This window comes from Leptidea sinapis, chromosome 10 (genome assembly GCF_905404315.1).
Source record: "Leptidea sinapis chromosome 10, ilLepSina1.1, whole genome shotgun sequence".
Taxonomy (NCBI): Eukaryota; Metazoa; Arthropoda; class Insecta; order Lepidoptera; family Pieridae; genus Leptidea; species Leptidea sinapis.
The window spans coordinates 12,487,672-12,538,402 of NC_066274.1; the positions used below are offsets into that span (position 1 = coordinate 12,487,672).

A 50,731-nucleotide genomic window follows, 5' to 3' on the forward strand; every position below is an offset into this window, starting at 1 on the left:
TTGACACCCGACTAAAGAGAGAAGTGTGCCTTGCACACTTTTTCCGTTCCAGACTGCGAATGATATGTCCATATATATATAGAACGTCATTGCTTGTTACCTTTATATATAGGGCAAGTTTGTAGAGGCAAGGAGAATTATCTGTATAAATGAGAAAGTGTTGGTCAAAATGCAATTATAGTTACACAATTTTATTAAAAAAATCTTTTTGTCTCTTGAAAATAAAACAAAAGTAGCTTTCTAAGCAACATTTACTTCTTGCTCGGCTTTGACAACTTTTTGCTTTGTAGTTATGTGCAATATTGCTCGAGTGTCCGGGTATAGTTCATATTTTATACGAAGTATTCCTCTGCTCACACGTTTTTTAACAGATTCCTGACTTAACGCCAGTTCTACGGCTTTCTCTTCAGTTAAGTTAGGTAGATCTGTTGCAACTACTTTAAGATCACACCTGTCTACTCCATCAACCTGTACACAAATAAAATGCATTATTTATCTATATTCATCTTATAAAGTTAACATTTCGAAGGCTTGCCTAAAGTTAAAGGGCGCATGCTCATAAAGACAAGGTTAACACACAAGTGTTATGTAATTTTTAATTCTTTCAAAAGTATGAACTAAAGATTACTTTACAACACCAATTTATTATTTTTAAATTATACTTAATTAAAAACTATCAGTCGCTAATCTTATTTTAGAAAATGATGAGGGTATTAGAGGTGCGTTGCCTAGCACACGAATTAATATCAAACTGTGAAATGCGGCGGCCATTTTGCGAATTTGGATGATTCTGCAAGATGCTAATCACACACGGCTAGGTAGGCATAGTAAATATTATATAATAATAAAGTTTTGTATGGGATCTGGATATAAAACTTATTAACGGGAATCGTTATGAAAAATAAATAAAAAATTAATTTGTTCAGTTTATAACCGACTTCAAAAAGGAGGAGGTTTTCAATTCGATCGGTATTTTTTTTATGTATGTACACCGAATACTCTGAGATTTAAGATCCGATTTAAGTAACTCTTCTTTTGTTCGATGCAGAATAGATACCATTTGGTCCCATAAAAACTTTACATAAGTAATTTGGCCCAGTAGTTTTCATTTTATGAAAATTTTTGTCACCTGGATGATATAATTGCTTTTTAGTAGTTATTAACTGACACTAAAAAGTTTAAAAAAAAACTACGTTTATAAAACCGACTTCAAAAAAAGAAAAGTATCCAATAACAAAAAAATTATTTAATACAACTCTTATGCAAAACTATACCTTTAATATTAATAAAATACTATTATTTATATATGCTACATAGTGATAGCTTTGAAGTCGGTGCCAAGCCAAATGTAATAGTAGGGCAGGCTTCGTCTAGAACAAAACAACCCAAGCAGATAGACACGCATGGCCAGACCACCCAAATAATTACAGTAAGTAAGCTGTTTATAATATTAAGTTTTATTTCGTTTAGGGCTTGGCACCGACTGAAAACCTATCAATAGGTAGCAAATAAGTATATAAATTTCATTAATAATATTAAAGGTAAAGGTTTGCATAAGTGTATTAAATAAAATTTTTAGTTATTTGATACTTTTCAGTTTTTGAAGTCGGTTTTTTTAAAAGTAGTTTTTTATACTGTGTCATGTTTTATTATTTTGTAATTTGATATAAGGATCTTAGATAAATTGTACGTCTAGGTAGACTGTAGCCTCAATTTTCAGCAAACGCACGCACACTAAAACAAAGTGACTAACGTATCGCGAGTGTGAGACGTCCGCGTCGCTGTTAAGCACACTAATGTTATTAGCCTGGCCTGTTGTCTTGTGTAGCAAGAGGCTCTATCTAAACCTATAAATGGATGATCGAATTTAAAGTTTATTCTACAAAGGTAACAACAAAACAAATACTCGCTCGTTTCCCGCGCAAAAAAAAAGACGACTTTTGTAACTTCTAGCTACCGTCATATAAGTGTTTTATAGAATTGTAATGTGATTTTAATTCATCCTGGTTCATCAACTCACACTTTCGTGCAAGTTAGAGCGTTATATACAGATATAGTTTACGACATACCACGGTTAAAATAAGCAATGGATAAGACAGGCTCTTGGAGCGATTCATAGTTAAGCGGATTGTTATGCTAATATTAATATCTACTTATGTATGTTCAAAAATGTCTGCTGCATATCATATCAAAATATGCTTAATAAATCACCAGTGTGAATAAATTTCATTTTACTTACTTTACATTGAAATGATAATCCATAATCACGGTCAACTACAGGCCAATCTTGTTCTAAAACGTTATTATGCCATAAAATTGTGTCTTTGGTTACTCTCTCCGGAGCAGAAACAAAACCTGCCCAGAGTTCTGAACAGAAATGTGGTGTAACTGGTGACAACATTATTATTAAATGTGCTAGTGCCAGTTCGTATTCTTTACTATTGGCTATTACTTCAGCTGGGACATTATTCTGTAAAAAAAAAGTTTTTTTCTTTGTGTTCAACATTTCCCTAATGATAATAAATGTAAATGCACATAGTTTTGTTCAAATTGTTGGGATTATAGCGGAGAAGTGAAGATTGTACACTATATAGGTCATCACTATAGGGATATAGTATAGTGTGAATTGATATTTATATTGACCTTATGTAGCAAGTTATATTAATAATACACAACAAAAACTATAATAATAATGACACCAGAGTTGAGAATAGGTACTAAAGAGTTTTCTATTCAAAAAAGTTTTAACTTCTTACACTGTGGTCACATTGTCGCGATAACAAAATCATCAGAACAAGTCTGATAATTTTGTCAAAATAAGAACATATAAAGCAGGCCTTTCTCACTCCCCGTGTAGGTATCGATATCGTAATTACGTGGGGCGACCTCTACAGAGCAAGCCAGTAGGGACTGACGAGCTAACAGTGACGATACGCGCAGAATATTGGATTGAATTGTGATATGCGATGAAAAGGGGATTCTTTACAATAACCGTAAGCGAAAAATGCAATGGCTGACCCCATGACGCGCCCCAACGCCGCACCAGTGTCCTACAGCAAAGCTTACCAAAAAAGAGAATGGTAACTGTTTGGTGGTCTCAGCATGGTGTTATCCACTATATCGTTCTCCGATCTGGTCAAGCAATAATGGCAGACGTCTACTGTACCGAAGTCCGAACAATGATAATAAAAGTAGCAGTGAAACAGCCCCGACTCATGAATCGATCTTCACCATTATTGCTCCATGATAACGCGAGACCCCATACAGCACGAGAAACCGTTCTAACTCTACAGGAACTGCAATTAGAAACCATTCGTCACCCTCCGTATTCGCCAGACCTTGCTGCAACGGACTACCAATTTTTGGGATTTGGACAATTTTCTACGATATAAAAAGTACGATATAAAAGTCGGGGACCCAGTACTCTGTGAACGGCTGGATCACTTGGCGTTGCGTAGAGACGTCGCTTCATTGTGTGTCTTCTACCGCATTTATCACGGGGAGTGTTCCGAAGAGCTGTTCAACCTGATTCCTGCCGCCGAATTTCACCTTCGCACGACACGCCACAAGTTACGATATCATCCCCACCATCTGGATGTGTGGCGGTCCTCTACAGTGCGGTTTTCAAGGAGCTTTCTTCCTCGTACCACGAAGCTGTGGAATGAGCTTCCTTGTGCGGTGTTTCCGGGACGATACGACATGGGTACCTTCAAGAAAAGCGCGTACACCTTCCTTAAAGGCCGGCAACGCTCTTGTGATTCCTCTGGTGTTGCAGGAGAGTGTGGGCGGCGGTGATCACTTAACACCAGGTGACCCATACGCTCGTTTGTCCTCCTATTCCATAAAAAAAAAAGTTTTCTTCTCAGGAGGAAGTACAAAATGCTTCCACACAGTTTGCCGAATCTAGATCACCACAGTTCTATCGCAAAGGCATAAATGACCTTCCTATTAGATGGCAGCAATGTGTAGATAATAATGGTACTTATTTTAATTCAATAACTATGTTAAAAATGAGGTATTTTAAATTTTCAGTACAAATCGGCAATTTCATACTTTAACTCTTAATATATTATTTGATATAAGTAATGAAACACATATAAAAGTTTTGTATTAATTTTTGTTTTGCTATGCCAAAAAAATATAACTTCTTGCATGCACACATCAGAATATTATTATAATATTGAATAAGAAAATACTCACCCTCAAATTATTTGTCAAACTTTGTAATTGAGATATTCCCACACTTAACTTTTGAGTGTATTTGAAATGATAAGTTGTGGTTGCTGTAAAAAAGTTTCTTGCATCTCTTAACAATCTCTCATATTCAATATATTTTTCACTTGGCGTTATATTTCTTTGTATTAGTTCCGATTTTCGCCTAAATGTTAAGAATTCTCTTATAGTTAACCAAAGTCGGTGTTGGAAGTTCAGAACTCCTGGTAATGCTAAAAGATGTACAAATTATATTAATTATAATATTGCTTTATATATATTTTCCCTTCTCATGTTATTATCAAAAAGTTCTTATATACACGAAATGATATAACCTACACACAGAGTAGCCGTAAACCCACCTCAAAGGCTGATAATACATATCTTGAACTAAACTAATTATTACGGATGTTCGTTGGCGGATGGTTACTACTTTTCACCAATAGACAAAAATTGGCTAAACTATTGACACACTTTTTACACAAATTATCTTGCCCCAAGTTAAGTATATATAGCCTGTGTTATGGGTTACAAGACAATGATATCTTTAATACAATATACTTACTTAAACATATATAAATTCATGTAAACATACATAAATACATTTAAACATCCATGACTCGGAAACAAACATCCATATTCATCATATAAATGCTTGCACCTATCGGGATTCGAACCCGGGACCTCTAGCTTAGTAGGCAGGATCGCTAACCACTCGGCTATACAGCTCGTCATACATACTATTACATACTCACATAAAAATATATTAAACATGGCCGACTTTTAACTCGGCAGGAGGCGCTTGGGTAAAATTTACCACATAGTTCTTAAATTCGTAAAAAGTTTTTTTCTGCCTAACTTTGTGCCGCGCCGCTTTAGGTACCTTACGAGGAACGTGCGATCGTCTGCCATTTTATTTTGAATAAGCGGCCGCCGGCCAGTCTGCGCGCGTCGCTTAGCCGCAACAGACGTATATGGTTTTTACCCGGGTATTTTTTTCCCAAAAAAGATGCCAAAGAATATGTTATGTTTGTTTGATATTGTTATCATTTTTTAAATATATTTAGAGTAAAATTTTTGTTTATATCTCTGTATTTTTTTAAGAAAATATGTTACATTAACATTTAAATAGTTTATTCATACATTGTTTTTGTGGAAAATATATTAAAGTATAATAATATAATAAAGTGCGCCTCCCGCCGACTTAACAAGCTATTAATATTTTATATAATTAAAAATATTTTACTTGTGTCTGACCAGCGTCTTGTTGTGGCTGGCGGAACATCTGCCAGTATTAAAAGCCTTGTTGTATCACAGCCATAAGATGTAAGCAATCTTTGAGGATTTTCACCATTGTATTTTGATTTACTCATTTTTTCCCATTGCACTACAACAGGTACATCTGAACCTTTTTCTTTGTAATTATTACCAACTTTTTCGACATTCTCCGGTGGTATGTATTTCCCCGATGATTTGATTTTGTATGATTGTCCCATAACCATACCTTGAACTAGTAGTCTTTTAAAAGGTTCTTTGTTTGGTGTCCATCCAAGAGAATGTAAAAAGTGACTCATAAATCTAGCATAGTATAAGTGAAGCACTGCATGTTCTTTGCCACCAATATAACAACTCACCGGTGTTGTGCCAATTAGTTTTGATTTTTCAAATGGCACTTCATTATTATGGGGATCCAAAAACCTGTAGTAGTACCAAGATGAATCAACGAATGTATCCATTGTATCTGTTTCTCTTGCAGCCTTACCTCCACACTGAGGACATTCACAATTTCTCCAGCTATCTAAATTAGACAGTGTTGGAATGTTGTGGTCATTAGAATTTTCAAGTGGTAATTCTATTGGAAGATCTTTGTAAGGTACAGGAACGGTACCACATTTCGAGCAATGAATAATTGGTATAGGAGTGCCCCAATATCTCTGACGTGATATTAACCAATCTTTTAGTTTTGAACTTACAAAGTAGCCCCCACAGTTTTTATTCACAGCAATTTTTACTGCCTTTTCATTTTCTTTGTCAAGTAACAAATTCTTTGTGCATTTGTTTGGGCAAATATTTAGATTTTCTATGATATATTTATCCTTTGGGTCTAACGAACAAACTAAATATGTATCTCTACCTTCCGGGTATACAATGTCATCAGTAGCATAAATATTGACTTCTAATCCAGTAATTGGATTTAAGCATTTAAGTGACTTTATTTCATGTTCAGATAAATCTTCAAATATTAAGTTATTTTTACTAATACACAAACATTCACCATGTATAAATTTATAAGGTTCTGCAGACCAAACATCAAACTTTTTTATTTTGTCACCTAGTGTAATATCAAATGTGACTATCACTCCATTACATTCACCAATCCAGTGTTTTTGTAAATTGATAATATCTCTCCAATTCTCTAAGTAATTGCTACTTAAGCCATCATACAAATCTTTGGCGAATTTGGTTGTTTTTATAAACCATTGGGTTAAAACTCTTTTTTCAACTTTAGCACCTGATCTCCAAGAGCATCCATTTTCATCTACTTGTTCATCGGCTAAGACTGTCTTGTCTATTGGATCCCAGTTTACATTTGCCTGTAAAAATAAAGCTATAATTTACATACAAATAAATAAAAAAACTAGAATAATTTTCTATTTGTTCATATAATCTTTATTTTACAACACAGCTTTTGCTATTGAAAAGGTCAGACAGTTGACTGATGTGCATACGGGTACCACGGTTTATGTAGTATATGTTGCGTACTTTCATTATGTCATACAGTTTGTTATTGTGGGGAAATGCTGCGGATGTTCAAATTCAAGAAGCAAGAAATAACTGTATGTGCCGCTTAAGAGGTTATCTAGAGTTAAGGGCTCTTTAATGGTATTCAATTCTACTATAAAATACCATACAGTATACTTACTAGAACTCATTGAGCACAAGTTTAAGTAATACTGTCCTGTACAAATTTAGAGGCTCACAAAAAATAAAGTTTAAAACAAAATATTATAGAAATTTGCGACAGAAGAAAATTAATGATCAATTAACAAAATCAACCAAAATAAGGAAAAATTTTATCTTTTCCTTCAATCAAATAACAGGAAATAAACGTTGTTATATGCAACATTTTACTGTGACCTATCATCAATTTATAGAACATTATATGTTCTATAAATTGATGAACGCTGGCTGCACGCACATTAAAGGTGTCACGTTCCGACTCAAGCTCCGGCTCCACCTCCGAGCGTGCAAGCGAGAGAACAAGCTATTGCTTGTTGCACGTTGTTGAGAGGCACAAACAGACTAAGCATTCAGCTTGTTCATATCTTGTTTTTTCATCATTACATAAAAAGCGTCAGCGAGTGCAATACTAATAGGCTATGTTAAATATTGCCTATAAATGATTATGATTAATATAAACGATCATTAACTATCGTTATCACAAAAAAAACTAATTTCAAAGAAAATTTTTGCAGTTCAGACAATGACGTTCTATACATATGGACATATCATTCGCAGTCTGATAGGGGAAGGGCAAAAGTGTGCTTAAAGATAAAGTAATAAACTTAAATAAAAAAGAAAGTAAAAATAAAAAAGGGCCCAAATAATACGTTGATGACGCAAAAAAAAGATTGTTTGACTTATCAAGGGTAAGTTTATTTTATTCGTATAAGATGGGTTGTCAAAAGGCTTAAACAATTCAGTAAAACCATTTTTTTCATTAAATATGGTACAATCATTGACAAGTATTCACATCCCTTTCACTCCCGCTTGTCAGAATGAGAAAGATGAAAGGACGCGACAAGCACACAGTCAGAAAAGAAAACTATAGAGTCGCTCTTTTTTTATAGGCCCAGTGAACAATGACTAGCAATATTGTATTTTGTGCACAGAAAGTCATTGCCAGTTACTAGAGTATGATAAAACTTTTATAACATTAAAAATATTGAAATCTCTTTCGAAATTTAATATATTTTGTCAATTGAGTCAAATCGAAGTTGAATTAGCCACATTTATAATTTGACAAAAGCTGTATGTCTGATATGTTGGTGTCCGTGTACACTACAAATGCCAAAAAATTACTCTGAAAAAAAAGGTCTATGTCTCAAAGACAAAATATAACAAATTAGATTTATTGTATTCACATATTTATATAACATTTTAATAACCACTTTCCTAAATGATTCCATAAAAATAAAAATATTATATTTGAGTGTTTGTCTCTCTCACTATAAGTTACCTTAACTTAATAAGTTAAGGTAACTAATAAGATCCACTTGCATTTAGAGTGTTAACCTTTCCATATATACACATAAAGCACACACAAGGAGTAACATATATACACACAAACTAATAAATAAACATACATACTTTGGCCTTTACAATACAAGTGTGATTTTTTATTAAAAACATAGAAAACCTCTGACTGAACAGATCTTCATCAGAAAATAGGGACAGACTGACAAACGTAAAACTTATAGCATCCAGCATTTTCGTCGGGGCTTATAGAAATACCTAAATGCTACTCCATTGATGACACTGTCCAAATGGGGTTCTAAATTCAAAATACACAGCTTAAACTGAAAAAGTGTTTACATTGCTGCCTATTGACCAATAATATTTTAAACAACTGGGGTAAATATAGAAATATATAGATATGGCAGTTGAAGCTTATTATGGAGTCATTTGCGGCATGTGCCATATTTCGGCTCTGGTTTTGTATGATGTGCATTGTGTATATTATGTATAGAATGTCACTGAGTGCAGAAAATCACTACATACAACATAAATTACAAATTAAACTCTGTGTTTTTGTATGCACAATAATTACGTCAAGATAAATCAAACCTTTATCTTGTGTTCCGCTAAATTTGTCCATGAGTGTATCTTAAAGCTTCTTTGACAAAGGCTTACTATAGTATAGCAGGTTATTTAGAAGATAATATTGTATAGCTCTTAACATTTTTTAATGCACAGGCCACCTAAAATTATACAGCAGTAGCCGATGCCACAAAACGTCATTAGAGACTCATGTGATATCATATAAAGAAAACCGCACTAATAATATTTGTGAAATATGCTGTGTATGTTTATGTTTCACAGCAGACAGAAATTGTTTTGAGGCCTTTCATGCATGAAATATTTATTGAAAATATATCTGTTTAATGATCTAGAGATGTTTTATTTACAATTTTATTACAATTATCTTAGATAAACCAATTATAAAATCTTTAGAAATAAGTATGGTCCATGACCGTTAGTGCATATTGGGACACATATGTCCCATTCACCCATGTACCATTAAAAACCACCAAAATAAACATATAAATCCATCCTTATGTTTAGAAAAACTTCCCGATTAAATTTAAACGTCAAAGGGTTAAAAGATGGCCTGAGAGTTTCTTATCAGTTTGTCTCCCTAATACAAAGCCCCATTACAATCTGATGTAGCTTCATGACATTTACCATATGTTTTTGCATATTATGGTGAATAAATATATTTCTATTCAATTATTTTAGAAAAGCACATCCCTTGCAGGTGTCAAACCCAGGGGTGGATGGATCTGAGAGCTTATTGGGCTGCTGCCTAGGGCTCTGTCGATATTAAAAGTTCCCATCTCTTACTGAAATTGGATGACCAAACAATAGAAACAAAAATTATAAAATTTTACTTAAGCTAGATAAAGTTTATCTAAAATTGTGATTGAGTGTAATAAAGTGGCAAGAAAAGTAAACAATACACTTGTTGTTTATTTTGAGATATATAGTCTGTTTTACGTTGGCTCAGAAAAAATTGATCTCTTAATGCTGCACTTACTGCATTGTATTTATGACCAAAGACAACTACATAAAACCTATTAATTTCTTTTGTAACTGTTGTTTGTGTGTCTTGTGAAATAAATCAAATATTTTATTATCTTCTCGGCTATACTATAACTCAGATAACATGTACTAGTATGTATTAGCCCAGTGCCCCACAAACTAAAAGTCCGCTGGTGAAACTGTAACTGTACTTTTTAACTAGTAATAAATATGAGTGTACATACCTTGCTTTGATAGGCTAAGCCATGTTCATGTAATTTTAAAAATATATATTGAGTCCATTTGTAATACTTTGGATCACTTGTGGATAATTCTCTGTGCCAATCAAAATTATATGATAGCTCGGTGAGCTGTTTTTTCATAGTACTTATATTAGATTCTGTCCATTTATGGGGCGGAATATTTCTTTCAATGGCAGCATTTTCAGCTGGCAAACCAAAAGCATCCCAACCAATGGGATGTATAACATTTTTTCCATTGAGTTTATAAAAACGAGCAAGTGTATCTGATATTGTGTACACCCTCACATGGCCCATATGCAAATTTCCTGAAGGGTAAGGAAACATTGGTAATATATAAACCTTTTCACCATTTTCATGATTATTTTCGAGGACTTCATCACACCAATGTTTCTCAACTTTTAATTTAATATCAGTAGAAATGTTTTGATCCTAAAATTACTCAGAAAGTTAATTAAGATATACAATAAGTTAAGACAATTAAGAAATATTGAATAAATTTATACATAAAAAAACAATCTTTCTTCATATGTAGAAAAACCTTGTGAAGTTGTTTAGTTTTATCCTGGAAATCCTGTACTTACCCATAATCCAAGACTACATTTATACCTAAATAAGAAATGCAATAATGTCGGTGCTCTGGATAACTTCGGAATTTTTATTAACATTGTTATTAATATTGGTTACATCTGGGACCTGGGTATACTATCACTCTTGAATTGTTGATATAATATAATTTCGTAACGAGTTTAATATTATTTATATTACTAATTCGTCTTCCCTAGTACATTTTGACACATAAATAAGATATATTTTATACAATATTAACTTCAACAATTATTTTATGATGATCAATAAAATATAGCTTAAAATATTATTTATTTTGAATTTGAAAATGGTTATGTCAAGTTTAATTTTTTTTTGGATTTTATGGCCTGGTAACGAGAATGTCAAGTTTAAGTCGTAGGCGAAAAAAGCGATTGTATGAAACGCAAACGTGCAGTCATTGATAGATTGACTGATGAAGGGTATAATCTTGTAAAAAACGGAGAGAGCCGAAACCCACTACGTTTAAAGCAACTGCTCGAATTCACACTTAGCCGGATTTCAAACTTGTCTAATCTCACTGCACCTTTCATACTAACTAAACTAAATTTCAATTTCTACTGAGGCAGTCCCGCCTAGTAGCCGTAGTATTTACATCCTCTTTGTTAACCTGGGTCAAGAAGACCATCAGCTAAAACGGTAGGCTGGCTTACCGTTTAAGCTGATGGCCCAACCAAAATACAATAAAAAAATCTGAATGTGTCATAAAATGGAGGTCAAGAGTTTCATTTGCCCATAAACCTAAGGGGGATTTTTCTTGTAATCGAGTATATTGAAAAATGATTTGGATATTCTTCTTTAATTATATTTTGGTTTGAACTGATAGTCTTGTTACCAATGCTCTAAATAAATAAAATTAACAAAATATAATCAAGAGGATTTAAGCACGACATTAGAGGATAATTAAAAAAGATATGACATAGCCACCATGTCACAAAATTAAAAAGAAACTTTGAATGTGTATTGTGAACGTGACGTGAAGTGGCTTAATTCTCTTTGGTCTATTTATTTACCAAAAAATATAATGTAACACAATGTACAAATAAAAATAATAACTATTTGTGTACTGTAGTAGAAATGTTTTGGTAAATTAAAATATTTTCTTTTCATAATAAACTGACCAATTTTACGAAAATGCCTACACAATATGATGAAGAGCGAACCTGGGAAGGCCAAAATCCAAGTCAATATGATGTGCGTGTCTCATTCTGTTGTGTACTTTTCACTCGGAAACAATTTCTAAAAAAATTATTATTGTGTTGCTTTTTAAAATAATTTACTCTTTATTTGCGTAGGATGATAATGCAGAAGATGTCATCGATAACCCTGAAGAAGTATTACAAGAATGTCTGGAGAAGTTTAAAACTCCAGATTATATTATGGAACCGGGCATATTTACTCAGTTAAAAAGGTATTTCCAAGCTGGTGGAAATCCAGAACAAGTAATTGAGCAGTTGTCAATAAACTACAGTGCTGTGGCACAAATGGCGAATTTGTTAGCTGAATGGCTTATACTTGCAGGTAAAAGATCAGAATGTCGGATATTAAAATGCTTGTATTCTTTATAAACACTTAATTTCTAACAGTGAGGATGCCAAGCAGTAACCCAGTCATGTCTTATTTTGCTCTCTATGCCTAGCCAAATTATTTAAAATCTTGTTAGCAGAACTTATGTTTGTTTGTTTTTCGTTTAGTAGGTTCCAAAGAGGTAAGTCTTTATACTCGATAAAACAAATCGTGACTACTTGGCCACTAGACAGCAACTATGGGGTGTGAGAAAGGGCCATCTCCCACTTGACCACACCATCTACGGGCATAACAATTTGTTCCATTGTAATTTTTGTACTTGTATTTAAGTGTGTCACATACACAAAACCAGTAATACACATTTCATTTTCTCATGCCACAAATACTCTTTGATTTTAATATGCTTAATTTATATGGGTAATCTTATACCAAATTTGTAACACCCCTTGTATATTTTTAGCATTGTTTCATTACATGGTACTGTGAGCTATTCAAGTATTATTCATCTTTATTCTATATAAAAAGGAGTATGGAAAGGAGCTTGGTCTGGATTATACCACCCACATTTTCTAGGATTTTATGTCAAATTAGGTTTAGCACCTACATTTAATAGAGATTGAATTCAGAACTACAGATGAGCTTTGGTTAATAAATTAATTTGTTGAATTTTATTAACTTTACCACATGTGTAACACACATACATAAAAGGGAATCACCAGATTGACTAGATATCAACATAAGATTGTTAAAACAATGCAATATTTCAGGTGTAAAGGTGACTGAGGTGCAGGCTATGGTTGAAAATCATTTAAAAGACATGATTATAAAGACTTTTGATCCAAAAAAGGCTGATACAATATTTACTGAAGAAGGTGAAGTAAGTAACTTGCTAATATACCTTTGTTATGGAAAAATAATCTGCTATGACTAAGAAGGTGAGGAAAGATAGATCAACTATTTTTTGATTAAGAAAAACATTCAAATGATTTGAGTTTTCTTTAGTGTTAATTCTGCCAATATTTGTCTTTAAACAATTCGACATGTGTTTCGCCTCTACACGAGGCATCCTCAGGATGTATTGTCCCGCCTAAATATGGCAAGAGACTGAATTAACACTAAAGAAAACTCAAATCATTTGTATAATTATGGATTTCCGCAAGTAATGCCTACTTCAATATTTTTTTTTGAAGTAAAACATTTAAAATTTATATTTTTATCTTTATACATACAAATTTCATGTCATACTGTTTGTGAATTGTGTGTGAAGAACCTGAACTAATTTTATCAAATTTTGCAGACTGTGTGCAGTTTGATCCAACTAGATAGATAGGATAGTTATTATTTTTATGTGTGACCTATAATATTTTTTAATATAAAATTTTATTTCTGTATTAATAATTTTATGAGATAATTGTTTTGACTAACAGTTTCACAGTTCTGCTGTTATATTATTTATGTTACAGGAACACGTAAAATCGAAATAATTATTGATATGCATTATACCTAGACTACAAATTTTGTAATTAACAAAAAATATTTTAAATTTTTTAATGTTTTGTATTATATACAAATTTGTTTAGGTGGTTTATTTTAATTTAATTCTAGATATAACCATATATTTCATAAAAGAATACCTGTGCTTAATGTTTAACATTTCAACTTGTTATTTACATCAATTTGGGAAAACATTGCTCGCCACATGGTACATAGTTATATCAATGATCAAATATTATAAAACTTTCTTTCAGACACCAGCATGGCTCACTGAAATGATTGAACATCCTACTTGGAGATCATTGATATATAGGCTTGCTGAGGATTACCCAGACTGCTTAATGTTAAATTTCACAATAAAGGTATGGCTACATGTTGGTTAAATCAAATGCTAAATAAATTTGAATGTTATTATGTTCACATTATATTGCAACACCTAAGAAAGAAATCACAGTAGCGTTGCCAGCCTTTAAGGAAGGTGTACCCCTTTTTTTTATGGAGTAGGAGGAGAAACAAGCGTATGAATCACCTGGTGTTAAGTGATCACCGCCACCCACATTCTCTTGCAACACCAGAGGTGTCACAAGAGTGTTGCCGGCCTTTAAGGACGGTGTACGCGCTTTTTTTACAGGTACCAATGTCATATCGTCCCGGAAACACCACACAAGGAAACTCATTCCACAGCTTTGTAGTACAAGGAAGAAAGCTCCTTGAAAATCGCACTGTGGAGTCCGCCACACATCCAAATGGTGGGGCTGATATCCTAACTTCCTTGGATATCCAAATTTGGGTCCCCGACAATTCGAGCTGCTCTGCGTTGCACGCGGTCAAATGGATCGATCTGATACTGGGGTGCGCCAGACCAGTGATGACAGCAATACTCCATGTGTAGCCGGACCTGCGCTTTGTAGAGCGCTAGAACGTGGGCCGGCTTGAAGTATTATCGTGCTCTATTAATGACCCCCAGCTTCTTCAAAACCAATTTGGCTTTGGCCTTCAGATGGCCACGGAATTGGCAATCGCTGGAGATCTCGAGACCCAGTATTCCGATACTAGGCGAGGCTTTAAGGGAAATGTTGTCGAAGAGCGTTGATACGGCAAATGGGATTTTTTTAGTAGTAAACGCGCAAACTTGAGTCTTCTGGGGGTTAAATTGGACAAGGTTCAATTTACCTCATTCCGCGACCTTCTCGATAGAAGACACAAGATTCTCCCGGCACTGGTCGACGATTTCCCGAGAGAGACCTGCGTGGCCCGTATATACAGCATCACTTTTTTTTTAAATAATTGAATTATACATGAAAGTCATGTTGATACCAGTTAGTTGATAAATGTTGACACAGACTATTTTTACCTTAGCTGATTTCAGATGCAGGCTTCCAGGGTGAAATTACTAGTATCTCTACAGCAGCACAACAGATAGAAGTGTTCTCAAGGGTTCTGAAATCCTCAATTGTTGGATTCTTGCAAAGCTCTGATGGCTGGCAATCCAGTGTAAATGAATGTGCGGTATGATATTATTTTTATACTACACATCAAAAAAGTCTAAGCAACATGTACTAATTTAAATTTTAGGATGGTTTTTCACATTATAACGTATTTTATTTTTAATCCTATGATGTAAAAATAACAGCTGTTGTCTTTATAAGTTCTTTAATAACAGAAATTAACAATATTAGCATATACTGCAGAAACTAAGGTACATAAGAAACTAAACATTTTTTTAACAAAATGAAATTTCTAAAGAAAATGAAATTATTGTGAAAGAATAGGATAATTTAATACAAACTATGGCCTCCTCTGCTATTCAGAACTTGTGGGCAACGATTATTCATTGAATTAATGAGACTGTTTATGTCATCTTGCGGTATTCGCTCCCAATGGAATTGTAGCAGGTCCTTCAGGTGTTGGGTTGTTGTTACTCCGTCCAAGACCTTCAAACGTCTCTGGAGCATGTCTTATGCATGCTCGATGTGGTTGAGGTCTGGCGATTGTGCAGGCCAGGGCAATACCCGGACGTTCGCCGAGCTGTAATGTAACGCGCATTGTAATGCATTAACGTAAAATCGAAGCCAAAGGTTCGTGCAAATGGATGAACAGCGTTCATTTCCATTTACAAAACCGAGCTCAGTTCGCCTGTTCTTCATAATACCCGCCCATACCATAACTGTTGAGCCGCTGTATGGATGAACTTCCTGAAGGCAGCCAAGCCTTACAGTATTTCCGGGCCAATGGTACACTCGCGCCCTTCTTGTATCAGGCCTAAATCCGAATTGCGACTCATCGGAAAACATAATTTTATCCCATTGTTCCTGGGTCCATGTTCTGCGTTCTCTACACCATTCATTTCGACGAGCGCGATTCCCGTGACGTATCGGTGGGCACCTAATTGGACGTGGAGCAGGCCGTACTCATGCAGTGGATTTCTCACAATTTGGGGACTTACATCAACACCACTTGAATTTTGTAGTCTCAAACTTATCTCTCGAGCGGTTAACATCGGCTGGCGTCTTGCAGTCAGTTGTATGTACCGGTCTTGCCGAGTGGTTCTACTCCTTTTACGGCCTAAATGCTGTTTAGCGGGTTCCCTTGTATTATTGTAGCGCTGCCAAAGACGACAAATAACACTTCTATGAATGCCAAAATGCCGAGATACCTGAAATTGTATACTTCCTGCTTGCAACATCCCTACAGCTCTGCGCATTTCATTTGCCGTCTAATGACGTCGCTCCATGACATAAAGAATATCTAACAATTCAATTTTGTCGCTAGCTTCAATGATATTAAAAAGTATAGATAGGTTACCTAGACAACATTCGGTGTTTCTAAATGATACACAAACGCACACACGAATAATTTAACATTGCAATAGCACACTACATTACGATTACACGTCAAAGAAGGATAGTAAATGCAATTATCGCAAGTGAAAAAGAGATAAGTCTAATTTGCTTCGTATTTGCATAGCAAAAACACAGAATCATTCACCAGATATAATTTTTTACCGTATACCGTGATTTATGCCCAAAATACGACTTCATGTAATAAAAGTTATAAAGTAGTAAAACTACATTTACATTAGGTAAATTAGGTGTTATTGATTTAAAAAAAATATATTGATTATAATATATAGCCATATTAATAATATAAATTATTTGTACATAAAATAATAAAAAACATACAGACATATCAAAACAAAACCGAAATGTATTACCAGTAAGGGTTCGGATTTTTACAATTTTACTAATGACGGCTCCCAAAAAGTTTTAAGTTTACAATTGTTATTTCGTGTATATTATATTATTTATGTATGTATTTTTGTTGAGGGTTTATTACAATAAGATAATGGGAGAAACAGAAAATGATCCATTGATTCTTCTGCAGTTAGCAAGGGATATACCGAAAGGGCAGTGTTACTGAAAAAACTTCTACACAAGCAGATAGCACTTACTGTCTACGTCCGCTACCTACCCTAAAACTTGTTTTTGTAGTTTGATAGTTCAGCTATACGCACTTGTTTATTAAAAAATATTAAATTTCGTATTTCATTCACTGCAACAACGCCTTTTTTACATCATTTCCTAAACTGTCCTAAAATATACTTACTAGCTCGATCATCCCGCAGCAGACAGGGTAGTTGCGGTATATTTGGAGTATTATCGTATCGTTCCAAATGTGTCGTTGTTGATTTTGCGAGTGGACCTCCTGGTACGTTACATACATTCCAAGATTAAGTACTAATAAGATATCAAATAGCCTGCTATTACTAATCTCATTCTATACCACCTTTATTATAAGACTTTGAAAGCACTTATTATAATCATCATAATATTATTTAAGAAAGACGCTCACTAACTAACAAGAAAACTCAAGTTCCTTAATCAAGTTGTTACGAACGCTATGTATTCTGCCTACGATTTCACTTCTGGTTGATTAATCTATGACACATACTATTTGTCCTTGTCGCGCTGCAGTTGACATCATATTCTCTATCTTGCTCGAACCACTACGTTAATAATTCGAGATTTATTTGTAAATGAGAAATAAAATCGTGATAAAATACAAATACGACGTTATTTATATAATTTCATATGGTATGAAATACCTTCACTCTTATATATCTTGCAAACATAGTTTTTACATTTTCTTAACACACAGGTTGGCATTTTAGATTATTATTGTCACGCCACGAAAACGTTCCGCTTAGCTCGCTGCTATTAGCCGACTAAACGAAATTACGACAATTGTCTGAATTTGTCTGCAATATTTTGCGTGCGCTAGTGCGATATCTACCTCTTTATTGTATATAATATCATTGGCTAACTTTATTTAAATGGTTGGTAAAATTATAAAATCAAGACTAAACGTAGCAATAAAAACGCATTTAAATTCAAACAAATTCCCTTTCATTTAATTTTATGAAAAAAACAAAACATAATCGATTTTTTTTTACAACCAGCCAGTATGTAATAACAAAAAACTTTACATACCTATGCACTTTGAGTGAATAAAGACTTACGGCCCTACAAATAAACTTGGTATAAAGTTATAACTAAGCATAAACAAAGAATATGCAAAGTGTTTACAATATCGTTGACAACAATGTCAATACAAAGATAATTATGAATTAACGCGCAGAGCCAATAAACCACGAAGAACAAGATAATTATGAAGTTTTCCGAATGACAAGCAGCCTTGCAAATAAACGCGGGAAACGTTATACGTCCGAATTAACCAATCGTAAGCAAAATGTCTAATTGTAAACATTTTTCATTTTCTTGGTTTATGATTAGTTATAATCTATAATTATGCCAATTTTATTTGTTAGGCCGTTAGAAATTATTCAATATAAATGGTAAATTTGTAATATTATGAATGTTGCTTAGACTTTTTTGATGTGTGTATATTATAAATGTTGTTGTTAACAGAGATACAATTTGTTTAGTTTTTCTTTCAGATATTGCTCTTGTACCATAAAAAATGATATTGGCATAAACATAATTTGCTTAATATTATGAGAAAGAGTACGTAAGTACTTATTACTTGATCTTGTTAGATTGTTTTTATGGAAGAGTAGTATACACGAGCGGAGGGGTCACTTCATGTTAAGTGATCATCTTGAAACCCCATAGGAATTACAGCTATGTTGCCAGCCTTTAAGAAAGTTGTACAGGCTTTTTTTCAAGGTACCCATGTCATATCGTCAAACAACTCTTCAGAACACTTTCTACACACAGTTTTTTGGGCCAGTAGTGCCCGGTAATGTTTCAGTTAGAAGGTTGTGACTTCATTTCTACTGCCAATGAAAATCATATCGTGATCTTGAACTAGAAGCTGTGCTGTGTGTGCTGTCGCACCAGAATAGCACCACCCCATCTCCTCCCGTTGGTGTTGTATGAGGCGACTAAGGGTTACATGGAACGATGGATGAGTATCATTCCTAGGACCATCAACATTTACTGCGATCGCCAACCCGCTTGCCAAGCGTGGCGATTATGGCAAAAACCCCTCAACATGACAACAGACAATATTGTCATCGAGTTCTTTGGTAGAGGCTTTTGCTCAGCAGTTGACGTCTTCCGGCTGAAATGATGAACTGGAAACATTGAGCAAAGAAGTTTATCCATTTTTTGATTGATGTATTATTACAGAAAGTGGTGATGGTATTGTTTTCAGAATATGGTATGCCATGGAGCACATACATACGTTTATAGCCAAGTTATTGTTTATATTTTATCACAAGAGCCACGCGGTGGTGCAATCATGAAAAGGCTGAGTCAAGAAATTACGAAATGTGCGAAACAGAGGTAAGATGCTAGAAAATATACATTTGGCTTCACTACTTTTAATAGCAATCAATATTTTCTTGGACAATTGTCATCTACATTTAGAACCTATCCATATTTATATAAATGTAAATTCCAAAAGTTTTTCTTTAGATTATGGGTCCGGCAACGGCGCCTTTTTCTTCCATGATGCAGCAATGTGTAAGCATTATTGTGTTTCGGTACGAAGGGCGCCGTAGCTACTGAGGAAAAATATGAGACTTTAACATCTTAATATGTCTCAAGGTGACGAGCGGCACTGCATTCTAATGGGCGGGGCGTATCAATAACCATCAGTTGAACATCCTGCTCGTCTCGTCCATTATTAACATAAAAAAATGTTATGCAATTTAAACTAAATTTGATTTGTATAGTTACGTAAATCATATTTCAGTGGTCATGACGTCACGCCCATCACATTAGCTCTGACGGCTGGCGAGGCTTGGCGCGGTGCACGGACCGCTCTGGCAGCCATGCTCTCCCGCGGCGCGTTGAACCCCGCCGACATATCAGTCCTCTTCCGAGCCTATACTCAACCCGAACCGCCGCCCGTTCATCTCTTAAGAATACCACAATTCTTGGGTATAGTACTACTTATTAGATTTTAGATATAATAAGCAGGCCTGTCTCAATCCCCGTGTAGGTATCAATATCGTAAGTACGCGCAGCGGCCACGATAGTGTAGCTATTCAGGTCTCACGAGCGGACAGTGACGCGAGATTTCTTCGTCACCAACTTCACCGGCCCGTACGATCTTTTAAAAATGGAGAAACATAAAAAAAGCAACGCATATGAAAGGTCATTGCGAACCAAAATTAATTTATTTAAGTCGCTGAAACAATCCAATTTAAAGAGATTATTATTGTAATGAAATTACCATTCATGATAGCTACCTATTTATTTCTTATACTAAGTAGGTTTGGGTATGTCATGGTCTTCCAACACATACATTACTATCTGCAACTAATGTAGGTTTGATAACGAAAGAATATTGATGTAAAAATTACGATTAATTAAGATGACCATATTATGACTAGGTAGGTACAGTTTAGATAAAGAAGAAAACCCTAATGTCGTTCGAAGAGGTAAGAGTCACACGATAGAAATGATAGTCTCTTGTGAAAAAAAAAAAAAAAAAAAAAAAAAAAAAAAGAGGCAACTACTAGGTGAATAAAAATGTAGGTTAATTACATTAGATTAATAACAACTTATTGTATGGCCGCAAGAAGTCCCTATTTGTTAAATTGATTTTGCGGAGTGAGACTTCTGTACTTGTAAAATTACATATTCTTTGCCAATAGGCTGTTAAGCTTAATATCCTTCATTTTATCTACTTAAACTAAAATAAAAGCTAAAATTTTGCCTGATTAAGATAAAATTCTTAACTTCTGTAGTTTTCTTTAAACTTAAAAAAATACTATATGACACCCACAGACTTCATGTTTCATCATCAGACAAATATCATTTATCACCTACAAGATAATTTCTTCCATATATTAAATTAATCTGTGTGCCCATGTCCTGTTTGTTTTCAGAACTGCTAGTAGACTCATTATTCAAGGCCGGAAGTAAAGTGAACCCTGAACACAAATCAAAATATATCTACCTTCTCGCTTATGCGGCGAGTGTCTGCGAGGGATTGACACCAGGCCGACCAGTCAAAGATGAATTAAAAGCAACACTGCAAGCAATAGAAAAGATACATACAGTTTGCAGTAGTTCGGCGAGCTCTAGTGAACTTATTGCTGAACTACCGGCATTATACCACTGCATCAGGTAATTTAATAAATTAATGATAATGCATTTCATGAACACCGTGAAGTTAGTCGATAAATTTCCATAGTATAGAGTGAAGTAAAAATCTAAACTCGGGATATTCTTTTAGTGACATTATAAATACTAATTTGGTGATCACTTAACACCAGATGACCCGTACACTCGTTTGTCCTCCTTTTTCCATTTAAAAAAAAGTGAGTCAAGATGTTTGAGTAGGTTCTACTGAGGTTTGGTTATTCAAAATAGTTTTAATTTTTTATGCTGCAGCCACATTGTCGCGATATATTAAATAAACAATTTGTCACATCTTAATTATTATGACCTACATGACCCAGTGCCTAACAACATCTTTTATTTATTTATTCATTTGGTATTGTTACAGCGAAACAGTTGAAAATTTACAATAGAACAAACTGATCCTGTGATGTGATATGTTTTTCAGATTCCCTGTTGTTGGAATGGGAGTGCTTGTATGGGTGGAGGGTGTGGTGACAGAGCCGTCATACTTCAAATTGTGCACAGAACATTGTCCAATCCACTTAGCGCTGTTGGATGAAGTGGCCTCGTGTCATCCATTACTTCACCATCGGCTGTTGACATTACTTGTCAAACTTTTTGAATCCAAACAGGAAGAGTTAGAAATATTAGTGCAGGTATTTTGTTCCGGTTTTCCGGATAAATATAGATTTCGTAGATAATTATAAAGCTTTGGATACCAATGTCATATTATAAGACAAATAAATTTTGTTTTATAGGTGATTACATTGCCTTGGATACCAGTCACATATTATTAGACAAATAAAATTCGATTTCGTAGATAATTATAAAGCTTTGGTTACCAGTTTCGTATTATAAGACAAAAATTTCGTTTTCGTAGTTTTAGATTCGGTGGAAAACATGTTGTTTGATAAATGGGTATTATTGTTCATGTCAAACTGAAAATGTTTTCAATACCTTGTTAATCCTATAGCTAGTTTTAGAATACATGTCTTACTGTTATTTTTAGCGATGTAGAATAAAAATAGAATTAATAAACTGAAATTTTATCTTGTAATATTTTAGCTTGAACTGAAAAAAATGCTTCTCGATCGAATGGTAAATCTACTCAGTCGTGGCTGTGTGGTTCCAGTTTTAATGTATATCAAGAATTGTTGGAAAAAGGATGATACTGATATCTCGCTCATAAGATATTTCATAACAGAGGTATAGTTTTATTTCCATTCATTAACATAACTCAATACAAGTGATAACACACTATATAGCTAATTAGCCAGTGGTTAAGTTAAGCCATTATGTGCGTGATATGTACCCTAATAAATTGCTTTTATTTAATTCAAATATTTGATGTAAGTTGATGTTCTAAGAGTATAAGAAAGAGATAGGATAGGGAGGTCACTAGCTACGGCGCCATTTTCGATTTAAAAGTTGTGCGGGTGTTAGTTAAACAATTAACAATAATTTTGAAAAAGGTGTGAATACTTTAAAATTAGAAGCAGTTTATTAGAATCGAACATATTAATTAAGTTTACCGCATCTCTTTCTACTTCGCAGAATTTGATCTTTTTCGAAATCAACAGGTTTGATTCCTGGCTAGGAATATTGATTTTTCAAAAAAACACCGACGCAGTTTTAATTTTTCTGAAAATCGGGCATGAGACTCCTTTGAGTACTTTTTCAGCTTCGTCATAGTTTCGAATTTGGTCATCTACGCCCACTTGAAAAATACACCCTGTATACATTTGTAACTAAGTACCTAATTGTATGCTTTAGCTGTAACATGCTTATGGCAGCCTTGAAAGTTATTTCGTTAATTGTTTATTAAAATTAAATGTTTTTAGGTTCTAGATGCAATAGCACCACCTTATACATCAGAGTTTGTAAAATTAGTTCTACCTTTAGTTGAAAATGAGGAAATCACAGGAACTATGAGAGCTGAAGGAGAAAATGATCCAGTTTCAGAATTTATAGGTAAAAATTAACTTTTTATCATGAAAGTAATAATAAGTATAATTTTAATATGTCTAAAATATTATTTATCTTTTTTTCAGTGCACTGCAAGGCGCATTACGTTGTTCCATAAGAATATAATAAAACAAGTAAATATTATAAGATTAATTAAATATTTTATTATACTGTTCAGACTTTCAATTGATTACCAACCCCTAGAAGATTTCCTTTCATAGTATCGCTTTACAGCTTGCTCAAACACCTCACCAACAGTTCTCTTTTTCCATATATCAATTTTAGGTTTTACTATTTTGATTTCTTCTTTTAATTTAGGTTTTGGACTCATCTGTTTTGTGTTTTCATTAGCTTCTTTAATAATTGAAGTTTTAAATTTATCATCTACTGTAGGTACAAGAGTTTCTTTAGGTGTTTCTGTATCTTCATCACTGGATTCATCAATAGAAAAGTCTGAATCAGCATCAATATTCTCTTCTTGTTTAGATTTTTTAGTTTTTTCATTTAATTGGTTTCTATTGACTTCATCATCTGAATCCTCAATTTCTCCATCTGACAGTTTCACATCATGAGAAGATTTTCTTTTTCTATAATTCCTCTTTTTAGATTGTGTAGAGTTTGCCAATTCTTCTGTACTAAGAGTCTTTTTAGAACTTTCTTGAACTGATTCCTCATCCTTAGCGGTTTCGTCAGTACCTAATTTCTGTTCAAATAGATGTCGATAAAACCCACCTAAAAAGCATACAAAAAGAGATAAATAGAATTGCTGTTGTGAAGAGTCGGCAGGACACTGATACAACCACAATAGAATACAATAAATCTTTAAATAACTTAACTGTTTAGTCAGAAAGTACATGAAAGTTAAAATATAATAAAGACTAAAACAACATAAAAAAAGAATAGTATAATAATAGAATTATCAATTTAAATCTAAATCTATCCACACTTAGGTAGTAAATTTTAATTAATAATAATATAAAATTACCTAAATCTTGTTGCTTAGTTACATCGCAAATGTTTTCTAGGTACTCTTCCCGTTTCTCATTTTCTTCCTGTTGCCTAAGTTCTTCTAATTTCTGTTTATATGCTGATGTGACAAATACCTCTTTATCAGCAAATTCATCTCCCTCCTTTTCTCTTTCCTTTTGTATCTGTACATAAATAAATGTACTTATCTCTCTCTTAACATAACCTTATTTATTCTTTTTATTAAGAGTTTTTATTCCTATCTATATACTAATAATAAATCTGTAGAGATCAAATTTCTGTACTTTTCTTTTACCCAAAAAATACAGATACAATACTCGCGTTAATATACTTTAAACATTTATTCGTATATTCATTATAATAAGTACTTTGTGAAACAATTTTTTTTTAAACATTAATAATATAATGTTCAGCAATGTGATTAAAAGAATATTAAGCTTTTACGAGTTTACGAGCTGTTTACGCTGTTTACGAGCGTACGGGTCACCTGATGTTAGTGTGATCAACGCCACCGACATTCTCCTGCAATACAAGCGGAATCACAAGACCGTTGCCGTCGTTTTAAAAAAGTGTACGCGCTTTTATTGAAGGTACCGATGTCATATCATCCTGGAAACACCGCACAAGGAAGCTTATTCAAAACCGCTGTGGAGGAACTCCACACATCTATATGGTGGGGATGATATCCTAATTTGTGTTTTGGCGTGTCGTGTCGTGCAAAGGTGGAATTTGGCGGCAGGAATCACGTCAAACAGCTCTTCGGAACATTCACCGTGATAAAGGCGCCCAGCTTCTTTGAAGCCAGTTTAGCTTCTGGAAATCGCTTGGGATTTCGAGACCGAGAATTCCAATACTAGGCGAGCCTTTAAGCGAAGTGTTGTCGAAGAGCGGTGATACGACAAATGGGAAATTATTAGTGGTAAACGCGCAAACTTGACCAGGGTATCATTTCTCATGTGCAGTGGTGGCAGCGACAGCTGGTCGAGGTTACCAAGAGCAGCTTTCAACAACACACAGAACATTCTTCTAGAGAGAAGAACATATGTTCTGGACATATCTTCGGAAACAAAAGGCGCTGTGAGAGCAGAGCGCCATTTGTTTCCGAAGCGGTAGTAGTACTAACTAGTAGTAACTAAAGGAATCAATTTTGAGAAAATAAATGCCTTTTTTTACGTGTTCAAGTCAGGTATCTAGAACGCTGCTCGCCGATTTTGCCGACGTGCTTCGATTTCGCATGGGCGATATGCCTCTTAAAAATCTATGTTATATTTCCTCTTTAGAACATTGCAGTTTAGATCCTTTGTGCCCAACACCGCAACACAGGTTCAATATGCCAGTTTTTTACAGTAAGATGCTACTAACCAACATCGGCCACTGCTATGGCACAAGTACTAGGATCATCTGAAGGGGAACAAATCTTGCTCCAAGGGTAGGATGCAAAAAAAGGAATGCATCCTATCCCAATCTGCTGACTTGTAGTGCCAAACGCGGCGAGTCGCTGGTGGTCTGCGAGGTGGACGTCAGATAGGAGCAAGACTCCTGACCAAGCAAAGGTAGAACATTCCAAGAGTGGTGTTGACAGAGACCTGGTAACTATTGGGATGAGTAGTCAGTAGAAGATCTATAAAGGATGGCATGTGGATATCCACATCTGGGAGCGGCTTTGGCGACTCAACAAATTGGGACAGACCATGCCAATGCAAAATTATGCACAGATAGCCTGTGGTGCGCGGCCCAAGCCGTTCAGCATATGCCTGTTGAAGTCACCCACTACTACAATTTCAATGAAGAGGGTAAAGAAAAACGTACAGTGAATGTAACAGGTCAGGGTACAAGTGTGCATGTTGCCTACAATGCAATATAATATATTATAACAGTACTAAAGATCTTCTCATTAAATGTTATTTTATTTTTAAAATATTGATTATATTAATTGTCAGTAACTTTGCAAGATGCATTATTTTTAATAATATTTCTTTAGAAATTTTAACTACCAAACTACAATAACTAAGATTAAAACAAACCTGTCTTTCAACTCTGCGCTCATTTTCTAATTTTCGTTTATTAGCAGTTTTTAGTAAATTCTCAATATATTTTGGCTTTTTTTCTTCTTTATTTCTTTTAACTTGTTGTTCTTTCTTTGTGGCCATAGAATCATATACTTCATCATATTGATAAACAGTTGGATCTTCAAGAATAGCTTTTTCTTGTGCCACTTTTGCCTAAAATAGTTTAATAAAATAAATATAGTTTTATTACATTACCAAAAAACAATTATTTATATACAGATCTCTCTCACTAACCTGCTTATAGCATTGTTTGCAAGCTGAATTTTTATTTAAAACAAGTAAGATTCTGTGGTTTTACTTCATATGCTGGGTCCGGAGTTGGCTAGGAGCCAATCGAATTCCTTGCAATCAGATATGTTTGAATTGTTAATAGCTAAAGCAACCAATTATTTGAATGATAACTACATTTTTAAAAGGTATGGTATATAATATACAGATCTCTCTCACAAACCTGCATGTAGCATTTTTTGCAAGCTGAGTTTGTATTTAACACAAAACAATCTTATTCCTAGCCATCAGATATGTTTGAAGTATTAAAAGCTTAAGCAATCCTAATGTATCATAAAATATAATGTTAAATGTATAGAAAAATTTACCTACTACCATCATATGAAGTTTTGCTCAATAATCATGCATAGGAATGTCTATATATGAAAGTGGTCAACATTTGGTAGATAACAAGCTAAATTACAGCAAGTAAACTTAAGAACCCAAATTTATGATTGATCATTTTAGTTTACCACAAAATGTAGGTGTTTATACAATTTGTTGTTACTATCTACAAACATACTCTGTAATTACTATACAGCAATACTACTCCGTTTTCAATATTCCACTGATTTAAGATTTAACAGTAGCAAGTTAGTGAGAGAGTACTATATACATTTAAAACTATTAGTAGGGGATTTCCTTCATTCTTCACTCTATTAATAGTAGAATTAAGTACATTGAGAAAATTAAAAAACATAATATGTCAAATAGAATTTGAGTAAATCATGAATTAAGTTCTAATTCTAACTAAACAATTTCTTAATTAGATTAGATCTATACCTAGATACCTTAAGATTTATCAAGTTGTTATTGTTTAATTAAAATTTTCTTACCTGTCTGTTTATATTATCACTTGGTCGCAATAACACTGGTTTTTTATTACGTTCTTCTTCAGAATCAGAATCATTGCCAAAAACATTGTGTGATGCTTTAAATGTTAAATTCACAGATTTCGATTTTTCTGGCAGTATTAATCCATACCTTGAAATGTACGATTGCGAAATTAAATTATTATTATTACAATTTGCTTTTTTTACAAATGATGCTAATATGTGTAATGAAAACGAGTATACATCAATGTACTTACTTTTTCTGATTCGACATTTTTATTTATTTATATAATATTAAGTATTAACTGATACAGTTTATTGTTTGTTTTTTATATGCCTTGATTCTCTATATAAGTAACAGATTATAGTAATAAATAATAGTTTAATAAGTACTTCGAATTTTCAGGACAATAATTCTGCACTCTGCAGAGTGCAGACTGCGGAGCTATTCCAGTTCCACAGTTCAATCAAAGAGAATTTAAACACTATGTTTATACTGCACTGTCAAAAATGTCAAATTTTCACATATCGGTATTCCATTGCAGACTTAGCGGTTGCCTTGCACTTGACTGTTTTAGTCATCTAAAGTCAGAAGCAAATTTAGAAACACATTAGACACTTCTGATCACTCCGTCCTAAATTTGGTTACTGAATCAGTTGCCACTTAAAGCGCGACAAATTTGGACGTGTCGTATAAGTACGAGGATGGCTCCAGTGTTGTCCAGACACCAACAAATTGGCCTTTGCCTAGCCCTGGCCGTTGGCTCAATTAAAATTGAAAAAAGCAAAGGAAGAACATAGGTGAAATAATATTTATTACTGCGCGGAAAGTTAGCAAACATGAATTTTTAGGGGTGTTTTAGAGAACCAGCAGAGTTTAGAAATGATTTACGAATGCATTCGTGATAGTTTGACATATTATTAAATCTTGTGACACCGTTTATTAAAAAGCAAGATACTATCAAGATACTATCCTATGAGACAGTACTAGTGCAAAAGAAAGATTGGTAACGCTAAGATTTATTGTAACTGCAAATTCACATTATTGCAAAACAAAACAAAACTAAGTACGTCCTGCACGCACGAAGACCCACTTGCGACTAAAATCAGTAGTAACAAAATGTGATTACAGGTGTAATAACGTGTAGGAAGGTTCCTATATGCGTTTCTAATTAGGCTTCTAAATGATTTAGTCTGTCAGAAACCACACTTGCTTCTGAATTTAGGATGCTGGCTTGCTGAATGCAATTATACTTTTCTAAATTCAGTAATGACTGAATTAAGACGAATAAATTCAGTCAAGTGTAATAAGCCTGTTAATATTCTAAGATGGCAGGCCTCTTGCAGTTATTTTGCAGAAACACTGCAATGCAGACGAAGCTAATAAATATTCCATAAAATTTCACTGCAACTGCAAGCTTACTGCAAAATAATCGTATTCTATAATACATTCACTGCTAACCTCAGAAAAGGAAATTATTGCAGTGCGGCATTTGATACGCGCTGCGTGTTTCCCACACGACTGCATACGATTTGGTTTATGTCTTGACGGTCATTCGGTCAACACACGTGACGCATAATTTTTGTGATCTATAATATTATAGAGGGTGCTCTTTGCGTGTTCATCTAGCATCAGAGGCGTTTATTTTCTATAATAATAAATTTTTTCTTTGTTTTTATTTTCGGTTTTAGGGCTTTAGGGGTTTACATTTTTTTTACTAAAATGTAAATATTGTAAAATAATTAAATGGTTTTTTGTTTCTTTTGTGTATCAATACATATACATTTACAATACATAAAATTATTAGTGTAGGTGTTTTTGGCGGAATTTTATAAACAAAAAATCCAATTACCTACTAAATTAGTTTAAATAATATAAATACCATAAGGTACCTATTTCAATAAAATGTTGACAATTGATAATAATTTTATTGCATGCAGGCGCCTTTCGGTATTCCTGCAAAAAATTATAGTTTTGCAAAAATATTCGTATCTCTTTGACGTTACCACTAAGGGGCCGATAGCCATAAGACGACAACAATCTATTGTTCTAAGAATGGGAACTGCGGTTACAGTGGTACACAGCCCTGAAGATGCAGCGAGCACTGGACGCGCTTCCCACCTGGCTGAAGTACTGGAGACTCAAGGTCAACGTGGCGAAGACTCAGGCGATTTCCATCCATTCATTTCCCGGTGTCACTCATGGGCGAGACCGTCGAATGGACCCCGAAGGCCAAATACCTCGGCGTGACCATCGACAGGACACTCTTGATGCGGCCCCATGTTAAGAACGTGGTCGCCCAAACGCGCGCCGCACGGAACGTTCTCCGCCCCATGCTGGCGTCCCACCTGCCTCTCCGTACGAAGTTGTGCGTATACAAGGCGTACGTTCGCACGCGACTCACCTACGCGGCCCCCGCCTGGTTTGCGCTGACAAGCGAGACGGGTCGCAAGTCGCTGCGAGCGCAGCAGTCGCTGACGCTCCGCACCATCTCCGGAGCACCACGCTTCGTACGGAATCAGGTTATCTCCAGAGACCTGCGCATGGAGAGCCTGGACGACTTCGTTCGTTGGCTGAGCACCTCTATGTTCGCGCGCGCCGATGGAGCTCTCTCCTAGGACACGACTGCTTCCTCGCCGCTGGCTGATGGGCGCTCACCGGTACACTACCGGTGGACCTTGCTGAGCGGCGGGCGCAAGCCAACCACGGACCTACCACCCTGCCGCAGTCCGCAGATCGCTCGCGATACCACGCGGGCTCTAACGCACTGCAGCAGGATACCACCGAAAATGACACCATGGACCAACCGGTCCCACCCAGAGCCCCGCCTGTGGTTTCAGGCAGCGTTATACCACTGAAAGGGGCCATCGCCCCGATCAGTTACCCTGAAGCCCGTGAGGGCCTACGCGGAAGACCCAGGTGTATCTAAATAGTAAATTAAAAGGCAGCACTGATTCGTAACATTCAAATATTATGTCTTCTTTTTGTTTATTGTAGTAAGTACTTTATATTGTAACATATCGTTGCGTTACTAATTTTATGTGTAAAAGTATAGCAACCTTGTTTGACATATTAATATGAAGTTTTTTTTAGATAAAGGTAAATTACTAGGCGTATGATAGCCTAAAATGAGCATTCCCCTTTATTAGTTAAAATATACTTATCGGGATATACTTATTCTATTCACTTTTGGACTCGCGGTACTCTTGAAGAAAAATGGACGAGGAATGAGTGAATCCAAGCGGAAGAGGAAGAAGAAAGGAATAATATATATATATATATATATAAATAAAAAAACATTAATTATTTTCTTTTCTTTATTTAAATTCAAGAATCTCATTAATTAATTTTTGTAGGTATTTATAATAAAACGAAATTTGTATGTATATAAATATGTGTGAATTCAATTTCATAGAACATCACATCATAATAGAATATAGGTCAAAAATCTCAAATTTTCATGTTACCTAAACTGCCAAATACCTCGTTGGGAAATTTGTGACATACTATATAACAACCTCACTATCCCAAACAACGCACTCTGCGTGTTAAAACGTACGAATGAGTTTTTTTTTAAACGCAACGATTGTGTAAACAACTCACCACAACGAAGGTCGATAAACCTTAGCTGTCGTGTTTCAGCACCTAACTAGAATATTTTGACTTTTGAACATTACAGTTCAGACAGCAGTTTTCCTGCAGTTATTTTGTCTGTAATTTGAGAAGTTTCAATTGAATCATATAAATGTTTGCCAAAAAATAATACACAAATTTTAATTATGTTACATATAATTAATTGGAATCACTTTTATAGATATGTAATAGTAAACAATGAAATATAAAACTAATATTAAATCTGAAATATTATCAAGAAATATTTTCACAACAAAATTTATCATAATGAAATTACCACATTGATTTTAATAGGAACGTATTCAGATTAGATATAGATGTTTTAATTTTAAATATATTAGAAACAAAGAAAGAAATATAAATATCCCATTTATACGTTAGTTGTTAATAAATCCTAGAGCAAGTAGATGGCGCTTATCGCCAAAATCTGTTTTAAAAAGAGATTTTAGATTCGCGAGTCTCTCATGCGAAACTACTTAAGATTTATTTTAAAATGTGCATTAATTTCTAAGTACAATTATAATAAGTGTTAAATAATCACATACCTATTGAAATTTTAGGATATTCAAAATATGTAGAGACCAAATCAAATCAAAATCACTTTTTGTGGGTCACGGAAATGACACATAACAATGCCAAAAAAATTGTTTTTCTTATTGAATCTACCGCTACTTTGTAAAGGGTTGAGCTCATGAGCAGAAGTAGCAAGAAACTCATTTCCACTCTTTTAAATCAATACTTACATTTTCATCGTTTTAATCATTTAAAATATATGCAAAAAGATGCAACAAACATACCTACTCAAACGTCACATAGTCTTATACGAGTAAGTCAAAAAGTGAATGTAAATTAATACAAAACAGAAGTTGTTGAGTACAGTAGTCGCATCATCCACACACACCGTAAATAAATAAGGGTATTTTGCGAGCATCTCCCACAAGTAACACCCGTTCACGAGCAAGATCCAGGGCCAGCCATCGCTTCCCTCGACCATTTATATAATATGACCAGGGGACGACACGTCCCATGTCGCCGCCACAAGTGACATTTAAGTGAGTGTGACGAAGCCTGTTACGAGAACTCAACCAAACAACAAAAAAAGTATCATAATCACTATAATTATTATGCAATACTATCTCTACTTACAATAAATAAATTTTGCTTAAATTTATATAATATTCGTCCTCCTTTTTCCATAAAAAAATATTAATTAATATCCTTTTTTAAGCATTTATGCATTGGTATAAGATTAATTTTGGTTATAATATGTTAACATTACTTGTAGCAGTTCTATTGCAGGATTTGTGCAAATGCAGTTCAGTAGCAGTGCAGTGAAGATTAGTTGAATACGTCATCTAGCCCTGCACGTCAACTGCACGATTTAAATGACAAGCGTAGCAGTGCAGTTTCAGTTATTTAACTAAATTGCTCTGCTGCCTTGTTGTTGTTGATGTGTGTTGTTGGGTGTACTAGACTAAAGATGAGAGCAATACTCCAGTGGCTGGACCTGCGCTTAGAGCGCTAGAATGTGGGCCGGCTTGATGTATTGCCGTACTCTATTATTGACCCCAGTTTATTCCAAGCCAAGATTGATTTTTCTTTGCCTTTTATATTATATTCAGAGCAGATATGACAAATATGGTTTTTTAGTGCTAACGCGCAAAATACAAACTACTGGGAGATAAATTGAACACGGTTAATTTAAACCATTCCGCGACCTCAGAGAGAGACCTGCATGTCCATTGTATACGGCATATATAGTTCTATAAGACTTTGGAGTGCAGGCAGGTAATAGCAATCTAGGTCTGTTGTTAGCCACATTCGAACTGTGTCCTCTTTTTTGGATTAAATGGACAACGGCTTGCTTCTATCTGTCCAGGAGAACGCCTAATGAATATGAGTGCCGGCATAAAAGCTTTAGCACGGGCATAAACTCAGAGCACACGTTCTGAGCACGATGGGAGAAATGCCGTTCAACCCGCGTGACTTATTTAGTTCCAAGGAATACAGAGCTCGTCGACCTCTTTTCTATCTGAACTAGCTATTGCAGCATGAGAGTCCTCCCAAAAGTCAAACACATGTTTATAAGATTCATTTCAGTATCCATGGTTGACTTTCCCATGGTAAAACCAATTTGCTTGAGATGTAGTAGATTATCGGCTATGAAAACTTGGTGTACCCAGTAAGGTGAGACAGTAGGACTTCATTTTAAGCCACCTGATCGGATGCAACTATATAAGGTGCAAATACGGCCTCACATGGAGTTCTCACCTCTCGGGAACTCCCCAGTACCAGATTTTTCCATTTGACCGCATACAACAAAGAGCGGCTCGAATCATCGACGATCAAGTCATCTCCGATTCTTCGGCGTTGCGTAGTGATGTGGATTCCCTATGCATCTTGTACTGCTAATAAAATGGGGAGTGCTTAGGGGATTTCTTCGAGTACATACCAGCAGCCAAATTCCACCACCGGACATTACACATCAAATGCCGAAATTCAACCACCTTCATGTTTACGTCTGGCATTCTACAGCCACTCATTTTCCGAAGAGTTCCTCTCAAGCAAGTCTCACACAGCCACTCTAAATTATCGGCTGCAGTTTTCAGGAACCGATACGACTCAGGGTCATTCAAGAATACAGCATATTCCATCCTAAAAGGAAACGCATCTTATGATCACTGGTTTTGCGGATGTCCATCAAGATGAGCAGACGAGTTGTATCAGAATAACATTTTACCTTTTACGTGGCCTTAAGTTCTAAAATCACAAAACCATTACGTGTGTTTAATAGTCGTTTTTTCTTTATAGTAGAATAGATTCCGTAGCGATAAAAGGCGTGTATATGTATAGGTATGTACTAATAACACCACAAAATGTAAGTGTAGTTAAGCATTGACTTAGCGATCTGACTATCTTTGTGAACTATTAATACGAAATATTATTGCAGTTAGAAAGCTTCTTAGCTCAGGATCGCGGTTGGAATGTACAAGCGGTATGATACAGCGGGGCTGTGCAATAGCGCAAGCACTACTAGTGTATATTTAGTTGTGGGACGAATAGCGCGGTAGCTAGTGAAATTACTGGGCAAATGAGATAGCGTCTTATAGGCGACGAGGGCAATTGAATGCCGCTCAGATTTTCGGTTTTTCAATAATGAAGTCAATAAACGTCTTGCTTAAATTACCACTCCTTTTCACAAAAAAATAGTAACACAAAGTTTAGCTGTGTAAGTGCCACTTTATTTACTTATTTCCATTTAATTGTGCGTAATAATTATATCGAATGATATCATGTGTTAATTATTATTTTCGTAAATTATTTTTGTGAACCTTCTGCTAAGAAAATTGAAAATTTTCAAGGAAGTTATTGGTTTTACCCGCAAAAATCGAATTCTCATCAGATCTCGACGTTCTCAGGCAAAGGAAGCTGCCCTGACTAGTCTCGCGAGGGTATCACTATGTCTGTGTGTGTGTTGTGTGTAAATATGTAAACCTCCAATAACTTTTGAACGGTTGGCTGATTTAGACTGTATGGTTCGCCACAACGCCCGTGAAATGATTAAATTTTATTTTCTTAAAACTGTATAGTGTCAAAGAGTGTCAAATAAAACACTGGTATAGCATTCACGAAAAGAAAAGTAGCTACCTACCGAGCGCATGTGTTTATGTAGTTAGTAGCAAGTAATCCTGCGAACTCTAATACACTTATAACCCAAATGTACCTGTGGATATGCGAAGCCCCGTTTCACGCGGGGCCTGTAACAATCGCTACTCTCTCTCTGTCTAGATTTAAATAAGTAAGTAGTCTACATGTATCATTACTTGTACTCGTAAAATCAGAAATTTGTGTAATATCCCTAGAGTATTATTGTTTTATTATTACATATAATATAAATATAATGCTCACATTTACCTCTACCATTAGTGATTAACAGCGTGTGTATCTATTTTCTGTATACTATACATTTTGTGTATTTTTTTAAATTACGTTTCTCGCATAGACACACTCACGTCCTTTTCCCATCGGGGTAGGCGAAACAAAACGCCACTTACCTCTAGCCTTACAAACCTCGCGCGCTTCATCTGTATTCATTACTATTTTTGTACTTGCGGGTTCTTCGGACCTTACCTTTTTAAAAACGTCCCCAATTTGATCAACGAATTTCCTACGAGGTCTTCCGTGACTGACTTGCCCACACACACTTGCCTTATATATTTGAGTCGTCATTTTTCTTCGCTCCACGCGTCGAAAACATTTCAGCATTTCTTTATCAATACTTTCAGGCCACAGCGCGCTCGTATTACGCATTCGGAATTATATCAATCAGAGAATATTTCACTCAGTCAAATTTTCATCCTTCTCAAATACCATCACTTTCGTCTTTCTTGCATCGACTTTCATATCCCTCAATTAATTTTTATTTTGTATTGAACATTCACTTTCATATTTCATACATTTCCTACACAAGTCTTTTTATACAATCTGGAGGCTCGGCAGTACCCCTGCTATGTCGAGCTAAAACAAGCGGCATGGCAGTACTTCTTTTCTCGAAGTAGTTCAGATCATTTTCGGTCCCATATAACTTCGTTGTGGATAAAACTAGAAGCCTCAATTTTCAGTAACCAAGCAGGCATTGCATAAACACATTTATTCAAATTATTAAATATTTTTAATATTAGTAATATGGTCACTGTAAGATGTTTCTAGGTCTGCCAATTACATAATAACTTAAGACATAAGGACCATTAAGTACGTGAGACTGAATAAATTGCCCGACTTGGTATTTTACCTGGATCTCACAACTTTTAAAGGTGTTGACAAGAACTGAGTTGCGAGACAAGTTTTTTTTACACGTTATGTTTTTGACGACATTTAACATTTTTATGTGATCTCCCTAACTTTTGGGGATTCTAATTACAAAATTATTTGTGCCAAAATATTTATTTTATGTTTTATTTTTTTTATACATCGGCCATGCAGGTCTATTTCGGGAAATCATTAGACAGAAAAGTGCTGGAATAATCATGTATGTATTGAGTGAAATGAACCTTCTTCAATATAACTTCCAGAAGATTCAAGTTTACGCGTTAACCACTAAATAAAAATATGTTTAAAAAACTCATTTGTTCTATCACTGCTAATTTTTACAACGTTGCCTACAGTTTGAATGCAGACCTCGCCGAAGAAATGAAATGAGTTGATGTAGAACTATGGGGTTCTCGTGACTCCGGGTCTGGTCGGTGAACGATACCCTAAGCGATGTGACGAAATAACATGTTAGTGGTATCAAGCTAAAATGATCATCCCATGTTGTTTGATAAAATATAAAAAAATAATGTTGTTTGCTAAAATATTGTTATACTCTTCAATTGTATTTTTCATCTTAGTAACATGATGGAGATAACACAGACCAGTCTTTTCCTTTTCTAAAGTTTTAATAACTGAATTGTTACCAATAATATTCCAAGTTAATTACCCTGAAATATACACTCGTTGTCGAATACACTATCATCTGTTATGTATAAATAAAAAAATAAAAATAGCCTTTCTTTCTTTCGAAGTCTATTTCCAATTACACTAGCTTATAAACAATATTAAACAATTAAAGTATTAAAAGATGTAACGTCGGTAGCTAGAGGTTCTAAATTCAACATAAACATTTATATGATATCTCTGACTTCGAAGTGCCTATTGGCGAAGACCTCCTCCAATTCTCTCTAGTACTTTCCGTCCATAGCAACCCTGGTCCAATATGAGCCCAATGTCTGAGATATTTCATCTTCCCATCTTTTTGGTGGCCGTCTTCTGAGCCGTTTGGCCGCACATTATGTACATGCGTTATGTCATACGTTATGTACTAACTTAAAATTTATCTTAATCAAATAAGAAACTGATTGTATGTGGAGATTATAACAATATTTATATAATATTAATGAAATAGTACTAATTATTAATTAATTTAATTCTTACGTCGGTCCTGCTTTCTAATGCAAAGTTTTTAGTGAGAGATTTATATAAAAACAGGCAAAACTTGTATGTATGCTCTTTAACGTAATAAAACAATAATGAGGAATCACAAAGCATGACTTATAAAATGTCCGGATTGTGAAGTTGCATCAAATTTGATACTTTCAGTAAAACTTCTGAAAAAGTAATGCTTAATCAATTCCGTCGTTAGGTATGCAATAATAATTTACTACAGTCCAAACAGTTTGAGTGACCTACTCGTAGATGCGTTCAACTTCCGATGCCGTTGTTGACTTGATATATATATTTATTTTTACTCGGAGGAGTTTCGTAATGCGATTGGCGTCTTTTGTGAATGATCCAAGGCTTTCGACTGTGTTAAAGACGAAACATTGGCCTTTAACATTTAAAGTATTAGAAATATAGCACTGGACATGATGATTCCCTATATAAGTTGTGAATTATATAAAGTAGATATGAATGGAAAGCAATCTTTATGTAGATATTTATTGTAAAAATGAGGGTTACACAGGGTTTAATCATAGGACCCTTTCTATTAATGATTTACCTTATACTGCTAAGGATCTATCTTATGTTCAAAAATCGTTGTTTAACAAAATTTGATGATGTGAATGTCTTACTATAGTTCTAGAGGTGTTTGAAGCTAATAACTAACTACTTAATGGTAAAAAGCGAAGTTCATTAAATTTCTTATGTTAGACACATGAAAAACAAAGTAAACATTATAAGAATTTAGATATACGTGATATCACTGTTTTTTTTTAATAAATAAAATAAACGTATGAAGCGACATATTAATGGGGCGCTCATATAGTTAACTTATCGAATAGTCTTAGTAGACTCTAAAAAAAGATTCGTTCCTTAACGGACATTAAAACTGTAAGACTTGCCTATTCTCACAGCATTGTATTATAATATGATATATATTTATGGGGTAGTTAATGTTCCTAAAGTCCTGATATGGAACCTATGTACTGCGGGCTTTATACAGGGGTTTTTTGAAAATTTGATGGCCAAGTCGGAACCTACGAGACTTAGAGGCAAGTCATTAAAGGATTCTTGCCCTCGATTTATAAGAAACCAGTAACTGCATATTTAGTTTTTTCAAATTTGTTAAGCTTTTGACTGAAATCAACCCGAATGATTTTTCAAAAAAAAATACATCCTGTATTATTGGACCAATGGACTCTGTTGCTGATAAGGATCAATCTTTGCGAAGATATGTATTACTAAAAATAAAAGAAAAAAAATAGAAAAAAAAATACTAATTGCTTTGCATATCTCACTTTTACCTAACTAATAAGTTGCTCAAAATAGTTTCCGTTGACTTCAATGCATAAGTTCGTCTCTCTAATGAACTCGCTGCATTTGATACAAGACAGGATTTAACGTCGATAGAATATCAAGAAAACAGTAAGATCTCTAAAAAAGGTTGAATAGGAGGTGAGTTTTCTTTCGTGTAAATATAAAAAAAAATCAAAATATATTTATTTTCTCTCACAATAAAAACTTACAATACACAGTTTATTAAAATCTATATTGATACATTGTTATAATTGTGAGAGACCGGCGCTTGAAATAGGTAAAAAATAATGAAACAGAAAAATTTGGTATTTCCTTTTTTAGTAATAAATATCTTTGCAAAGATTGATCCTTATCAGGAACAGCGTCCATTGGTCCAATAATACAGGGTGTAATTATTTTGAAAAATCATTCGGGTCAATTTCCGTCAATAGTTCAAGATATTTTAAAATACAAAATATGCAGTTACTGATCCTTATATAAACCGATAGCATGACTCCTTTCACGACTTTTCTCTAAGTCTCGTAGTTTCCGACTTGGCTATTACCGCCCTTCTAAAAAAAACACCTTTATAATATGGAACCAAAAGCAGTGGCGGATTTACCAGCAGGCTGAGTAGGCTGGAGCCTAGGGCAAATTTAATTCATAATTTTATTTTTGATTTAAAAATTGAATAAAATTATTATTATTTATTATACACACAAAAAATACGAATTTCGAAAATTTGAGAGAAATTAAAATATTTAATAAAAATCCAAATATAGTTCTATATACACTGCTAAATAATAAATATTTCAACATCTCTACATAAAACAATTGCGAAACGTTGCATTAATTATATATTAACAACGATCATGAGTTTTTAAAATAAAGGAAATAGCGATTCGATATTATAGTCGAAATTAAGTAATTTTTACATATTTTCTTTACTTATAACTGCTATATTTTTTTCTACGTGTACCTAATAATTATGAGATCTCCGTACACAATTGAATCTTGATAAGATATCGATGGTCTAATTATGATTGCTGCAGCAAGTTTGCAAATAATCAAATTCAATTTCAGAAAGTTATTTCTTTATGCGTAAAATACCGTCTAAAATTGACTAATAAATATACTTCTAACATAATTAAAAAATTACTGTTGCTAATCTTTACGAATCACTCGCATGCACTTTAAAACAAAGGCGATCGAGTTAAGCGTATCGAAAGAATATACAAGAGAGATGAAAAAAAGACAGCCAAAAAGAAAAAAAAATGATGAAACACCGGATGACGATATTGGGATAGCTGCGAGTGATTATTTCAGGGTTACCATGTTTCTCGCTGTCATAGATAGACTCATATCCGAGATAGAAAAAAGGCAAGAGGCTTATCACGGATTTTTTTTTCATTTCATACCAAAGTGAGTGAGTTATTAGTTCTGACGGAAAAAGTCACGTTTTTTTTTAGAAAAATGTATTCTTATGATTTAGATACAGACTTAGTTCAGGAATGCCTAGACTTTCAAAGCTACTTTTCGTCCGAAAGAATTTCAATAAAATCAATATCCGGATCATTAAAAAGTCTGTCTTCATTCCTGCGAGAACAGAATCTAGGAAACATTTATCCAAACTTTGATATAGTACTTCGTATGGCTCTTCGTACACCAGCGACAAATTGTTCAGGTGAAAGAAACTTCTCTTGCTTGAAGAGCCTACGATCGACTTTAAGTCAAATAAAGGTAAACGCTTTATCTTTCTTGTGCATAGAGTCAGCTAATGAACAAGATTTCGTTCGACGATAAAATAAATGATTATTTATTATTTTGCAAATATAAAGCTTCGCAAATAAGTAATGCAATGTAATGTACTGCCTTTATAATTTAACTTAAATTATAATACTAAGAAATAATTACGAAAAGATATTTTTATTGTTTTGTATTTAAACTGTTAGTGTAATAATAAATATTTATCAACGTTCGTCAAATGTATATTTTTATGTAAGCTTTATTCATATTACACAAATAAAATTTGGAAACTCGGTTAATCGAACGGTTAGCTCAGTTGGTTAGAGCACTGGCACGGAACGCCAGAGGACGTGGGTTCATGTCCCGCATTGTTCATAAAATTTTATTTGTATATTAATCCTAGAAGTGAGGGTTATCAGTTTAAAAACATAACAAATAGTTTATTCATATTATGAGGGTATTGTGCAGTTTTAAGACATACATTACCTTACTTCAAAAGTGGTACATGATTGAGATATTTAAAATAATCAAGAATCTAATACGGTAGTCGGTACCATAGTTCTCAATGATACTAACCATACGGGAGAAGTTGATGTAATGAGGATGGAGGAACAAACCATAAAGTTGGAATTTTATTGATATCAAAATTTACGCAAAATTTGAATAGCCTACGGGCGGCAAATCTGAAAATCCGCCACTGACCAAAAGAGTCACTTAATATTTAATTACTTAAAATTATGACTGCTTATAACCAATAACTAGTCTGGGCATAAATATTGTTACACCATAAAAACTTCTAATTTTAATTTCTTCGAATTCAAATTTAGAACACATTTATTATGTTAGAAACTTCGATCATATTTCGAAATTTCACATTTTGTTATTTTGTGGTTAATATTAAATCACAATAATCTATGATAATATATCAACTATATTTTCATAAGGTTGATATAATGCACCCATTGTATCTTTATTGACAATGTGTGTGGACTGATGATCTACTGTACTGTACCTTGTATGTAACTGTTATGTTTCTTATTAATGTAACTAGCGCAACCCGACAAACGTCGTCCTGTACACATGTCTTAAATTTATCAAAAGAGAACTGAATCGATCCGATTGAATAACAGAAAGTAGGTATGGAGCCAAATGCAATTTTTAAAACTCTCCATGCGCTTGGTATTAGTAAAATGTTTGTGTACCGGGCTATAAATAGGTTCAATGAGGCCTCCTCTGTTTGTGACAGAAAAAGATCTGGCCGTCCACGTAGTGTTCGTACGAAAAAGGTGGTCAAAGCAGCAAGGGAAAGAATTCGAAGAAATCCTGTCCGAAAGCAGATGACTTAGGACTTGCAGCCTATAAGAGATGTACTGGTCATTTCTTAACTGATAATTTAAAAAGGAATAGGGTGTTAAAATCGAATGAACTACTGAAGCGGTACGCAAAGGGTGGTCACAGTAATTTTTTTTACGCATAAGTTTTTTTTTCCGTATTCATGCTCAAAGCTCCAAGGAAGCTTCCCAATTAGTCGACAGAGTGCAACGTGGGCACTATCCGACTTTAGTGAAGGTTTGGTGGGGTATTAGCTATGAAGGAGTGACTAAGCCATACTTTTGTGAAAAAGGTATCAAAACATCGGCACAAGTGTATCTAGATACCATTCTTGAGAAGGTAGTGAAGCCCCTTTACAACACCATGTTCAATAACCAAGAATGAACCTACCAGCAAGACTCGGCGCCGGGTCATGAAGCTCGGTCTACACAGCCTTCGTTGGAAACAACGTTTGGGACTTCATCAGAGCTGAAGACTAGCCGTCGTCTAGTCCCGATCTTAATCCGCTGGATTATGATTTATGGTCAGTTTTAGCGAATACGGCTAGCTCTAAACGCTATGATAATTTGCAGTCCCTAAAACTATCCGTGCGAGTACGACAGTGAAAAATTTTTCCATTGAAAGAGTGCGTGCTTCTATTGATAACTGGCCTCAACGTTTAAAGGACTGTATTGCATCCAATATTTTAAATGGTTTTATATTTATGTATTAAACTAACACACTTAGACCAGGGTCGATAATTTTTGAAACCAAAAAAATTACAGTAGGATGAAACCCATTGGTAAAGGACGAGAATATAACAAAAATTTGGGGAAAAATAAATTACGGGCGATCTGAGGTCGGGAAGTGGAAAAGGGGGGGGGGGGGGTGTTTTAGGGTATAAAAACGGTTTATCTCGATTTCCGGCAAAACTACAAGTCCTATGGCACAAAGTTAATTGGCAAAGTTGTAGGTAATAAAGAGATCTACAACTTTTGAAATTACACTTTTTTCACATAACCTGAAATTTGTTTTATTGGTTTTGAGTTTTTTTTCAATTTTTTGCATTTTCTGAGAATAATTTCTTTAGTAATGTATATTTTTTTACACCATCAGAAAGTAGATATTTCAACGAACAAAAAGCCCCCAAACTTTTTGAAAAAGCTGATATTTTGACGTCAGAATTTTCGATTGAAAATTAGGGTGCTTTTTTGATATTCAGTTAAAATAAGGCGAAAAAATAAATATTTTAAATCAAATAAATTACAGTGTATTTGGGACATAATAAGGTAAGTTTTCACCAAATTTCGTAGAAAAAAAAATTTGAAAAAGATATAAATAAAAAACCAAAGACTTGATTTTTTGAATTTTTCGCCTAAATTTTGAGGTTATGTGAAAAAAGTGTAATTACAAAAGTTGTAGATCTCTTTATTACCTACAACTTTGCCAATTAACTTTGTGCCATAGGACTTGTAGTTTTGCCGGAAATCAAGATAAACCATTTTTTACCCTAAAACACCCCCCTTTTTCACATCCCGACATCATATCGCCCGAAATTTATATTTTCCTTAATTTTTGTTATATATTCTTGTCATTTTCCAATGGGTTTCATCCTACTATTATTTTGTTTCACTTTTTATCATTTTCAAAGGCTTCGGCACTGGTCTAACTGTAAAAGTAATAAATGTTATTAGCATTAGAATTTTTTTCTCTTTGTTTCAGTATTTATGGCAAGACTAGGTATAGTAACTTGAATGTAGGATAAGTAAATATCAAAAATATGAACAATTATAAAAAATCAGTTATGAAATCAATGAACTATACAAATAAATTTGAAGTTTGTTAATCAACGCGCGAGTAAATTTTTTAGAAAATCATGTTAAATACTCACTCCAATACCGCACTATATGTTTTTGCAATAGTACATATTACATACATAGTACATTTTACCTACAGCTCAAAACCTTTTACATATTAATTACATCTTAATCATATATTTCAATTAGTATGTGATTTATTTTAGCACAATAATAACACAAAATTTTCCTGAATCTGATCACAGCGTCTACTATCGGGACACTGAAATTAAAATTAATTATTTTTCAAGAGTCAATATAATATATATAGATTAGCATTTTTTAAACTTAATTGTGTAAGAGCGCTTTCGCACTACGTCCGATCCGAATCCGATCCGTACCCGTGAAAACACGGTCCGATGTAGTCGTAGAACTAATTCTATGGTAGTTTACGCACTAGATCCGGCTTCCGTCATCCGGTACGGATTGGATTCGGATCGGACCTTGATCGGACGTGCGAAAGCGCTATTAGTCATGACGTTTAAGAATTTTTATTGCATCGCTTTACACAGATTACAATTAAACAAATTTATAAAATGATGAAGTTGTAAATATTGATTTAATTGATTTCTCTTAAAAGCTCAACCTTTTTGCGACCTTTAATAATGGTGAAATATAACTTTTGACATTCATAAGTGTCAATTTTTAACTAAATAGAAAATTATTTTATTTTATTTGATTAACGCGAGTGCTACACATTTATATAAGTAAATAAAATACTTTTTAATGTACATGCCACAAACCTCCCTCTTAAAGCTGGGTTAAATAAATGATAATAAAATGTAGCTTTAACGCAAAAACAAAGACCTTACTAAGAGTTAGCACGTTTTTGAACTTGTTGCATTGGATATGCTCTGCAAATTTTAGTGGTCTGCGTGCCAAGGTCAATGACACATCGTAGCCGCCTACGGTGAATTAATACTGCGATTAATTCTCGTAGCAAGTTTGTCCATCTGAATAATATGTTTAATTTAAAGGAAAAACAGGAAATCTAACTCATTCTCAAGTTTCAAACCAAGAGAATGCATTGTCGTTTGTTGAGTTCACATTATTGTGAGTTTCCTCTCTGGCTAGGTGCGGTTCATCTTGATAAACGTGTATAACTTAACTCTTAATTTGAAAAATATGTATTGATATAGAAGTATGTTTTTATTAATCTATATATAGACGAGCCACAGTCAAGCGTGGCCGGTGGTCCACTAGTATGTTTTCGTAACATACTACTACAGCTCAACATTTATGAAGTGATGGTAAAACACTGATCTGCAAATTATTTAGATTACGCTGTTCAGAGCCTTTTGTACAACTTTCTACACGTGCAACCTGTGGGCCTTCGTATTCAATATAACAATGCTTTCAGGGTGCTGATGGGACTGCCCCGATTTTGTAGCGCATCAGGGATTTTTAGAGATGTTCGCGGAAGCACGGGTCGACTGGTGTTATGCGACTGTACGCAAAAGATGTGGATCCCTGGTGAGCAGAGTGCGGGACAGTACCAACAGCATTCTAAAGATGATTGCGAGCAGGTTGGATTGCAGATATGTGGGTCATTGCTGATGTATTTCTAACGGAATGGTGCAGCGGTGACACACGCCTGTAACTTAATAAGTAATAGGTTTAGGATAAGTACTAACATAGAAAATAAGTTTACTGTATTACTAACAATTAATATGGGTCATGATACTCGAAATAAAGAATTATTATTCTATTATTATTATTATAAATACCAATGGACAGGCTGTTCCATATTGACAGCAATTTTTTTGTGCCTATTTGAAGCGCCATTCGTTAGCGTCCAGAGAACTAATTTTGACGTAAGTATAATACAAATGGCTGCGAAGGAACGTACAATACTCTGAAGTATTTTTACATTTTGAATTAATTTCGTTCATTTTCTGTGTTATTTACACTTCATGAATCAACGTAATAAAGTACACATTTTTTTTTTGTAAATAGTTTTCTACCATCTATGTTGTCCACTACGTTGTCGTTACTAGTTTTAGTACCGCTGACTCTCGCTACATGGCCAACAGCGCACAAAATGGCGAATATCAAACAGGCACAAAACCACTTTGACAGCCTCCATTTCAGTGGTTTATAGAAGAGGTCAATGTGATAAAATCAATGACGTTCTATACATACAGGCAATCGTCATACAAAAAAAAAGCCGAAATATGGCACATGCCACAAATGACACCATAATAAGCTTCGACTGCCATATCTATACATTTCTGCGTTTTCTCCAGTTACTTAATATATTATTGGTCAATAGGTAGCAATGTAAACATTATTTCAGTTTAAGCCGCGTATGTTGAACTTAGAACCCGATTTGGACAGTGACATCAGTGGAGTAGCAGTTAAGTATTTTTTTAAGCCCTAACGAAAAAGTGGGTTGCTACAAGTTTTACGTTTGTCAGTCTGTCCCTATTTTCTGATAAAGATTTGTTCAGTCGGAGGTTTTTTACGTTTTTTATCAGAAATCACACTCATCACGCCAATTCTCTTTTATTATCTCGTGTACGGAAAAGCTGAAAAAGATTAGCTTTAAGAGATTTTCGGTATAAATAAGTATCAGTTACCAGTAGTTAACGATACTTCTGTGACATCGTGTAAATAACACTAGTTTGTAATTGTTCACGTTCTTGTAAGCCATGCACATTCAATGGCAAAGACTTTCTGTACTTACACAAAATACATTAGTGCTAATCATTGTTCACTGGGCCTTTTAAAAAAGAGCGACTCTATCCGCAATGATTTTCGCGCAAACAAAATACAATATTGCTATTCATTGCTCACTGGGCCTTTCAAAAAAAGCATATCTATAGTTTTCATTTTTGACTGTGTGCTGGTCGTGTCCTTTCATCTGTCTCATTCTGATAAGCGAGAAGTGAATACTTGTCAATAGTTGTACTATATTTAATGAAACAATATTCGTTTTAATAAATTATTCACGCTTTTCGTCAACCCATCTTATATAAATAAAATAGACATACCGGTAATAAGTCGCAACATCTTTTTTGCGTCGTTAATGTATTATTTGAGCACATTGTAGCACACTTAACACAGTTGACACACGACTAAGGAGAAAAGTGTGCTTACATTGTCTTTAAGCACACTTTTGCCGTCCCGCTATCAAACTGCGAATGATATGTCCATATGTATATAGAACGTCATTGGGGAAAATGTATAACTTTGTTATTGATAATTGTAATTTAGTACCAACATTAATAAACTTCAAATTTTATTTTAGTATGCCTGTAATAAATAGATCTTGGAAATAGGTAAGTATCACAAATACTTGAAGCATAATTGCTTTATAACTAGGTGCGTGTTGAACGCCTTTCTTGAATTCCTAGTATAATGTAGATTAAATAACGCTTTTCAAGAAAAACTCTAAATGCATACGATTTCAATCTGGCCTCGTTGCATAAATACAGTGCCTGCTCGAATAGACTTGAGCGCCTACATGTAGATTACTTGTGTGGATTTTAAAACGGGAACTAATGGAATCTAATTAATTGAAATATATAGTATGTGAAATAGATATAGTAATTGACATAAAGAATGGTGAGCGAAATTTAACAATGGGAGGCTCCCATACACACGATGCCGGATAGATTATGGGTACCACGGTGCCTATTTCTGCCGTGAAGCAGTGATGTGTAAGCATTGTTGTGTTTCGGTCTGAAGGGCGCCGTAGCTAGTGAAATTACTGGACAAATGAGACTTAACACCTATCGTCTCAAGGTGACAAGCGTAGTTGTACTGCCGCTCAGAATTTTTGGGTTTTTCAATAATCTTGAGCGGCACTATCATCAATCAATTACCATCAGCTGAACGTCCGAAGAGACGACCTTCGCTTATTTTCGTAAAAAAAATTCACAGTCGCACACATTATTATTGTATAATCAGAAGAAAGTTGATTTTACGCTAGCTGTGATTCGCTTATGTCCCCCTGTGACCATCCGCTAGAGAGACTGTAGTTTTACTACGGGGCATTAAAAGCACTACTCAAGTTTAAGATAAGCTTGAGGCTCCCTCAATGCTAGTCGATCAGACTAAGCCAATACAACGTTACTAAGGCACCTCTGTTCATAAAAAAAGGCCGAAACGATCTGTGCCTCATCTGTGATCGGTGATTATCTAGTAAGTCCGTCGATCCCTTTAAAGTCAAAGTTAGGTCAAATAAACTTCATTCAATTAGGCTTAATTTAAGCGCAATTGAATCGTCACTATAAATATTACTTTTAAATTATTGAATCTACCATATGTTAAAGGTAGAGTTCGTGAGAAGAACATACAAGAAACTCAACGGACACTTTTTCAATCACTATTGATTTTATGTAAATACTCTATAGTATTTTAGAATGGCTGTAATATTCAATATATGAATTGTGTTCGGTAAAAGCATTTAAAATACCAAACATTTAATAAAAAGTAATAAAGAACCAATTGTATAAATTTAAAGTATCCTAAACTGGATGTATCAATCTTTAGAGCTTGATTTCGTTATTTGTGTAGGGATGCTTCGTAAACATGTTGGTCGTGATTACTGTTATAATAAGTAACAAATACACTGATTTTTTTTACCATACCCGGTCGACCAGGCACCACAAGCAGCACCCATTAACAAGTTGACACATGGACCAGCCATCGTTCTCTTCGTACTTCTCTTCTCTTCTTTAATCTTATAAGTTGGCTTTTTGAATAAGGTGAGTCTTTAGAATAATATTGAATGTAGCAGGAATTAGAGATGTAATATTTTTTGCTATTTTATTTTATTTCTGGAGTGTATCTTTATTTTGAATGTATTCATTCCTTCTGTTATAAACCATACATATATTATTACAAATGAATTAGTATGCTATTGCTAAGAATACCTATTTGTTTGAAGTGATTTCTAAGGAATTCTCTAGAATTCAGATTATAGATGGCCCTAATCGCCCTTCTTTGAAAACAAATATTGTTTCGATATCAGTTGCTTCCCCCCACAGCAAAACTCCATATGACATAATGCTATGGAAATAACTGAAATAAATCAATCTCGCTGTGTTAGTGTCAGTAAGATTTTTAATCTAATGGCAAAAGTAGAAGCACTGAGTTTATCTGAGATTGCCTCAATGTGAGTACCCCATTGAAGTTATACATCTAATACGATTCCGAGAAACGAGGTAGAGTCTACAAGGTGTAAAGGATCCCAATTCAGTGTTATACTCCTTGATGCTTTTTTTATATTATAAACTAATGACGTGTCGTCCGATAAAAGAACAATCTCACATCCTTTCGAGGCTGCAAATGGCAAATCTTTAAGGTAGACGAGGAATAAGAAAGGTCTAGGATTGAACCCTGAGGCACGCCCATCCCCATTACAGTTCCTGATGAATGTTTATTATTAATAACAAGTTTCTGGTTTCTAATAGCTAAAGTATGAAGTAATGAGATCAAGTGATTTGCTTTTTATTCCATACTAAGTGAGCATATGATGGTAAGATGGATGAAAACCTGATGCCTGATTAACAATACAACAGCAGACTTTCAGACATCGATACATCTGCCAGGCTTAGCGGGGATATAATCCACATGAAGTTGCTAGATATGTAAATGTTACCACTCAAACTACTTTGAAATTGCCAGGTATGGACTGACCTATCACCAATTTAAGATAGAACCTTCTAATAACCTTGTTAATTGAGTAGGTAACTAAAATAGTAAAAGTGCAAGCCGTCATCCTAATTAACTACTGGACACGGACACTGCTACCACAAGGCACAGTTAAGTACTTAAGCGAAAGTCACATTCTCGTCAAAATCGTCGGGGTGAAAACGATGTTTTTCAATAAAGAAATAATGCTTATGGTTGTTTTTTTAAATATTGGTCGTGAAAAAAAAATTAAAAAGTCAAAGCATAACGTTCAAAGTGAACAAAGAAAAGGGTGTAGAATAGAAAAATTCATTTAAATTTTGCCGTTTTGTGACGGTCGTCTTTTCTCACGCTCGACTTTCTTTTGACTGCGCCTTGTACATTGAACAGCAAACCATACGTACAGGTAAGTACGCGTAGGCCAGGCTTGAACCTGTGGAGGAACGCTACACATCCACAAGGTGGGGATGATATCCTAATTTGTGGCGTGTCGTGCGTAGGTAGAATTCGCCGGCAGGAATCAGGTGAAACAGCTCTTCGGAACACTCCCTGTGATAAATGCGATACAAGACACACAATGAAGCAACGTTTTTACGCATGCCAAGTGATCCAGCCGATCACAGAGCACTGGGTCCCAGACAATTCGAGCTGCTCTGCGATGCACGCGGTCAAATGGCTAATACTGTGGTGCGTTAGACCAAAGATGACAGCAATACTCCACACGTGGCCGGACCTGCGCTTTGTTGAGCGCTAGATTGTGGGCTGGCTTAAAGTATTGCAAATCAAATCAAATCAAATCAAAATCAGTTTATTCAAGTAGGTCACGAAAATGACACTTATGAATGCCAAAAAAATAAAATATTTTTCTTATTGAATCTACCGCTACTTCGTAAAGGGTTGAGCTAATGAGAAGAAGTAGCAAGAAACTCATTGCCACTCTTTTATATCAAGATTTACAGATCATTTCAATTACAATATAATTTGTAAAATGTAAAATGATGCAACAAACACACTCAAACGTCAAATAGTCAATGTCTTACACGAGTAAGTCAAAAAAAATAAATGTAAATTAATACAAAAGTTATTGAGTACAGTAGCTGCATCATCCACATACACCATAAATCAATAAAGGTATTCTGTGAGCATTTTATAAGCGATTATAAATAAATAAACATGTATACATCCATACATATATATGTATACACAATAACTTTAAAGAATCTGAAACCGAGTCCCCGGCAACAGGATCATCCCGCCACCACAAGCAGCGCCCGTTCACGAGCATGACGCATGAGCCAGCCATCGCCTCCCTCAACCATATTTTAGAGAAGGGGACGACCCGTCCCATGTCGCCGCCACAAGCAGTGACATTTAAGCGAGCATGATGAAACCTGTTACGAGAACTCAGCAAACAACAATAAAATAATCCTAATACATCCATATCATGCAATACTCACCAAATACCTCTACTTACAATTTGATAATTCTGCTTAAACTTGTAATTAATATTATATTTTTACTAACAGTAATCAAAAGCTCAATCCTTTAGGGTAATCTAATCAAAATCACCTTATTCAGGCAGGTCAAGGAAATTACTTTTCTTTTTATATCCACTTCCTTTGAGGGTTGAGCTTTAATAAGAAGTGGCA

The 50,731-nt window shown here is 34.5% G+C and overlaps 3 protein-coding genes across 3 annotated transcripts; 1 reads left to right on the top strand and 2 right to left on the bottom strand.

Annotated features, from left to right (window-relative positions):
* Positions 1-235: 235 nt before the first annotated feature.
* Positions 236-11,146, bottom strand: LOC126966308 (leucine--tRNA ligase, mitochondrial). Its single transcript, XM_050810281.1, has 6 exons — positions 10,859-11,146; positions 10,260-10,706; positions 5,459-6,806; positions 4,201-4,445; positions 2,240-2,470; positions 236-468 (listed from the first exon to the last, which is right to left on the bottom strand). The coding sequence occupies exons 1-6, from the start codon at positions 10,940-10,942 to the stop codon at positions 241-243; spliced, it is 2,583 nt and encodes an 860-aa protein (XP_050666238.1). The 5' UTR covers positions 10,943-11,146; the 3' UTR covers positions 236-240.
* Positions 11,147-11,862: 716 nt separating this feature from the next.
* On the top strand, positions 11,863-23,637 carry LOC126966319 (negative elongation factor D). The gene is made up of 12 exons (XM_050810307.1): positions 11,863-12,074; positions 12,176-12,401; positions 13,175-13,284; positions 14,156-14,263; positions 15,261-15,410; positions 19,578-19,708; positions 20,121-20,308; positions 21,262-21,502; positions 21,945-22,155; positions 22,565-22,705; positions 23,341-23,470; positions 23,551-23,637. The coding sequence occupies exons 1-12, from the start codon at positions 12,015-12,017 to the stop codon at positions 23,580-23,582; spliced, it is 1,728 nt and encodes a 575-aa protein (XP_050666264.1). The 5' UTR covers positions 11,863-12,014; the 3' UTR covers positions 23,583-23,637.
* Positions 23,604-28,084, bottom strand: LOC126966336 (nuclear speckle splicing regulatory protein 1). Its single transcript, XM_050810326.1, has 5 exons — positions 27,878-28,084; positions 27,624-27,771; positions 26,476-26,673; positions 24,450-24,615; positions 23,604-24,196 (listed from the first exon to the last, which is right to left on the bottom strand). Exons 1-5 carry the CDS (start codon positions 27,892-27,894, stop codon positions 23,655-23,657), a joined length of 1,071 nt encoding a protein of 356 aa, XP_050666283.1. The 5' UTR covers positions 27,895-28,084; the 3' UTR covers positions 23,604-23,654.
* Positions 28,085-50,731: the final 22,647 nt, after the last annotated feature.

Bases quoted from the DNA above. Each gene is read 5' to 3' on its own strand.
- LOC126966308 (XM_050810281.1), bottom strand. From the start codon at position 10,942: ATGTTAATAAAAATTCCGAAGTTATCCAGAGCACCGACATTATTGCAT. The intron at 2,471-4,200 runs GTGAGTATTTTC...TTTTTTTTACAG, and splicing joins GTTTGACAAATAATTTGAGG to AATAATGTCCCAGCTGAAGT. The intron at 469-2,239 runs GTAAGTAAAATG...ATTTGTGTACAG, and splicing joins GATTATCATTTCAATGTAAA to GTTGATGGAGTAGACAGGTG.
- LOC126966319 (XM_050810307.1), top strand. From the start codon at position 12,015: ATGCCTACACAATATGATGAAGAGCGAACCTGGGAAGGCCAAAATCCA. The intron at 12,402-13,174 runs GTAAAAGATCAG...GCAATATTTCAG, and splicing joins TGAATGGCTTATACTTGCAG to GTGTAAAGGTGACTGAGGTG. The intron at 23,471-23,550 runs GTAAAAATTAAC...TCTTTTTTTCAG, and splicing joins TCCAGTTTCAGAATTTATAG to TGCACTGCAAGGCGCATTAC.
- LOC126966336 (XM_050810326.1), bottom strand. The intron at 24,616-26,475 runs GTTTGTTTTAAT...ATTTATGTACAG, and splicing joins AGCGCAGAGTTGAAAGACAG to ATACAAAAGGAAAGAGAAAA. The intron at 24,197-24,449 runs GTAATTTTATAT...TATGCTTTTTAG, and splicing joins AACTAAGCAACAAGATTTAG to GTGGGTTTTATCGACATCTA.